The sequence below is a fragment of the Leuresthes tenuis genome, unplaced genomic scaffold (assembly GCF_036924035.1).
Source record: "Leuresthes tenuis unplaced genomic scaffold, fLeuTen1.0.hap1 SCAF_21, whole genome shotgun sequence".
Lineage (NCBI taxonomy): Eukaryota > Metazoa > Chordata > Actinopteri > Atheriniformes > Atherinopsidae > Leuresthes > Leuresthes tenuis.
The window spans coordinates 15826761-15884819 of record NW_027325375.1 but is presented as its reverse complement, the minus strand read 5'-3'; the positions used below and the strand labels follow the sequence as shown (position 1 = coordinate 15884819).

Genomic DNA, 58059 nt, shown 5'->3' with positions numbered 1-58059 from the left:
GACTACACACCGGTGGCTTTGACATCTCATACCATGAAGACCTTGGAGAGACTCCTTGTTCACGATTCTGCATATGCTGCTTCGGGCATATGCTTATTTGGATGTGCCTGGTTCATATGTAAGAATCATCTTCTTTGACTTCTCTAGTGCCTTCAACACCATACGGCCTCCCATACTAAAATATAAGCTTCTAGGTATGTGTGTGGCCCCCTCACTGAGATCATGGATTATAGACTATCTGACTGCCAGACCACAGTATGTCAGGATGGGGGGATTTGTTTCTGGAACACTGGAATGCAGTATTGGGGCTCCGCATGGTACTGTTTTGGCTCCTTTTCTTTTCACCTTGTACACATCGGACTTCAGGTACAACTCAGAGTCCTGCCACATACAGAAGTATTCGGATGATACGGCTGTTGTGGCATGTGGGCACGGCGGATAGGAGAAGGAGTACAGGGACCTTGTGGAGTCCTTCTATGGCTGGACCAAAAATAACTGTTTGTTCCTGAACACTACCAAGACCAAAGAGCTGGTGGTGGACTTCAGGAGATCTAAAACTCCATACCAGTCAGTCTGCATTGATGGAGGGGAGATAGAGACTGTTCAGACCTGCAGATACCTGGGGTTTTATCATAATTTCAAACACCCTCGTACATGAATTATAAACTCAGCTGTAACCGTAACAATGACCTCCAGTGAGAAGGTGTGTCTGATTGGTATAATGAGAGGAAGGGACCCACAGGATGACTTCAGTGACAAGGTCATCAGCTGGCAGGTTTGCAATAATCAATTAACAAACATAATATCACCTCTTGCTTTTATAACAAAATGACATACTACCTGTATGTTTTACAGCAGGAGTATTCTTCACTGATTTTATAGGTGTTACTATAGTCTTCCGGTTAAAATTAACGTTTTCGGCGTACAATTTGTAAATCAAATACATGATATACTTCTAGGAAGACCCTCAAACATGATTTATAAGATTTTATGTTCAAGGTAAAACAATTAAATGTACTGCTATCAAGTAATCGCTTTAATGTCTCCCAATGGAGGTCTTTGGAGACTTGTTGTTTAATGTCTTGTGACATTACCTTTTGAGCCAGTTACATAGTAAATTTTAACTGGACAAATATGAGTCTCATCAGAAAACTTGTTATAGGTAAATTTGTTCACATGTCCCAAATATGCAACTGTTATAACTGTATCATTTTGTAACATTTACTTGTAGAAAGTAAAGAATATCAAGTCTTACAATTTGTGATCTATCACTGGAAAATGTATTCTGCTATCTCTTCAACGTGTCAGCATGTCAGCTTCTGCATATCAACACTTAGACATTCATTAGGTAGCGACGCAAAAGATGAGTCTCAGTAGGGAAATGGTGAAGTAAGAGCCAATCATTGTACAGTTTTTGTGCAGTCTTTAATGTAAAAGTGTTACATGCTGTGCTGTCGACCAACATACCTATTTCATCTTCCGTCTTGTGATTAATTGCGACATTACAAAGAGCTAAATATTTGGACTGTTTAGCACCTATAAATCTTATTTTGTTTTTATGCTTTAAAACTGGACCAAAAAAAGGTTAAGAGTTTAATTTTGTTCATGCTTTTTATGACAAAACCACTGCACAAACAATGGCATTCCCATCAGGTTCAAGTTCACCAACATACTTGTTTCACTGGGATTATTTCAGATTTCACAAATCTTTTGCAGACGCTAAACAAATATTGCAAAGCTATTTGAGCGGATTACAATAGTTTTTAAATTATATGTGTCAGTTTAGCTGACTAATGCTGAACCCTGAAAACTACTGTCACACAGACACAGAAGTTAAAGTTCACATTGGTTGGTACTTGATCTGCAATAAATCCTTTACACTCTAATCCATCAGCCTGTAGTTTTAATTCTCCCACACTAAACCTGTCGAAAGGTCTCAGTTTCTGAAAATTGGAAAAAAATATCCCATTTTGTTGCTTTGATCCCACCCTGGTAATTAGATAAACCCCTCCCTCATCGCTCTAAGAGCCCCAGCCCCCTCAAGCTCTTCAGTGTTTCCATCTGTCTTTAAGTGAATTCTTCCCCTCAATGCTCTGCCTTTCAGCTCTCTCTCAACAGCAGCGGAAATCGAGTATGTGATGCAGATGACAGTAATGTACCCAGGGCTCATGTAAAAATAAAATTTCCATTATTCTTTCACATAGACAAAGTTATTACCAAGTATTATCAAAATGTCTGGCAGTAAATCATGGTCTGAATAGAGATGGCGTGTTAATTACTGTACAATGATGATGGTGTCTTTAAAACAGCTCTCAATTTCTGTTGAAGCAAAAAATAGAAACATTAGTTGCTTGCATTTACGGGCCACAGTTACAGCATACAAATCATTGTTATAAATAGAGAGAGGGCTCGAGGGCCGAATGAGAATGCCAGACTCTGTGTTCGATGCAAGTGTACATGTGAGACATGTGCACTACCGGATAAGGTGAGGAAACTGGGCAGTGGACCTCTTGGCAATCACTCTCCTGAACAGCCTATTCACTGCTGTGCTGGAGCAGACACACCTATGAGTAAGCAGCTTCAAATGCACAAGGTCACTGTTTGATAAACATTTCAGTCCACGGGTGATTCGACCCTGAAGACAACAGCGGTGGTCTGTCTTTAATCCATGTTCTATTATGAGAATGATATGGTCTTACAGACAGATGAAGAATTGGAGCAAAATCTGAAAATTTCCCTCCAACAGTGAAGGAAACCAATGGCCTTTGTGAGAAGCATCACTGGATATCAGGACAAAGTTGTTGAGGGATCACCTTTATGCTACAATTAAAACTTTTTTTCCTAATCTATCAAATTTTTCAAATTGTTAAAAATCTAAAAAAGGGCCAACTTATTAGACAGCATCAAAACTCAGTGAAACAGTGAATAGTTTTAGCAGTGCTGTTTCAAAGACTTTATGTTGTTTTTGCCTTTAATTTGGCAGATGTCTATAGATGCACAGCTTCACAGAGCTGCTCGTGCTCACAGAAATATTTAGTCTTGTTTCTGTGTTTTTGTGTGTGAGAAGTACAATTAGATTCCAGAGCTGTTTTTTTTCACACAGTCCATTTTATATAGGTGTGGTTTTAATAATAATAAAAAAAACTTTCATTACATTTCTTTTATCTGGAGGTACCCTCCACCAAGACCACCCCCTACCTGAGTTATTCTTTTGAAAACCTCACCTCACTATTTTTATTGTAGTTGTTGTAGTTCTGCACTCTTTGTTTTATATTGCTGTTTCAAAGGTTTATGCAACATAACTTTAAGAAATGTGTTTTGAATTGAAATTCAATCTTTCTTTCAATAGTGTGCATTTTACATACATAACTGCTTTTTTATTATAAACGATCACAATAAATTATGCCACCTGCTTAGAACAAACTTCCAAGTGAGTGAACCTCCTGTCCACATCTATAGGGCTAATAGATTATATTGCTAATTAAAGTATCAAGGCTTTCTTTCATCCCATGGATTGCTCACTTGTTATAATGGCCCCATATGTGAAAGCTGAATATTGCTGACATTCATACACCTTCAGGAGCAATAAACCTTAGTTCAAACCCCCAAAGTAAATGATCAAGATTGAGGAAGAGGTGGCCCATGGGGATATAGGATATACTGTCATTACATTATTTGGTATCAGCAAACATATTTAAACTGAGAAATAAAGAGACATAAACCTTTTTTTCCGCTTTGTTATGCATCTGCCTCATAAGAGCATATATGTGATTTATCAACAGTAATAAATTAAGAAAATGTTGTTTACCTTCCTTTGTAAGACCCGAAGAAGCAAATCAAGTCAAACTTGAAATTCAAAAAATGTTCTTACAAAAACTGCAGGTCTTGTCAAAAGTGCAAAAGCTAATAATAGGTTCTTCTTTCTCTCTTCTCTCCAGATATAATTAATGACCTCTCCTTTTTAATTTTCCACACTCACATTATCTCCTCCTCTGTGTCTATTTGCTTCCTTTTCTGTGTAAATGTCCCATTCAGTTCTCTGATGTAATGGCATGAGTATTTTCAGCCCTGTATAGCAACATGGATGGATGATGAAGCCATTTACTCCACTGACTGCCCATGCTTCTTGTTCATCAGTCCCCCCCCCCCTGTAATGTAATGTGATCCTTTATTGCTTCTCATAGAGAAATTTTCCTTTTCACTCTCTCCTCTCAGAATGAGAGTGCAACATCAGCTGTAGAGGGATTTGGTGATATGTTCAAGGACACTTAACTTTGGGAGGTATAGTAGTCAGAACAGTTTTCCTTGATGGAATTACTTCCATAAACGCACTCGTCCCATTCAAATGCATTTTTCTTCACTGTAGCAATAATGCTTAAAGATATCCTTCAGTTTCTAAAGATTCAGTCCAAGCAGTGATAGAACAAGAAGTCTGCAGCATTCAAGAAGGCCTCATTTTTTATGAACAACATTCCTCCATTGTTTGGTTAGCCAACAATGGTCACAAATATGACAGAATAATGATGTGGGAGGACAATACACCTGGAAGAAATAATAATTTAAAAAAAGTAGGCCTCATAATAATAAATTACATTCAGCCTGGCAGTTTTGTCTTTCTCCTACATTCAAGATTTCATTTTTGTTTTTGTTTCACTGCAGATTTAGAATCAAATGGCTGGCAAATTAATACACAAGTGACTGCAATACCAGTGTGTCGTATCTGAACTTTGTTAAAATCCACTACTGTTTTGTAGTTAACTTTTGCTAACTACTTTATTTTATTACACAGTCCTGAAGATCCGAAATCACATGTCTCAGCAGCTGCACAAGCATTAATTATTGAATAAATGAGAGAGTTCTGTACTCTGGTCTCTACCTGTCCATCTTGCAGTGTCCTACTGCCTCTAGTGCAGAGCAGAAACTTGCCCTGGAAAGTTTATCCTGACTGTGGGTGGAAGTGACAAGCATTCTGGCTGCTGATGGATGGAGGGCACTATGAGTCTGACTGGCCAGCCGTGCCATGCATATTTATCTTCTTTTTCAAACTCAAACTCTCAACTTCAACCAAATCCAAACCCTAACCCCATGTTACTTCTGACCTCACTCATGAAGTTAAACTAGACATTGACTACCTGTCTAACTCTTACCACAGTTTTGTGTAATCTCAGGGTACACCTTTTTTTTTTTGGAGGCCATGTGGTGTAAAGTTTAGTAAGGGGAGAATCAACAATGGTCAAATGTACAGTATCTAAGCAGAGCGTGACCAAAGCTACGACAAAGAAAGCAAAAAAACACAATAAACTTTTAAGTCTGCAAGCACTTTGACTGATTAACCTCTTCACCCAAGACTGGTGGCAGGCCACTGCCTTGCCCTGACTCAGGCAGCTGATTCACTTTCCAAGGTGTTACTGATACATTTCATCCTTTAACAGGAGTGTCTTAACTACCACGGGGGCTTCGGTATCATCGGTTACTGACAGCCAGAAGGACACATAGCGGTCACCTGAACATCAGATATCAAGCGTTTTGTAATTCAATCTAAACAAAGACATTACGGTCCAAGGATCCATATCATTTGCTTGTTACGTGATCGTTAGATGTTCATCACTGACAACGTAGAGAGGTAAACCAATACTATGAGCTGTGGGAGGAGTCACTGTTGTGCAAAACTGTTAAAAGGGTGTTCAGAGGTTAAAGATAATATATATGGAAGGGCACTATATTCCTCATTCTTATGCAGACTCACAGAACCTAAGATGTTTTTAAATAGATAAACAAGAAGCCTAAAGCAGCATTAGACCGAATGTGAAAATATTATCCCTGAGGGAGTCTTGGGTGGCTCTTTGTAATTCAACCTTAATATCTTCTTGTGCGGTCAAGTATCTTAGTTAATTGATTGTTAATTGGTAGCTAAATGGTTGGATTTTCAGTGCTATCAATATCCAGATTGTGTTGCATTCAGACTCCAAATCTTAAAGAGTTCAAGGACACAAAAGGGTATGACATTGAAACGCATATATCTAAATGAGATTTTGAAAGCATTCTTTATCTGCAACATGGAAGTGGAGTATCAGCATTTCACAACATACAATGTATTTAGGGGCTTGGCAAAACAGTTGTTTTGACATTCTTATGATTTACAACAATCATAATTCAGTCATTTTTATGTCAAATGATGATATATTTGATGGAAATCTTAATGATATACATTGCATAGTAGCTCTTTCATATTATATCACCAATGAATGCGTGTTTTTAATGTCCCTTTATTTTTTGTTATGATTTTTTTCCTTCTTTCCGCTGCTTTTCTTCTGTTTTACAGATCCTAGGCTAAATATGTCCATCTTTTTTCAATAATCATATATGGCTGTCTTAACAGTGTGATAGACGAATGAAAACTTGAAAATAAAAAAAATTTTGAAATGAAATCATTATCATGTAAAATGTCCTTCATGTGATTCTTCATGTTTCAATCTCTGAATCCTACAGAGATAAATGTTCTTCTTTTGCATACTTTGTCTATATGTGTCAATATGTGAATTGTACTATTCTATTCCATCTTACAAAATCAGCATAACTTTCCACTTTGGGCACAGAGAGTGATCAGCAGCCACAGCTAACTCGTCTGACTGAGTGATTTGCCTTTGTTTGGCCGGCTGTGTCTGTCTGGCTCAGGCTCACTCCATTACAAGTCTAAATGACTAATTAATGGTCCAGAGACAGGTGACACCAGCTCCTCAAGATCCATTTACCACCCCATCCACTCTACTGCGCATCTTCACTCCTAACCCCCCCCCCCCCCCCCCCCCCCCCCCCCCCCACACACACACACACACACACACACACACACACACACACTCATACTCATATCTTATTCATCTGGAGGTGGAGTACTGTTTAAGGAGCCGGTCTGTGCATAGACAGATGGAAAAGATGGACATATTGACAGACAGGTTGAGGCAATAAGAGGAAGGTGGGGGTGACGGGATGAGTGACTACCTATCCTGGAGGGGGTTTTATGCAGGGTAAGATCATATTATGGCTAAAGCCATTTATTCACAGCTACGACAGAGTCCTTGAACTTCCTATCGCAGCTTTTTATCTAAGTGACAGACATTATCAAACATCCATGACAGTGCAAGGAGAAAGATCAAGGAAGATTTTAAATTAAACTACCATAGCTCATGAGCATCCTGGTGTACCACATTATGCACCATTATGTAATAGTGTGTGCTTCAAGCCAGAAGAGTATAGAGTCCATTGAGTCTATTTCAAAGCTAACAAACTAACAGACCAACAAGCATATACAAAGAATTAAAGATCTTTTCTAGCTCTGAACTTTAAGTCATTCACCCATCCATCCATTTTCTATACCTGATTAATCCAATTCAGGGTCGTGGGGCTGGAGAAGCAGAATACACCCTGAACTGGCGTATTGCCACACAGAGACAAACAGCCACACTAATATTCACTCCTGGGGTTAATTTAGAGTCACCAATTAACGTAACATACATATTTTGGGTGGTGAGAGGAACCTGGAGTACCTGGAGAGAACCCATGAAAACCTGAGGAGACATGCAAACTCCACACAGAAAGGCCCCAGCCAGGATTTGAACTAGGAACTGTTGATCTGTTGATCTACTATGGGTAAGTCAAGCTTTTGTCCGTCATGTAAGAGTTGGAAGGAGGATGGCTGGTAAAACAAGTTTGATAAATGACACTGCAGGGATGTAAAGGAAAACCGAAATGTAAAGGCCGCTGCAGTTTGTTGCAGTTTTGCAGTTGTAAGTCTTCTTGAGAAATTATAGTAATAAATAAAAAGTAAAAAATAAATAAATAGATGATAATAATGAATAATTTCCTTGTTATCAACCTATTCTCAAGTATAACCAGTGATATCAAACAAGTGACATGTGAAGCAATCAGAACCAGGGTTGATACAGGAAGTAAACACACTACAATACACATGAGAGACATCTCCTCAAACTAAATCAGTATGCAAGGTAACTAAACAGTGGAAACATAGGAAAAGCAAAAACTCCAAAAAGTAAAGTCAAAACCAAAAAGCCAAAACTGAGACCATGACATATGTTGGTTTGATTTAATGAAAAATAATTCCAGTTTGATCTTAAAATGCCAAATTTTTTCTTTGCATTTCTTGACAATTTGAGGAAAAAAGGAAATTAAGAGGAGTTGTAAGGAGGAGATGACATCAATCTTTTTTTCCTATTTTTTTAACCAGTCATCAAGATAGCTGAAAGCTTATTCTCTGTGTCCCTGTGTTGTGCTTATGTCTGCTGTCCAGTCAAAAGTAATGACTAGTCTGATTATTTCAGGGTTGTTATTATCAGAGGCACAGCCTGAGGGATACAGTGTAATGCCAACCCTTATGTTGTTGTCATGACATGCTTGTTCACTGGGAGTTAGAGGTATACTGGAGTTGTAAGTTTTGGTCCTCAAAAACTGATGATAAACCTGTTATGACATGCAGTGGGAAAAGCTTTAAAAGGCTTGTTTAAGCTGGTACACTTTGTTTGAAAAACCCTAAACGTTAAACACAAGTATGAGTCACTGACTCTGATGCTGTTGCTAAAACAGATGGCTGCAAAACAGATTGCACTCTCCACCTCAGACTTACAGAAGATATTCAACACATTACTACAAACACTGATGACTTAAGCTGCCTTCAGCCTCATTAGTGAAGCTCCAGTCCAATCTGTTCTGTCAGTGAACACCCAGGCATCTGTAGTCCTCCACCTCATCTTCCAGAATAGAACTACTGCTTGGCTAATTTCTGGTCCTTCTATAATCCACAATCATCTATTTTGTCTTGTTAATAAGACAAAGTTACAAGATGAGGGGATTGTTCCTTCACCCCACAAAGTAAGTTGTTAACCACTTCCTTGTACTCGGCCACTTGTCCATCATTGAGACAACCCACAACTTCAGAGTCATCTGAATATTTCTGGAGATGACTGGACTCTACATTTAAGTCAACACACAAACACATGCACACAAACTATTGCTGCAGTCAGAAGATAGGGATGGGCAACCTTGAGTAAATCAATTACGAGGTTCACTGTCAAATTGAAGGCCCCGAGGAGGGCACCATAACAATATCAGCAGCAGCCTGTGAAAAGCAGCCTCCAATAAATCAGCTCTCTGTGCAGGAAGATAGAGCAGGCATCCACAGAGCAGACAGAAGGGTCCTAAGAGGAAAAGAGGATGACTGAGCAAATGTCCTTGTTTGTCTGTAGGAATAAATAGTGATGTTAATTTGGTCCTTTGGGCTTATCTAGAGCACCAGCCGGGAGGCCACTTTCCATCATTTGCTGTCTTTGTCAGTCTTGTGTCTCTATGTCTTGGTTTCTCATTTTCCATCTCACCCAGTGTCTATATTGACATCCCAACCATGACCATTTATTTCCATTTTTTCCAGATTTCCTTTTGAGAATAACAGCAAACTGTCTTTTATGAGCAATTTAATTTTGAATAATATACATGCCATGAGTTTAATGAAAAGAATAAATCCTACCATCACATCTGATCTTATAATTGTACTGTATTATTTTGTGAGTTGTGAGGACACTGTTGAAAAAGAATCAATCTACCGAATATGAAAATTCATAAAAACTCTCCTGAGAACAACTTTTGCCTAGATCAGATCCCAATCTCACCTGTGCTCCTGTTTTTAAAGTGCTGAAAATCCATACAGCTAATCTTGTGAAGAGGGTTAAAAAGGTTAAGACCTAATAACTACAAAATTGCAGACACACGTTTTGCTTCAGAGGGACAAAATGTGCCAGAAACCCATTGTGGTCTGATGCTTTTTGCCCTGAAGAAAAAACTAACAATAAATAAATAGTACATTTAAAAAAAAGCAGAAATTATGAGTAGGTCAAAAGCAACTACAGAATATCTCTTCTTTGAGAGCCAGAGGCTACCATATTTGGTAAATAAGGTGGAGCTAGAGAGAGATACTTGAATCCTGATTAGACAAAAAAAAACATATCTATTGGGCCTAAAATCTATTTAATTCAATTTAACTTCGTTTATACATTTTATGCCAAGTAAACGCCTTAAATCCAAGTCCAATCATTTCCAGTCAGATTATATCAAATTTTAATCCAATTTAAGTCAGTACATTTCAGTTCCTTGAATCAGTGGTGTTTCATTACTAACACACAGATTTTACTTCAGATACCAAACTACATGTTTATATTTTATATGTCTACATTCTCTAATTGGAGCCACCTGCTATTCTCTGCCATCCTGAGATATCCATGGTGCTGAGGCATGGGTCATCTTTGACTCCTGTGACTGTGTCTTTTGATCTTTATGCCTCTGTAGTTCATGCTTTATTTCTTATAATTTAAAATACTTTAAAAATAACTTATTTCTTTATTCTCCCTCCTTTTTTGATCTTTTAAATCTGCTTTTTAATCTTATTTTTTTTTAGCAGAGAACAAGGCCGGTTCCGTAAAATGAAGCACTGCTGCTACATGTGGAGCTGTCAGTGGTGCTGAATCACTCTCATTAAACAGCTCTTTTAACCTTTCCTTCTTGCTGACTACCGAAAAACGTTCTTCTTTTTCTTTTAGGTTGATATTGACTTTGACTTTGATTTATAAAGAAATCATTTACAAACCATGTTGTCTGGCACAAACTATATTTACTGGTAAAGGGACAGTCAAAATGTTCTTTTTCACACCTGACATGGATGTTTTGAACTTCAGCAATTTTGCACCATGGCACCCTCATACTACAGTTTCCAGCCACCTAATTGCTTTATCAGAGCATAAATCACTTAATCCTGATTAATTCCAGACTTAAATATTACACTAAGTTCTTTCATCTCCTTATTTTAGGCCAAGTAATAAGAGTGAGTAAGTGACAGATAAGTCCCATGAGTAGTCCAGAACAACAAATCAATGCCAAACTCTGTTTTGGATGCAGCTTACTTAATCAAATTTATTCATTTATTTTGCCATTGTGGACATGTAGAGTGTGACCAATTCTACACAAGTGAGAATTTTTTCCCTCCCTATGGAAAATTGATAGAAAATAACTGGCAAATTTCTCATTAAGGCTCCACTGTTCCGCTCCACATAAATTCAACTAATTTGTAAATAACAAAACAAGCCACAGATTAAGGCTTTAATAATAGATGTAGAAGTATAACAAAGATCAGCTTTTGACTTAAATGACAAAGCAACCACCCAACAATGACATATAGGCCTTACTGATTACTCAACTTTGTTTATTGGTATTTGGTCAATGGTAACATTTATTACAATACAATACTTTACTCCGAATAATTATTATTTTTGAATAATTATTATTCAAAAATCAGAAAGACTTGGTTGTCCTTACTGAGACTTGTGTATCTCTCTCTCTCTCTCTCTCTCTCGCTCTCTCGCTCTCTCTCACTCTCTCGCTCTCTCTCTCTTTCGGTGACAGGCGTCAAAAATACCACCAAGGGAGCGCAGATCAGCAGCTTTCCGTGCAGACACACAGGGCTGATGTCCAATGTTCTGATGCAGAAAAAAAACCAACTCAGAGACAAAACTTCATTTCTCCAGGAAAGGTAAACCGAGATCGAGGTGACAATGGAGAGAGCGTCTTTTTTGTTCTGCTCCGATTTTTCCCACTAAGCGATGCCGGAATTATTTAAGTTTACATGAGATAACTGTGGTTCGTCTAGGTTTTCCTCCGACACAACAATAAATATACTCCTGCCTTGAAATTAAAAAGTCGGGAAAAGATGCGGATTATTTACAATATCTACCATTCAAAATGTATTTTTCTCGTTTGGCATCAGTGGTGTCTGTATTACGCAGCAGGGGTGTGTTTGTTACTTTCGCCCGTCCGGTCGGACGACGCTTGTCCGTCGTCTTGCATCTGTGCCAGAGACTCGGGGACGGTGACCTGCCTCCCTAATGGGGAGGACGCTGACCTACCAGGAGACATGCCAGAGTGGACGTCCACTCTGATACTTAAAGGGAGAAACATCTCAACTTTGCCTCGTGGTGCGTTCACTATCAATGGCACGGAGTTGGCAATGATGACATTATCGCTGTCCTATAACGGGATACAGGTGATTGAACCGTATGCCTTCCTTGGACTTCCCCGTTTACATTTACTGGATCTGAGCCACAATCAGTTGGAGTTTATCTCAGCGAGGGCTTTCCATGGATTACCAGAGCTTCGCTTTCTCTACTTAAATTACACTATTTTGCCCTCTGCCATTGCGCATCTCTCAAGTGCGCTAAACGCAGAAAATTTGCATAATCTCCACAGGCTAGAATTGGCGGGAAATAGGCTGAAGTCTATACCATTAGAGAGATTAGACATGTATAGCCTCCACGCGTTAGTGCTGACAAATAACTCAATAGAGAATGTTGAGAAGGAAAACATAACCAATTTGTACCAGCAAAGGCGCATACGCGTCTACTTGTCTTTAAATCCCTTTCGGTGCAACTGTGAACTGGAAGCATTTTACTACTGGTTAAAGAACTCTTCCCAATGCCCGGACGCTGGGCGTCTCCTTTGCAGTGAGCCCGAGGCTAAGAGTGGGGTCCTCGTGGAAAAGCTCCGATCTGAGGACGTGGATTGTATGAACGAGAACCTAGAAGCGGTTTCATATGTGTTCCTCGGTATTGTGTTGGCCCTGATCGGAGTAGTGTTTCTAATGGTGCTGTATCTCAACCGGGGAGGCATCAAACGGTGGCTCAACAACATCCGAGAGGCATGTCGAGACCAGATGGAGGTCTACCATTACCGCTATGAGCAGGACTCAGACCCGAGACTGGCAAACGTGGCAGTTTGAGTTAATGAAACTTCATGCCAGTGATGTGGAGTGACAGGACAGAGTAGACAACATGGCAAAGGAACAAGTACTATGGAACATAAATGACAGTCTATGGTTTTGCCAGTCAGAATCAAAGGTTTTTAAAAAATCACTTCCATCATTGCCAGCACCTATCCAAGGACGGAGTTTGGGATGTACACAAAGCCAAAAAAGTGAAATGACTATAGTCATGTTGCACACCTGAAAATTTAGAAACAGTATTGTAAACACTGTATATAAATATTTAACGAGAAAGGAATTAAATTCATGCATTATCTTAACTTATGCAGTTGTAAGTTTGTCACACACCCCAAGTATTATTTACCTAATAAACCAAGTGATAATTTTAAGTGAAAACAGTCTATAGGCTGGATTGCTTTTATCTGAAATTCTGAAATGAAATGGTGGCTTAGTGTTAAATTAGTTACAGCATGACTTGGGTAGCCCTGCAGAGGAGGCAAAATTCTGCTGCTTTTAATCCTCTGAAAGAGTTCATAATGCAAGTGATTATAGAGAAAAATAAGGACAGGAGGATTGCATGTTTGTTGGAGTGCTTTGCTTGTTCGAACATCCTGTGCTGAAATAATCTGTCATAATTAATTGTAAACCACTTGGAAAATGTTTTAACAACCTCATCCTCAAGAAATTCAGATCTCTGGAAAAAGATAACATTTGCATCATTTGACACCAAGTCAGTTTATCAGTAAAGTAGTGAAAAAGTAAGAGACAGAATCTAACCATGCATGTGACTGTATAGCTATATAAGACCAACATTAACACAAATAAAGCACAAAAAAGTGAATTAGCAGTGTTTATGTCTGTAGTTTTTATTATCATTGTCAGAGAATGTTGACTTTGTCCAGCACTATCCCAGGCATTATTCCAAGAGAAATCGTACAGTTGTGTTAAAAGGAAGTGTGAGTGTGTGCATTTACTTCTTTTGAACAACAGTATTGCACCACATCATGACTAGAGCTCACCAAAAAAGGTCTAAACAAACTCATTTGACTGTGAATGAATACGACAGAAAGGCAGAGCAGTGTTAATTTCATAAACTCAGTGATTTATAAACCAATAAGAATGAAGCATGACTCAAAGCTAATTTATCCCATTAACTAAAGGTCTACATTAAAATCACAGAAATATTGAAACAAAGGTAAAATATCTGGATAAAAAAATGTTTGGCAGTATTAATTAACTTGAAGGGACAGAGACTAATTAATGTAAAGACAAGAATAACTAAAGAAAGGCATTGTTTTGCTGTTTTGTATTTCATAAAGGAGTCTGTTTTCTTAACATAACTCAAGAATGCTTAAAGTCAATAAATAAATCAGACTGATTCCAATTGAACCTATGATATTTAAGACAATAAATAGAGAAATTATTTAGTCACAGCAAATTTGATGTGCAGTTATGCCATAATATAATGGAAGGTCCATTCTAGACAAGCTAAAAAATAACTATTTCTTTATATAATTTGCAACATACTTGCAAATTTGAAGATATTTGAATACATAATATTGAGTAAGTCAATAGTCTTTATTTCCACCTTAAATTTTTACACGCCTGGAGTCTTTCACTATGTCAGCAATATAGGAGACAATTTTACGTTCTATTGGACATCAAAATGTGACATGCCACTTGTTTGAAACCCCTGTAACATTCCCCGTCATGTTGTATACCAAGACTGAAGAGATAGACCTAATCATGAGGACAGCTGTGTCAAAGGATTAAAGCATTTATGTGCTGTACATGCACGTCCTACGTAACAGGAGTCTATGGAATAGCCAGCAGCTTCACAGGACTGCACTCTAAGGATCTAGTTGGATTGTTTTTTAAATTTCATTTATCTGTTTCTTTATGTTCCCAGGAAGGTTCCCAAATCACCCAGAAATATCATTGAAGCCGCCTTAATATGCGCTGCCTGACTGAATATAAATGCTGAGGAAAGGGGCTTTAGCGCTTCTTTCACTATCTCCCTAAAAACACTGGATCATCACATATGAAAGGAGCTAATTCCATCCCAACATTCAAAGCAGTACTTAATCCTTCAAACAGCTGTACTAACTGGCATTCATACAAACAAATTTGAAAAGAGCTACGTGAACATGAGCGACCTGTGACAACTGCTATTTCATTTTCGACACGTATTTCATTCCAAACCAATCTTTGAACATAGTGATGTTTTATACAATATCTTATAACAATATTACCATAAACCATAACCTGTATTTGACATCAAAATAGATCAATGGCCTGATGCACTTTCGCTGTTCATCTATAAAGCTGCAGTTTGAGTGCTTACCATAAGTAGAGTTGCATTTTCTTTACAACACATTTGTCTTTTACAAAATCCTGACAAACCTTCCCATCCATCTTTCCTTTATTTCATGCCATTTTCCATCATGGTTTAGGAAAAAAGTTTAGGAAAGGACAAGGGAAGTTGTTTTTTTTTTCTTTTACCAATTAAATGATCATAGTGTTATTTGCTTCCACATCTTCATGAATCTTATCCTCTTTTTCCTCGTTTCAGTGAGTACCCTTATCCTCTTTTTATGCAGCCATGCCTTTGTAATGAGTGCAGAATGTCGTTTTGCACTGCCTTTGAAAATTAGTTCATGTACTCCCTTGGAAATTATTTGATTTGAAGGCATCATGAAGTCAAAATGTAATTCTGTGTTAATTCTGGCATCAAACAAGGATAAATCAGCTTTGCCAATTGCAATGACACAACCCAACTTTACTATGAAGCCTGCTTTTGAGACTTGTTGCTGCCTGCATGGTCTTTTTCATCTTTGTTCAGGAGCAGAAAGCATCCATTTATTCCATAAAAGATTTTGAATACTGATTCAATTGGCTACATCTTTTCATTCTATGATGGTTCATACCATATGTCTCCAAGACAGCATTTGCCACTCTGGATAAGTTTAACATAATGCATCTTCATTGCACAGTAAAGGTTTAAGTGGTATGGATTATGTAACACTGTATTGTAGTGTTTGGCATAAGTTTCCCTCAGTAATCCGTTGCCCTTGGGGTTATATCAGCTTTTGATGAATGATGCTTCTTGATGCAGTGTCATCTGAGAGATTGGAGATTGAGAGTTTAGGTTTGTGCACCTGATGATGTGATATGAAGCTCTGACAGAGAGAAATAAGCCATTCTCCTCAATTTTTTCCTCATTACTTTTTAAGTATTTCAAAGATTTTCTCACACATTTGCTAATAAAGTTGAGATCCTATGCCTATTTTTGATCCTCAAAGATTTCTGTGGATAATGTCTTTATTATTTGAAAAAAAAATTATTTGAAAAAGACATATGTCTTTGACTATATGATCTTTTCTCTGTGCTGCCTCTCGCTCTTCAACTAACCGATTTTTCTATTTTTTGGGGGGGTTCTGGGATATTATTAAAGAGGCAGAGATGACACAATGTTCTGTTGTTTGTCAAAAAGACACAATTTCCCTTTTTAATGGATTCAGACTTCAACTTTCAGTGTTCTCTCTGTGTTTTCTTGTCACGCTATCATTTCTTTGTTCTTTAATTTTTATGCAGTCTCCTTAATAAATACAGTGGCTGTAGACTTTCTCTCTGCCTCTGTACCACCTCCCTTTGCTCCCCTCTCTAGCTCCTCCTCATCTAGGTAAATGACTTTATCCAGCTGAGTGACTTTGTAAGGACGCAGGGACAGGGTTTAAGCTGAGCTCAGCCAAAGGGAAGAACAGAAAAAGAAAGATAAAAAAAGGGGAGACAAGAAAAGATTCATTAGAGTTCTTTAGTTCAGCATCAACTGTCCTTGCCTTATGCAAAGTGATGACTCACCGTCATGCTCTATATATGAATGTCTGGAAGCCAAAGCCCAACTGAAAACTAGGGAATATATCTGAATGGAAGAGGAACTTTTTTTCTTCTGATGCAGTATTGCTGCTTTTGGGGATATTTCTTTTTTTTTTTTGTCTCTGAGAATTTGAACCCCAGTTCTTTTTCTAAATGACCTTCATCTTTCCTTAATATAGAACATTTTCACCATGACTCCTTACTGAGTGTTTGATGTCTCACAGTCCATCAATCACCAACTGAATTGAACTTCTTGCTTGTAAATGCTTGTTTGTAGATTACAGCTGGTTGTAACTTTGCTGCTGACTGGGGATAAGAGGAGGTTGGAATTTGTAGGAGAGTAGAACAAGTAGTGCTATTGTGTAAGTCAAATCTGTCTCATTTGAAACAGTTGAATCTGTTTCATTTTCCATAATGTGGCAGCAGAAAACTCAGAAAGCAAAAAATTGCCTGTTCATGAAATGATGTTTTGTAATGTCTTCATGCATGACACAACTGGAAAACATGATTTTCATTACCTCCTCTACAGCTGTGAGTGCATTACACAATATCAGCCCGCAGAACTTTCTTCTGGATGTCAAAATACTGCTTTTCCCTTTATGCATAAATCAAGAGCATGCCAGGATCGCAGTCATACAGTTACCGTGGTCCTGATTTGGATCTTTTTGAATTATAAACTCTTTCCCGCATAGTTCTTTTCAGAAGCCAAAAATCAATAATTGTTCACAATAGGGGGGAGCAGCTGATGTAAAACAGCAATAGGATCAACAACACTTGTTTGTCTATTTTCACTGAACAAATTCTATGAATTCAGCTTAGGTTCTGGCCCTTTTTTCCTTTTGTTATCTATACCCTGTCAACTGTGACTCATTGCTACCTCAGTGCGAACCAACCCCATTTTGAGAACCACTGGGTTAAAAGACAAAGGACACAGCTGTGAATTCAAAGGAAAAGGAGTCAGGAGTGGTCAAAAAGTTTAGTGAGTATGTTTAGTCCTGTTAGTATTTCACAATTTTAGAGTGAAAAAGAGGAAAGAATGCAGGTGTTAGGATACTGAAAGGATTTAGGGTAACTTTTTTTCAAAAGTCTCAGATTGATTAAGTCACTCCTGCAAAGTCATTGTAGTGGGTGATTTTAATATTCATGTAGATGTTGAAAATGACAGCCTGAATATTCACTTTAATTCTATATTATACTCTATTGGATTTTCTCAAAGTGTTCACAGGACTATTCACTGCCTTAATCATACCCTTGACCTTGTGCTGACTTATGGCATTGAGAGTGAACAGTTAACAGTGTTCCCTCAAAATCCTGTCTTGTCTGATAATTTTTTGATAACTTTCGAATTTACATTACTTGACTATAAAGCTTCTGAGAAGAATTTTACATATAGAAGGTGTCTATCAGAGAATGCTGTAACCAGTTTTAAATAGTTAATTCCACCATCCTTTTCTTCACTGCCATGTGCAGATATGATAGAGGACAGCTACCTAAATTTTACTCCAGCAGTACTTGACTCTCTTGTTGACAGCACTATAGTTTCAATGCATACAACACTGGACAATGTTGCCCCTCTGAAAAGGAAGGTAATCAGTCAGAAGGGGTTGGCTCCTTGGTATAATTCACAGCTGCGTGCTTTAAAGCAGACGACAAGAAAACTGGAGAGACAGTGGCGTTCATATAATTTAGAAGAGTCTTAATTAGTCTGGAAAGATAGTTTAATAACGTATAAGAAAGCCCTTCATAAAGCTAGAGCTGCTTATTATTCATCATTGATAGAAGAGAATAAGAATAGTACCAGGTTTCTTTTCAGCACTGTAGCCAGGTTGACAAACAGTCCGAGCTCTGTTGAGCCAGGTATTCCTTTAACTCTCAGCAGTGATGATTTCATGAGATTCTTTATCAATAAAATTGTTTTTGTCAGCGAGAAGATTAATGGAATCATTCCCACTATTATCCCTGATGTATCATCAAGTAGAGCAGCTTTAGAACTATCTTTAGAACCGAATTTGTTTTTTGACAGCTTCTGCCCAGTTGATCTTTCTGAGCTAACAACAGCAATAGTCTCTTTGAAACCATCAACTTGTATTTAAGACCCAATCCCAACTAGAGTGCTCAAGGAGGTTTTCCCCTAATTGACACTTCCATATTGGATTTGATCAATCTGTCTTTGTTGACAGGATATGTACCTCAGACTTTTAAGGTTGCTGTAATTAAACCTTTACTTAAAGAACCTACTCTTGATTCAGAAGTGTTGGCCAATTATCAACCTATATCCAAACTCCCTTTTTTTGTCTAAAGGTCTTGAAAAAATAGTTGCAGTTGTGATCATTTACATAGAAATAACCTGTTTGAAGAGGTTCAGTCAGGATTCACAATGAATCATAGCACAGAAACAGCAGTGGTGCAATTTACCAATGATCTCCTCTTAGCCTCTGATAGTGGACTTGTGTCTGTGCTTGTCCTGTTGGATCTCAGTGCTGCATTTGATGTGGTCGATCACAGCATTTTGTTACAGAGATTTGAACATGTTATTGATATTAAATGAACTGCATTAGGCTGGTTTAAGTCATATTTATCTGATAGATTCCAGTTTGTTCATATAAATGAATAATCTTCCTAGCACACCAGAGTAAATCACGGAGTTCTTCAGGGTTCTGTGCTTGGATAGATTCTTTTTACTTTATACATGCTTTCATTAGGTACCATTATTAGACAGCATGGCATAAATTTCCATTGCTATGCTGATGATACTCAGCTGTACATATCTATGAAACCAGATGAAACCAATAGGTCGGTCAGACTATAAGCATGTTGTAAAGACATAAAGACCTGGATGACTCAGAACTGTGCTTCTAATTTTAGACAAAACTGAAGTCATTATCTTTGGACCTGAGCGCTTCAGGGAGAAACTGTCTAGTTATATAGTTACTCTAGATGGTATTTCCTTGGCTTCTAGTTCTACAGTGAGGAACCTTGGAGTTATTTTTGACCAGAATTTATCATTTGACTCGCATATAAAACGGGTTTCTAGGACTGCCTTTTTTCACCTTCGTAATATTGCCAAAATCAGGAACATCCTGTCTCAGGGTGATGCAGAGAAACTAGTCCATGCATTTGTTACTTAAAGATTGGACTACTGTAATTCTTTATTATTGGGTTGTCCCATATATTTTCTGAAAAGCCTCCAGCTGATCCAAAATGCTGCAGCCAGAGTTCTGATGAGACCTAATGGGAGAGATCACATTTCTCCAGCTTTAGCTTCCTGTCATTGGCTCCCTGTTAAATTCGGAATAAAACTTAAGTCTTCCCCTCCCATATAAAGCTCTTAATGACCAAGCTGTAAGATATTTTAAGATATTGTAAGATATTTTCCTAACAGAGCACTTTGCTCCCAAACTGCAGGTTTACTTGTGGTTCCCAGAGTTTCTAAATGTATAATTGGAGGCAGAGCCTTCAGTTACTAGGCCCCTCTCCTGTGGAATAAGCTGCCAGTAAATGTTCGGGTAACAGATACCCTTTCCACTTTTAAGACTAGGCTTAAAACTTTCCTTTTTTATAAAGCTTATAGTTAGGAATGGCTCAGGTGATCCTGAAACATCCCATAGTTAAGCTGCTATAGTCTTAGACTGCTTGGGGACCTCATCTGACACACCTTTCCTTGCTTTCCTTTTCCCCCTGTTTATACCATGGATTTCATTGGATTATGATTACAATGAATCGGACTCCAATTGGCTTTAATTTTACTGTATTATTTAAGTGTCTTGAGATGACATTTGTTGTTATTAATAAAACTGAATTGAATTGATTAACCATCTAACTTGTTCACATTCTTTGGGAAGTGCTGGGTGTTGAAAGTTTCAAAGCCTAATTAAAAATTGGAATTACAAATCTTGACCCAACAATCAGCAGCCATGGGCTACTCTAAGCAGCTAACAAATATTACAAAACTTTAAATAACTGATACTCTCAAAACAGGGGAAACGATTTCAAAAGGAAAAAAAAAATCTTCAAAACATAAACTTAAAAGCGTCTCAAAAACCAAGGGATACCATTAAGAAGATGATATAACTGCTGACCTAGGTATTTTTAAATTACTGACAATTTCCTATTTCCAATTAAAAACACATGCAATACTTACAATACTGATCTTACAGAAGATACACATGTTTGAAATTCACTGCAGGAGTTCTCCTTGTTTATTCTGGTTGGTGTTTACATCCCACCTCAGGCCTGTGTAAAGGCCCCAGTATGGTTGCCGCGATGGCTCGTGTGATGACATCACAGTGTCGTGCCGGCCATATATAGTGGCGCTATGTAAAACAGCAATAATATCAACAACAGTAGTCGATGCACCAGTAATTGCAATCTTCTCCATCACAGAGGTGTCGCTGTTACATGAAGGTTACCGCTAACTACTGTTAGCCCGATTTTTTCATTGGAAGCTCAAGAACAAGCTGGAGAAATCGTTTATTAAAAAAGTATTTATTAGTGGTCACAAGTAAAGTATATTGCAGCGCTGGACTCGGAGTGCCAGAGCTCCCGCAGGAAATTCTGCACCGTTATCCGGAAACATGTCATATTTATATTCAGCTTTATCTCACAGAAGTTGTTTTCACACTTGTCAGAGTATAATTGGCCAGTTTTGGGTGACATGCTCAGGCCAACTGCTGTCCTTGTTGTGTTCTTTGGATGTGATAAACAATGTGTGTGTGTGTGTGAATGCTGTTTTAGGCGTGGATCTAATGTACCAGACCTATCTGCCCTAATAGAGATATTCTGTTGTTTATGTCCTTCTAAGGTCTTGGACCATTTAAGGTCATCTGTTGTGCAGTATGAGCAGAGTGGAAAAGTACCAGCTAGGAACATAGGTTATTTAGGAAAATACAGAATATGAATTTATAATGTCTAAGATCAAAGCCAATTATAACACTACTCTACGACAAAAGTGTAGAAGAAGTTGCAGAAGTTGAAATTTCAATAGGCATGATGATGCCCATCTCACCTCCAAATTCTTGAGCATTCTCACCTCTACTTACATAATAGCCGATGAGCGCCAGGTGGAAATACGTAATTTTGATGTCACACGCCATGTGCTTGCTCATAGTTCTTGGGGACTTTAGCAGAGCAAACCTCAGCCGTGAAACTGCCAAGATACAGACAACATGTGGAGTGTCCCACCAGGGACAAAAACTCTCTGGACCACTGTTATACTGTTTTAAAGGACACATATCGCTCTGTCCCCCATGCAGCTGTGGGGCTCTCTGATCACTGCATGGTTCATCTTCTCCTAAAATTCGAATCTTCTAAGCCTCTCGTGAAGACTGTTAAGAGATGGACAGCAGAGTCAAAGCTGGAGTTACAGGCCTGCTTTGACTGCACAGATTGGAGTGTATTCGAGGATGCTGCTACAGATCTGGACGAATTCACTGACACTGTGACCATGCTACACTAGCTTTTGTGAGGATCTGTGTGTGCCAACTAAAACCTTCTGCACATACAACAACAATAAACCCTGGTTCACTGCTAAACTCAGGATGCTACGTCAGGCCAAGGCCTACAGAAGCGGGGACAGAGTCCTGTACAACACGATCAGGTACACGCTGACAAAGGAGATCAAAGTGGCAAAGATGTGCTACACTCAGTGGGTCTACATGATGAGATTAACTCGATTATAGCTATAGTTGGGTTATGCTCCTTATCTGAGCAAGGGTAATTATCCTTGGATATATGGCAGTGAGTGAATCACTGGCACAAAGCATGCAATACTGCAGTACGACAGGTAGCGCTGTACCCATATTCGACTATTGCTAATAGAGCCACTTCCGGTTGAAGTCTTCACCAACAACAACAACAAAATGAAGGCATTCAAGAAAGATGGCGAACGAAGAGCAAGATGAAGCTACATCCCTCTACATTTGTGATGAGCATGGTTATGGCACAAACGCAATGCACAATGGCACATTCTCCATCGCGTTGTTTGTTTCTTTCTGACAGCGGCGACAACAACAGTAATATCGTTTCCTTCGACTTCTGGGTGACAATCGCGGGAAAAAATCTCGAGCATGTGCAGAATGCTCAATCCGATCCACTGTCGTCTACATGCATGTTAAGTGGGCATTTGGATTGAGTTATCCCGGGGTCTTAATTCGATCGCAAGTAACCCGATCCGATTCGATTTCTTGTCAGATTAAGGTGTCTACATGAGCTGAATAACTAAATCTTATTGTAATTTAGCCATTAGCCCGATCCAATGGCCCGCATGTAACCGCACTGACTGAGAAGCTGAAAAACAGGTTCTCAGCTAACAAGCCTGTGTCAGTGTGAAGAGGTATACAGGAGATCACCAACTACAGGAGACCATTCCCCCACATTGCAGATAACTGTGAACTGGCTGACGACCTGAATGTCTTCTACTGCAGGTTTGAGAAGCCAACATTCACACCCATCACCGGCTCCAGCATCAAACAAACCTCATCACCCCCTGCAACACCCTCACCCCTCCCTACTGACCCCCCACCAACAATCAGGATCTGTGAAGAGGATGCGTCAGCTCTTCAGGCAACTGAAGACCAGAAAGGCCCAGACAGCGTGTCAACCTCCTGCCTGAAGGTCTGTGCTGACCAGCGGGCCCCCATCTTCAACCAGATCTTCAACAGATCACTGGAGCTGTGTGAAGTCCTCTCCTGCTTAAAACACTCCACAATAATCCCGGTCCCAAAGAAACCAGGTATCTCAGGATTAAATGACTACAGGCCCGTGGCCCTGATGTCTGTGGTCATGAAGTCCTTTGAGAGACTGGTGTTGACATCACAGGCCCCCTGCTGGACCCCCTGCAGTTTGCATATCGGGCAAACAGGTCAGTGGATGACGCAATCAACTTGGGACTACATTACATCCTGCAACAGCTCGATACCCCAGGGGCATATGTAAGGATCCTGTTTGTGGACTTCAGCTTACTGTTCAACACCATCATCCCAGACATCCTCCACTCCAAACTCACCCAGCTCAACGTCCCAGCCAACACCTGTCAGTGGATCAACTTCTTGTCAGACAGGAGGCAACAGGTAAGGCTGGGAAAAATAACATCCAGTACCTGGACAATCAGCACAGGCACCCCCCAGGGATGTGTGCTCTCCCCACTGCTCTTCTCTCTCTACACCAAATGACTGCACCTCGAGAGACCCATCTGTCAAACTCCTGAAGTCTGCAGATGACACAACGGTCATCGACCTCATCCGGTGACAGTGACGAGTCTGCATACAGGCAGGAGGTGGAACAGCTGGCCCTCAGCCAGCTGGTGTGGTCAGAACAATCTGGAGCTGAACACGCTCAAAACTGTGGAGATGACAGTGGACTTCAGGAGCAACCCCCCCACACTGCCCCACATCACCATTCTCAATAAAGTTTCTGGGATCTACCATCTCCTAGGATCTAAAGTGGGCACCCAACATCGACTCCATAGTCAAAAAGGCCCAGCAGAGAATGCACTTCCTGCGTCAGCTCAAGAAGTTTAACCTGCCCCAGGAGCTGCTAATCCAGTTCTACACTGTAATAGTCCAGTCTGTTCTCTGCACCTCCATCATCGTTTGTTTTGGATCAGCCACCAAACAAGACAGGAATAGACTGAAACGGACAATTAGGACTTCAGAGAGAAACTTGCCCTGCATCCAGGACTTATACACATCCAGAGTCAGGAAAAAGGCAGGTAACATCTCTGCAGACCCATCACACCCCAGACACAGTCTGTTTGAACTTCTCTGGCCCCTCTGGCAGGCGCTACAGAACACAGTACAGAACAGTTTCTTCCCCCAGGCTGTCACACGGATGAACACTTGACCAGTCACTCAGTGTCAGGAACCCCCTGACTCCAAAATCAATCATTCACTTTGCACTTTATATGTCTCATAATGTCATATCATGCTCAGTATGCTCAATATACTGCCTTTACATAAATTAACAGCATAAGCCTCACTGCAAACAACATAACATGTATATATTGGAATATATATATGCCAGACCGTACACACCACTCATTTATTTTTATAACTTTCTTTAACTTATTGTTTTTTGTTGTCATTGTTCTTTCTAGTTGAATGTTTGTTATGTACATTGTGAGTTAAGAAAAATGGAGTCCAATTCCTTGTGTGTTCACATACTTGGCCAATAAAGCTGATTCTGATTCTGATTCTGAAAAACAAATAATCTTTCACACAGTAATGTTTAACAGTGGTGGCCACACTTTTGCAACTGCACACCACTTACTGTATATGTACATCAAGTAATAGAATTGTGCAATATGTCAGTTTGACTTAATTAGATATTATTCAGTAAATTAAAATCTAATGTTGATTTGGTCATTTTAAAGGCACTTAATTTCTTCACAGTTCCTAAAATCAAACAAATTAGTATGAATAAGGTGATACTTTATGTTGACTGATAGAAAATTTGTTCAATGTGAAGCAAAGTATATAAGGGTTACCATCTATTTCATATAACATCACTTGGGACTCCAAAATATAGGAAAATAGAAAAGAATATAAACTATTTGAGGTAAATGCTTCTCTACTGTCTGTCATTCTTCACACTTCACATCATTACACTTCACACTCTGATCTCAAAGAAATGAAAACCCATTTCCAGATTTTGCAGGCAAAATCCTCAGGCATTACACAATGTAGAATAGAAGTTTAGCGATGGCTTATTAAGTAACTGGTGAAACACACCTGTGACTAAACAAGGATGACAACCGCAGTGTTTACTTCAGATCAAATTGCAGCTTTCCAGAACAGCCTTTATGTCTAATTATCACTTTTTTCCCATCTTAATTGTTAGAGTGCAAGTTTGGGGCTTCTAACAGCTTCTTATAAGATTAATTAAGCTTAAAGTTGAACAGTAAAAGGTTGTTTGTTAAAAGCAAAGTCATTAACTGGTGTTCGGTGTTAATGTAATTACAAATGGAGCTCATTAGAGAGACTCCCTAGAGTTGGACAGGCAGGACTGAATCTTTTGTTGGGGGTGGTTTGATTTTAAATGCTCTCTCAGGGAATTCTGTTTTTGGCATGTCGTCACTGTATTTTGTTTGGACTTGTTAGAATATTCGAGGCTTAAGAACAGAAAATTCTTTCTTTACAGTCTATGCAGAAGGCTCAGGTAATTAAGACCAGAGCCCTGCCGGTCAAAATCTGAGTGAAGTGATAAGAAATAGTCTCAATTTTTATCTCTTATTGGAAATTAACTTAAATCCCTTTTCAAGTCATGCTCTCTTTGGCACAGCGTACAGATATTAAATTTAGATTACATAATCTGACATAAATCAGAAACGTCCTTCACATTCTGTGAATGATTGGGAAGGTGACACTGATGAAGATGTAATTCCTGCACCAAGACAGTTTTCAAAATATACATTTCAAAAACTCAATACCTACAAATCCTACAAATATGTCACTTCATGTCACTTCTGTCTTGCTTAGACAGGTTGTTGGTTATTGTACTATGTACTACTGAACCACTCAGTTAGAAGGAAACAGAAAAATGCATGAAGTGTAAGAGGTAGATGCAGACAATCTATTTCATTCTAAAGAAGTCTCCTCGTATAGTCACTGAAAAAAGGATACTGCGTTAGCTAGGAACAGCACTTGGTACCAGTCCTTACTGCAGTGGAACTGGAGGAACCTCTTGTTGAAGACAGTTGGTTGTTTCATTAGTATACTGCACAGATGGTTAAAAAGTTCATGTTTAAAAATTGTGTATTTCTTTTAATGTTTAAGCCATACCATGCTCTTTTTTTATGAAGACAGACCACTGATTATAAAGTGACCAAATGATTATACAATGTCTTACTGAAGATCAAGAAACCATGCTTTCTCAAATGAAATGGAATTCTCACCTAATCTGGTGTCAAAGACTTAAAATATTTCCTGTAATATCCCGCTTTTTATATATCTGTGCAACACAATAGAGGGTATTCATATGCTTGTATGTCTGACACAAAAAACCACTGTGGCTTCAGTTTAATTACAATGACTATGATATGATAAGATTGGACAGGACACTATAAGATAGTATTGGATAAGACATGAAACAAAACGATACAATAAGACAACATAAAAGTAACCTTTTTGTCTCATACCTGGCCCATGATTAAAAACCCTTTTTTGATGGGAGGACTTATCAGAAGATTTACTGTCTGAGCATATTCTTATTATGAGCAGTCAGGAAAATGCGTAGCAGAGACTGACCAATGATATCTTAATGAATGTGAATTTGACAATGCAGCTTAAATTTTAAGGCAAAAAAACAAACGAAAAGAAACTGCTGAACCGGCCCGTACTCCAATTCAACATAACACATTGAATCCCTGAACTAAGAAACAAAAATACAATCTGACTTTTTACTCCAAATTATTTCCAAATGGTTCCACTGTAACTGGATCACTTACTGAAAAGTAAGTTATTGGCTGATGAAAGAGCTGATGAAAGAGCTTAAACACATGCTTTAGGTTTCTCAAGATGATTACAGATTAAAGGAACAAGCATGACTACTGCATCTCCTGTACTATGACCTTTTCAATAAGCAATCTGAAAAGGAACCAGTGAATTATTAATTGCCTTATAGGCCATTATCTTCCTCTGTGATTTCATTACAACAGATGGAAGTGAAACTGGATCATTAAATTAATCATAATATTTTTTAGGACACTCTTACTAACAACATTATTTCAGAATGTTGATTTATTTTATTAGTTATTCGGATGCATTATAAAAATGAGTATTTATTCGTCCTATCTTTTTTGAAAGGTTTATTGCACATTAAATTGCATTTCCATCAGGCAAACAAACTTTCACTGTAACTCTGCAAAAATGAACTGTCTGTGAGTTTGCAGGGTGCAAGAGACTAATGTAATGGACAAATGACTGTGTAAAAAATGCAGCCTCAGCACTGAATATGTCATGCTGTTCTTCACTCAAGAGAAGCTGCTGATCCTGAACATTGGTGCGTTACTGTAGAGAAAGAAACAACATCTGCCTTGACAACCTGTCTGTCACGCTCTGATTTTTTGAAGAGCTCTTTCCTCTCAGTAAAGTCTCAGCCCAACTATTACAAACTGAGTTTCCGCATGCAATCACAGTACGTGGCTATCCAGTGCAATACTTTTGCAATTGGAACCTTTGCTCAAATATATTTTTATTTGGAAATGAATCCCTCACATAGTCTTGCAAAGCAGCTGTAAATCAACAAGTTATGTTAAATTATTTTTGTTTTCACACACAAAGAAACTTCCTTTTGCATGTATTAACAATAACAGAACACCGGAAACTAGTGCATTTTGTACATGCTAAACTGATAAAAGCTGCTACAAGATGCACTTTGATTTTGTCTTTGTGCACATCTCCAAAGAAAATCCTTATCCCCATCTGAAAACATATTTTTGGGCTGTGTCAGGAAAATCATTAGTTTATTAATTACTGCCCTCTTGTGGCTATTTGGCAGCTTTGAGGCCTTAAATGTACAACAGTCAGGTTCAGACAGGACCACTGGATGTTTGTTTTGTTTCTTAATGTTTGCAATAAATCCTTGTTATGTTTTGCATGAAATGTCTCCAATCCCTTGTGATTTTGTTGTGTGGCATAATCTTCAACAATGTGAGAGCAAAGAAGTCCTTAATGCTATAAAATCTCTAACAATCTTGGAGCAGCGATTATCAAACATCATGACTCAGGTAAAATTTTGAATACTCCCAGGATTATTAGTGGATATATTCATCAAGTTTTAATCATTGATAACCAACAACATGAATCTATATTAATTTGTAGTTTTTATGATATCCATGTCTCCCCGTGTATGCGTGGGTTCTCTCCGGGTTCTCCACCTTCCTCCCACCATCCAAAAACATGCATGTTAGGTTAATTGGTGACTCCAAATTGTCCGTAGGAGTGAGTGTGCGCGTGCATGGTTGTTTGTCTCGTTTGTCTCTATGTGGCCCTGTGATGGACTGGCGACCTGTCCAGGGTGTACCCCGCCTTTTGCACGATGACTGCTGGGATAGGCTCCAGCCCACCCGCTACCCGATTAACAGATTGACGGTATAGAAAATGGATGGATGGATGATATCCATGTCTAATTGATCTCTGATCTGAAGGAGACCTGCATAGTTGAGCACTATCACCTCACAGCAAGAAGAGAGTTTGCATCTTCTCCCTGTGCATGCATAAGTTCTCTTTGGGTAATCTGGCTTCCTCCCACAGTCTAAAAACTTGCAAGTTAGGTTAATTGGTAATTCTATATTGACCTAAGGTGTGAGTGTTAGTGTGCATGGTTGTTTGTTTCAATTGTCTCTGTGTTGAGCCCATGACAGATTTGTTATCGGTCCAGGGTATACCCTGCCTAGCAACTGATGGCAGCTGGGCTTGGCTAAATGAATTAATTAAACTCTTTTCCTATCTCATCATAATTCAGAAGGGTCAAACAGTGTCAGAAAATCTGAAACTTGCCATTTCTTTTGGTGGCATAATAAGAAATATCTAATGTTAAAATTCTCCCCAAAACAAAAGGAATATGTCTCATCCCTGTCTTTGGTTCCAGCATCCTACTGTCACGATCTTTAACTAGACCAAGAAAAGCCTATTTATTTAGCTGATTATGTCGCTCTATGCTGTGATTTGTCTGACTACATCTTTACGCAATGTGTTGTGTCTGTGGTACAAAGAGGATTCAAACACAAGAACACTCAGCGGGAAAAAAAGCAGAGATAAACTTGATGACAGAACAAAACTAGAGGCCCTGCAGGGCAACAAATCTAAGGAAACAGAAATCTACAAAACAAAACTCAACAATGACCAACAGGACATAAACAAGCAATGATCTGGTAAGGAAGAAAGAAGATTGGGATGTTTTTATACAGAGGGAGGTACAGCATTGGAAGGTGAGTGGCAAATGGTGTTGCAATTATTCATTTTGAAGTCGTTATCTTGATATTATCTCAAAACAGCAAAGTCTGTTTCGCATAACCACAACTTAATTTTTTTGAGCTCATAAGATGATTATGATGAGCTTGAAAATTAGTGGTCCTTGTGTGAATATCCTCTTTTGTCATTCAGTATTGCTGTTATGACAGTTGGCGATAATGTATCATAGTATGTCACGCATGTGTAATTCTGTTTGCTGCAGTGAGTTTAACAAATGTCTGCTTTTAAATACATGATGTGGGGTTTGTGGGTGAAGATATCAGTTACACTGACTCTGCTCTACTTCGTCATTTGCAGCACTCCAGGCCATCTCTATGTTTGCGGTGATAGGAAAGCCCTGTTACGGAAGTGGAGAGCAACATTGCCTGCAGTTATTTAATTTTACTCTTACTGAGTACAGCTAGTGTGATCTGTGGGCCTATGAACGAGTTTAAACAACTTGTAAGCTACCATCATGTGGTCCAACTGTTTGCAGTGACAGGAAAATTAACTTTGCTAGGCTGAACCAACAAAATATATCAACCCATTTTCTATAGAAAACAAGCCTTGTTGTCTTGAGATAATGACAGAAATGTATCCATTATCACAACAAAACAAGCTTTATCATCTAGAATCTAAAATAATGATATAATCAACTCGTGATCTTGAGATAGTGATATTAAAAGAAACATTTCATGCATGGTCTATCTCAGCTTCCATACTCCATACGCCTAAATTAACTAAATATATCAACCTGTTAACTTAAGAAAAAAGTCTTGTTATCTCTTGGCAACGGCATAGAAGTATACATTATCACAATCTCAAGATGGTTACATAACTAACTCGTTGCAACCATAAAACAAGCTTGTTTAATTGAAGATAATTGAATAATGAACTCATACGCTCAAGAAAAATAAATGTTTTAAAGAATGGATAAGAATTTTTGTTTTTTAACATACGTAAATTCTGTCTTCTCAGGGAAAATGGTCTGATTTAGGAGGTTAAAAAAGGTGAGGGCAGGTTGGTTTATCCACATCCCCAAAAACGTTAGTGTTACATCTGGTTGTACAAAATGGTTGTAGCTTGTGAGATGGCCACACATTTTTTGTTATTTTCTGTGGGGTCAGGTCATGTGACATGACGGGGATCATGACCTATCAAGAGTAAAATGTGTCAGCCCTGACCATGTATATTTTACAAACCACTTTGTATCTTGGATCAACCGTTTTTTCTAACTCATGACATCTTCTGTTAGTAACAGAAACCCAATTAGTTGTAAAATGGTGGTCTTACAGAGGTAACCAGTAGGTGAAGCAGCTGAGACTGCAGGTACATTTCACATTACTGCTCAGACAGAAGGTGAATATTTGGCTGTGAAGGGGTTAACTTGACGTTTTAAAGAACACTAATGACTCATTAATATCACTGAGTATCCCTTCCCATTACCCCCGAGTTTTAATTGCAAGAGTGCACAACCTTCTAATGGATGCAGATGAGATTAATTAGGCTTAAGCTTGAACTGTAAAAGCTTTGTTTGTCATAAAGAAAGTCATTAACCAACATCCTTGGGTAATGACATAACAAACAGGACTCATTAGCTGGGCTCCCAGGAGCCAAAGAGGCAGGAGAATAATTTTATCTGGGGTCACCAAGTTCTGTTTGGTACTAAAAAGCCTCCTCAGAGAGTAATTGTCAATGTCATTATATTTTGTTGTTGAGTCACTTACCATACAATAAGATGATACAGTAGATCAAAGCTTTCCGAAGAGACTCATGAAACTAAGTTTTTTGTCAGTATGAGAAGAGCCTTCTCTATTTGTGAGTCCAGTAAGTTAACTCTTACTGTTTTCTATTACAAATCAGTGTGTAGTCAGAGTTGATAAGTATTATATTTTCATTTGACATGTTTGAGTATGGGAGACCAACAATGATTATAGAACAGATGAATTCATATGGAAGCCTGCTTTTGTGGCTGTAAACTCAAACCCTTGACCATCTGTTGAAGTCTTGTTTAACAGAGTCTTGCATTCAAATAATTAATTTAACCTTCTCAGAATAAAATCAGTCACAATGTAGTCCAAAGTGTCTGACTTGTTAAGAGGATGTACTCTTGGAGAAAAGTAGCCATTGAAAAAAACAAAACAAATGGTAATCTTTTCCCTCCAAATATAGGACTATAGGAAGGTTGATTAGGCAAATTTCAACAGTAACGGGTGCACTGTATTTGTACTGAAGAGAGCTATTGAGCAGCAAGATCTTGGAGTTGCCATGTATTTGTCAAGAGTCTTAATTGATCACCCAACATCGTGATTAAAAAAATGAAGTGTCTTCAGATAGAGGCTACTTCAACTCTTCTTTAGAGGCCATTCCTGTCCACAGCAGTAGCCTCATTATTTGACCATTTGCTCATCTTATTATTATTTATTTATTTATCTATTTTTTAATTAACTCATTTAATTACTGCAACAATACAATTTAGTTTTGAGGATTGATAAAGTATTATACTTTTTTGTTCCATCTACATTTCTTAAAGCAAACTGTAGGAAGATGATATATTTGGAATTTCTCCATATTTTTCTCCTCAGTCAATTCATACGTCACAAGTCATAAAAATATTTATTTATTCTTTCTTTATTTGTTAGCTTTAGTTTTATTACTATTATTACTTTTTTGACAAACATTGATATAATTCACAAGTTTATGTTTCATACTGAACTTATTTGATTGGAAAACTGATAGGAAAGCACTGCATTATAATGTAATGTATTTTTTTTCTCTCTTTTTTTAAGAAACAATATTTCACATAGACAGTGCCATTCTGTGGGAATCTTTTCACAGAACAGATTTTATATTTTTCAAAATCTGTGTAACTCTTTGCTGTTGTTGATCTGGTTACACCAGTACACCAGTACTATATGCACCTCACAGTAATAGATGTAATTCGTAACAGTAACAGCTTTATTGTAATAGATATTTTCTTAATAAAGTATTCTGTGGACAATTTGATGCTCTCAGGAAAGAGTAAATTTGTGTTTGGCTCGGGTCATGAAAGTAAATCTTTTACCACTAACAAATAATAAAAAAGGCCATGTTTACTGCTGTGTACCATTGATTCTTCTTTTAAATAACAGTCTGTAAAAGTCTCTGTTGTTGGACCTTCCGGAGAAGAACGTTGCCTTGTTCTTGTCTGATATAGGATTCAAGCTGCTTAACAGTACTGGTACTTCTTTATAATGTTATGGATTCCATGCATCAAAAGTATTTAGTTGCTTCAAGTTCTGGAATCTGGCTTTTAGCCTTGTCTCTAATTACGCGCATTAGTTGCAATGTTTTAATCTAGCTAGGATCACTTAATTTCCCAGCAATTTGTAACCCTCTTCCCAATATTTGAAGGTGTGTTGCTGCTATTAATTCTAGATTGATTAATGTTTTGCTTAAAATGTGTCAAATGCCTCACCTTCAACATTTGACATATTATAATAGCTCTATTGTGAATAAACATTTACTTTAATAAAGAATTGCAAATCACTGCATTCTGTTTGTATCTACATTTTCACACATCATCTCAACTTTTTGGAATTTGAGAAGTACTTGCTTTGCGTTATCTAGTGTTTTTCTTTCCTATTAAAAACAATATCTCCACAGAATAGGAAAGGTTACAATCAGATGCTGAACATCAATCCTGTGACATTTAGGAATTTGATCAGAATCACTCAAATACATTTTTGATAATAATATTAATAACATTTTCGGAGTAGTTTACAGACATTAAATAGCTTGAGCTTGTCCTCTGTTGTAGTGCCTTGAGGGAGCATCTGAGCAGAGACTTCCAAGCAGGCATTGTGCCATCGTGTTTGTGAAGTTGTGTTCTAGTATGTTCTAAGTGAATTAAGTGTTATTCTTTGTACAGCCTTCAGTGTTTTACTGTTTCATAACTGTTTTGTAAGATTACTATGACATTTATAGCAGCTAATTTACACCATGAGTAAAAGTGTTCAGGTGGTAATTGACAATCCAATCTTGTCATGCAAATTTCTTATTTATGAGAAGACATGAATCATTGCAAACGTTATGTCAATTTGTCAATTACTTCTCTAGACTCCCATGATGTAATCAGAAATCATCCAAGTTTATTGTGAGTAAATCTCCATGTAGTGAAATGGTATTACTATATAAAGTTGTGTTGACTTTAAGGAAATATGACCATACATGATTACTTATTTATCAGAAGTTCACTTCTAACAGACAGATGTTCAGTATTTGCTCATTTTCGTTTGAATTTATATTTTTGCATCCAGGTAGTGGTGGGTAGTCATCCTCTCTACAATTAGTCATTGAAGGAAGTATTTTTGTTTCCTTTTTTTCTTGGGAGCGGAACCAAGGTTTTCCTCATCGGAATTATTTTACGGTTACACGTATGTCCTTTGCTGAAAAGTGTCCTCCAAGCAATGCCAACCTGTCTGGAATGGTTAGTTACGAAAAGCCCAGTTATGCATGTTGTGAAACGCTAATTTCAATCCAACGACAAACAGATTTACCCAGACACAGTAAACAGGTAAAACGAATAGGATTAATGTGAAAGTCTATATTTATTAGCTTCATTCACCACCATGTTTGCTGATTCGGGTAATATTAGGTAACAGTGCGGACTTGTCTCTGAATTTAAATGAGCTGATTGACCACGGTAACCTGTCTTTTGAAACTATACCAGCAAAAACTATGCATTCTAAATCGTACTCAAGTAAAACTGTGTATATATGTATGTTATGCAGTGGTTTGATATTGTTTATACCTGTATTAACCTGACGACGTGGTGCTCATTTTTAACTGTTCAAGCTAGGCTTTATGTTTTCTGTTCAAAATGATGAACTGTTAAATGTAAAGTATATGGTTGGCAAAAAGTGGCGAATATCTCACATTAGTGGAAATACTGAAGTTGAATTTAAACGCATTTCTGTACTGACTATTCAGCACGGTCCTCAATTACTATAAGATGTATTTACTGCTGCTGCGTAAATGAGTGGCACACGTTTATATGTCGTTGGCCTTATAGATGTTGAGCAATGTCAAGTTTAATTGAATGCAAATGTGTTGGCTACATAATCAAATGCTTTTATTTCTGCAGAGAGGGACAGTAAGCTCTCTTTACTAAATACATGTATACAGAACTACTACAGGTATGGGTAAACACACATACCCATTTATTTTGAAGGAAAAAGTGTGTCCAAGTGCTTAGTTGTTACTGTACATAATGTAAGTTATAAAATCCTCACAAAATTACCACAAATGTTAGTCCAAGTATTGAGATACTGCCTTAAATGGTCTTGGGATGTAGGGCAGTGAGAAGTTGCTAACAGTTAGCAAAGCAGTCCACGCTTACATTGTAAACCTAAGAATGATAAACTGCGTTGAACTGTTAAGAGTAGTAGCAGAAAAACAAAATGAATTGGATCACCACAATCCAACATGGATAAAAACACAGCTAGGTATTTGTAAGAGGACACTTTAAAAATAAGGACGCATAAAAGGTCAACTTAACCGAAAAATATGTAATATCTATTAAATGGAACAGATTTTTTTTTTTGTATCTACTTCTACAGTTGGAGATTTAAACATGTCCCAGCTAAGAGTCGTTTTCTTCTAAAACTGTACTATCCCTTGCTTTTTTTTAACAGCGAGTGTTGTTCCCGGCAAACTGCTTGAGTGACCATCTCACATATAAGCAAGATGGCATCCCCTTCGCCTCATGACCGCAGCAGGAAAGATGACGAGGATGACCCTGTTGAACAGATGATAACTCGCACCGGCTGTGCTGAGTTGCATTATGCTGTACAGGAGTGCATGGCTGAACACCAGGACTGGCGAGTCTGCCAGAAGCATGTCCAGACTTTCAAAGACTGCATGATGAGTTTCCAAAATGCTCGGAAAGAACAGCTGAAGAAGCAAATGCAAGTCTCGACAGGGTCTGCACCCAGCTGAAGTCCAATATACTCACATAGTGGGATGTGCTCAGGACCTGACTGACATCCTTTGAGTGCTCGGACTGTACATTATTATATAATTCCTAATGAAAATAAAGTGTAAGCGGCTACATTACTTGAGCTTTTAAGTGTGTTAATCAGATGTAGTTTCTGTGATCCATTGGCCAATACATATGTTCCCCGACTTCCGGTGTTTTTGTATATTGACCGAAAAATAAAAATAAATTAATAGAACTCAATTATAATATACTCAGATATATTCTAGCACTTAATAGAAGTGCCACATATATTTCAGCATATATATTTCATGTAATTGGTAAATTAGGAGAGTTAATTTTTCATCTGGAAAATCTTGCACTCAGTACTCTTGGTCGCTATAGTATTTTAAAATTAAATTGGACAGAGCCCTTCTGTTTAAAGGTGTCCAACAGAAGCACAGAACACTTTGGCTGTCAAGCAAATCTCTTCTAAACTTAAAAAAAAAAAAAAAAAATCACCAGAGGAGTTACACTTGACTTATATAATATTGTTTGTGCAAGATATATAAATATTTTTCTCGATCTGAATGTAAAAGCTCCAATATGTTTTTTTTATTAAACCACACTGGAGAGCTTTTACAACTCGCCCATTTTGTGCAACACAACCTCACAAGTAAAATCACTTTTAAAAATCACTTTTAATAAAGTTTTGGCAGTGAACAAATATAAGTCAGTCATAGGGCTTTTATTCAGGCCAAGCATGTTCACAATTATGAAGCATAGGAGTGGAATGTCATTTACAATAATAGCTGTTCATGTAAGATTAAAAACTTAAAACCTAATCAGAATAAAGTTGTGGTTCATCAGACCAAGTCCTGATGAGATTACAGATTAAATAGTAACATGTCTATAACAGTAAAGATCAGCAATATTTGGTTAGGATTTGATTAGAAATTGGGCTTATTGCAACAAATAGTGATTACAGTATTTCTAAAAGTTGTTATCACTAACAAGGTATCATGTTCAACTGTTCATAATCAAGAAATTATGCCAGCATCTCTCCTAGTTTATTTTGGACATATTGTTCAACTACATGTTTTGCAAAGATGTTTGTGTAGGAGTTGCTCAGATTCATTAAATCTGCATTCAACAATTAGATGTTTGTTTTGAGCACAACATAAGTTAATTGGAGGAAGCTGCCGCCTTGCTCTCCATGGACCACATAAGTGGAATTAATAGGGTATTTCAGAGTGACTTTATTATTTGAATTGTTAACTTTATCTCACGGGATCAGTTAGAAAATATATTTCTAACTGTATGCAGGTAAGATTTGCAACTATTCGCTTGCTGCTTTTGGAACAGAGTGTCTGCTGAACAACTGCTAGTGAGTATCAAGTGAGCTGCTTTCACTCAGTTGTATCAAATGCATGATTTTAAATGTTCTTGAAAGTTATACTTGTACTTTTGATGCAGAATAGAGTTGAAATGACAGACACAATTACTCTTTTTCACAAGAATTTGAAAGCAGAAGTCATCTAACTGAGGTTGAAGACAACTATGTCTTTTCTCAGGAATGTTTACAACAGCTCTGTCATCATACATCCTCCAGGCTTCTTTATCATTGGGTTTGAGTCATTTTCTTTTCTAAGTGTCTACATCATCTTTCTAGCATTTGTTTATGTAGTAACAGTGCTCTTCAACTGTTTGCTGATATATATTGTTGCTTTTAATCACTGTTTGCACACTCCAAAATTTTTGGCTGTCATCAACCTTGCAGTGATTGATTTAATGTTCAACACATGCACTATTCCTAGCATGATAAAGGTATTCCTCATTAAGGACAACTTCATTCCATTTAACCTGTGTTTTGTACAAATGTATGCATATTATGTATTGGTATCATTGGAGTCATTTGCACTTTCTGTACTTGCCTATGACCGGGTAATTGCTATATGCTTCCCTTTGCGCCAAAATTCAATCAACACAATGCGGCGCATGATTTGTATAGTCTGCATCATATGGTGTTGTGTTCTGGGAGTAGTAGCATTTACAACATGCATAATGACACGATTGTCATTTTGCAACTCCATCAGAGTGTTCAGTTATTTTTGTGACTATGCACCCGTGTTTCGACTTGCCTGTAACGATTACTCAATGCAGTGGTTTTCTGCTTCTTTTCTCTCTGTTATGCTGCTTGGTGGGCCCTTTACTTTTATTCTTCTGTCTTATATCAGCATCCTGGTGGCTGTGTATAAAATGAAATCTATGAACTCTCGGCTAAAAGCTTTGGCCACTTGTATTGAGCATACTATCCTTGTTGCTGTATTTTACATTCCTCTTCTTGTCATATTCACATATGGGTTTTATTTTGGAGCCATTGACCCAGACCAGCGAGTCCTGAGCCTGTCACTATCCTCTTGCCTCCCTCCTTGCATTAATCCTATTGTATATTCTTTGAAAACCAAAGAAATTAAAATCAGAGTCCTGGCACTGTTTAGAAAATACAAAGTTAGTGCAAACATACCAACAAAATCTAAAACAATCCTTGTAGGGTTAAGAGCAGGTTGATAATCTAGGAGAATTTGTGTAATGAATAGAGAGCCTGGGGTGTGTGCTATTTCAATATTCACTGGCAACACATGTTTTTTTCAAAACTTGACATCAGGTTTAACCATTACATCATCATCGTCAATAAGCATAAGAACAGGAACTGACATAGAGAACTCTAAATCGCTGAAAATATTTTCAGTGGCTTTTGATCTTGACTTAAGTGCTTCGGTGTGTTTGAGTCCTCGCTAAAACAGAGCCTTCATGATTTTCCACTAGGCTGTGTTTTATTATATCTATCAAACTGTTTTCTATGATGGACTAATGAAGAAAGTTTTTCATATGCTCCAGTCTCAGCCAAGGAGATGAAGCTGACACCCGTCTTCAAACAAAGACAAATGTGCATTCAACTCAAGAGTTCATTTGTTTTCATTAACTGTTAGCAGATACTAAAATATATAAAAATATACTAAATTTTAGAGAAGAGGGAACAAGTTGTCTTTTGCTTAGTTTAATATTGAAATGTGAAGAGCCACTAAAACTAGCAGTGATACTCACTGAAATTTTCACCTATTAAGCTCATGTTTGCTGAATTGTAATTATCATTATGTTTGAATTTTGTTGTGTGCTTAAATTCTTTTTATATATATAGCCACTAGATGGTGCAAATCTACCATAAACTTAACAGAGCGATAGGCTGCACGCCTGAAAATTGCTGGTCCATAGTCTGAGACATTATCTATTGTGCAAAGTTCTGTTGTCACAAAATTACATTATGACACACTTAATATTATTATTACTTAATATCATCTGCTGATCAAGCGTTGATAAGGTGATGAAATTACTAACTGTGACGTCAGATAAGAGAGCTTTTAAAAGAAAAAAAAAATTATGACATTTGTTCTCAAACAAACACCAATTATGTCTCCCCATTTTTTAAAACCTTTGGGAAAAGAAAAGAAAAATCAGCGTTTATCTAAACCTTCTTTGTTGTACACTTCACTATTTTGTGGCTGTGTTGCTAAGCTTACTTCATGACATACTGAGATTAATGATTTCTTTGTTTATGGATGAACTTACAATGTACAATGTGAAAAGTGTAATAAAATTGTGTACATTTGGTAACATCAGCAGCAGATTCATGTATAAATTATATTATAAGTGTTATTCTTGTATTTTATTGAGATAACAATGAAAATAATAACATATAACTGTTAACCCCTGCATATATAATTTTTTCGACCAAAAACACCAGATATAGTTTCATATTACATATTGATGACATGTTACATTTATTTTTCTTAAGCAAAATAACACAAAATCTACAAGGTTGAATTTCAGGAAAGAAAAATGGTAGGAAAGGCCATTAGTGTGTGCACCTAAAGCACCTGTGGTTAGAGGCAGATCGTTTGTATGGTGTTCACAACTGAGGTATGACTGGATTTCACAGGAAAAACAATGTTCAACAAAAAACTACATCATGTCAGATTTCACCATCTCAGATTTTCAAGTATATTGACCACAATTTTTTCTTGTCTCTTACCAAAATGGTCACATAAATTTTCATGATTTTGCCAACTTTTAAAAAGTTTGTGTCACTCACACACAATCAAAATCGAGCCAAACTGTCAAAGATTAAATTATTGGCAGATTTGATGGCGATGGACTCGAGAGTCCATTTTGGTGAAACACAAATTATTTTGTAGAATGTGAGCACTAAGCGAAGCTGCATCTAGCACTGTTTTTTTCCAGTTACTTATTTTTGTGTCTAATCACATCACCATAGGTCCTTAGACCAACAAAAATAGAAATGTGCACTAGAGATCACTGTGTGGTTAATGCACTGCAGTGCTTATTAGATCAATAGTAGGATGTACTACAGAAAATTATTCTTAGGAAGCAATCCTTAACGTGTCAAATCAGCAATCAAATCATCATAAAAAGTCATCAGTTACAACAAGAATTTGTAAATGATTGAAATCAAATAGGTAACTTTATAAAGTATTTGCAAGTATTGCACAATGATAATATTTTATGTGATGTTGGCAAACATATAAGAACATTAAAAAGACTTTTAATCATATGTAAAATACATGTGATTGTAAGAGGTTATTAGTAACAACAAAGCAACAAGAATCAGATGAGAGAAAAGTTTTCAGGGCTCTTCGTCGTTCTTCCCTTGATGCAACTGTTACACTTACGAAAATGATGGACCAAGTCATCTCCCGTGCAACATATTTATTTATGCAGAAACTGCAAAATCACAATCATAGCAGGTTACAGACGCATACTCGGAGTGTGCTTCATCACGTACTGACTACTTCTTCTGCCGTTTAACAATAGCAGTAACACCTTGAACTGTAAAACCCAATACCACAGCAGTGAAACAGTTACGTCATCGTGTCAACGTCCAGCCAATCATAGAATGTGACGTCACCAGCAGACGCAGGGCCCCGAGCAGATCTGGTAACCTGAGCACATCTGGTACCTACACCGCCATTTTATCTCTACACTGCAGCAAATCACCTGTACACGCCCTTACACCCGCAAACTCAATCCCCAGCTCAACACTAATACATCTTAAGGCACTTATGTTATATTGCTACTGTTGTCTATCATTTATCTATCATTTACAGCCCAGCTTACCTGCAAAATCACAATCATAGCAGGTTACAGACGCATACTCGGTGAGTGCTTCATCGCGTACTGACTATTTCTTCTGCCGGCCGGGGCGTCCGCTATTAATGTATACGACACCCTGCTGGCAAAACTTATATTATACTTTAAGATATGAACACTATTACTATAATATAACAATATAACAATAGTTTCTCTAATTGAAAGTGACCTCTAACCTAAAAATAGAGTGGGGGGCTACTATTTTTATGTATTTGTTTTTATCATAGTGCCACACAACCCTGCTCATTGTTATGGAAATGCAAAGATATGTGACAGCTATCAGTATAAGAGGAAAAACAACAAGTATAAAGACAAGAATAACAACTATTATGAAATTCAAAGATGTATCATTATAGGCCAGACGATATACTAGTCCATGATTGCAGAAAATGTTGCTTATAGCTGAAGATCTAGAAAGAAAGTCGATCAAGAAGCCCAACCATGAATTCTATGCAACTCAACAAGAAAGTCCATGCAAACAGCAAAATTGCAGCAACAGCTTTTTCAGTCACAATACAGTGGTATCTTAAAGGGCAGCAAATTGCTGTAAGTCTGTCATATGCCATTGTGATAAGTGTCCATGACTGTTAACTTGCAAAGAATAAAACAAAGAACATATAACTTAAGCAAGGCACTAGGCAGATAACAGACAGGAGAAAACATTTCCAAAAACAGTTGTACCAAATACAAGAAAACAAAGAAATACTTTGCATGAGACATGTTGGAAAACCCGCTCAGATAGAATTTTGCAGAACGAACAAATGAAGTGTTAAATATGATGGTAGCTTCTTCAGAGTCCATAATCAATATCTGTCACACTGATCTAAAAAGAGCAAATAATATAGTTGTAGCGTACTCGTGATGACCAGTAAAAGGGGGGAGACCCAAAGATACCCTTTTTATTTGATCTGTTAAGAGTGATTTCAAAATAACAAACCCCCTAATTTACAATCATGCGAAACTGAGTGAAAAAACATTCCAAACAAGGACCTTCATCCTTTGAAAGATTCTGGAGTTAGATTAACATCTGCTCGGCCAGCCAGAACTGAGTTGGATAAACACAGACCCACCTTTTGGTACCAGATAGGTCAGTGGGGTGCGTACCAAGAGCGAGCATTACTATCCTTATCTAAAGAGCTGTAAATTAAGACTTGACACTCACCATCCGGTCAAAAGACAGATCCTTGTTGGAAATAAAGAAAAACTTCAGAGCCAGTCAGAGCCAGTCAGATGGATTAATGAATCTGTTACCAATATGCCTCATAATTACCTACTGACTGTGAAATACGAAAAAGGACAGCTCAAGCATCATTTTAAGACTTTCCACGATGCTGTACTGAAACGCCAGGAAAGTTAATATTACGTCGTAAAGTTTTAAAGTAGTAAAGTCGACCCACAGTGCCATCTACAGATCGCGACATCGAATCTTGGAATTAAAATCATTCTGTATTTTATTCTCCTGTTTATAATATGGTGACTACCGCATCAGTGCCAATTAAATGTGTGTGTGTTACAATGAACTGGAGGTCCAACCGACGGAATAACCGTCAGTCAATGAACCGTGTGAATAATACATTTTCAGTTTTATTGGTCACTCACTATAATCCATTGTCATCTCTTGTTTGAACATGTCAACTGATCCATGTTTACATGAATGGTATTAATGTATTCTTTGAATGTGCTCTGGGATGCCGGGATAAGAGAGATTAACTTTTATTTTATAGAATCAAAGCCAAAGGCAAACCCGCCAATTCATTGGATGTAAACCAGTGACGAAACTCCGCCCTCGCCAGTGAAAGCAAAGCGCGCTGCCGTTTGAATTCAAGTACATCTGACTGCAGGCCGCAGATCGGGGCGTGGCATAATATGGGCGGGGCTCAACATTGAGCCACGCCTACGTAGAGCCCCGATTGACTCCTTTTTGGACGCCATCTGGTGGCGGAGACCATGCAGCACATTCCCAAACGGCAATGTATGAAACAATTATAATTATATATATTAGATCTTTTTTTCTTCCTGTCCAAAATTTTATCCATTCTGCCTCGATAGATATTTTTTTCTTGCTGTCCATAATTTCATCCATTCTGCCTATATTTAAAACAAAGATTTTATAGATTTTCCCCAGAACAGAAACAAAAACATACACCTCTGTATAAAAACCTACTGTATATGATTGTACCAGATAGTCTGTACATCTCACAAACCATATATATGTCAGGAATTGCAGAGAATTGGACCCAAATGCAGACGCTGGTAGAGACAGGTAGGTGAACAATAAACTTTATTTTTAATCACAAACTGAACTCACAGACAGCAGGAGGAACACAGGAACACCAGCCAGGGAGAACAGGCTACAGGACAAAACACAGGCACAGAACACACAGGAAGAAAGGACGCTGAACTTGAAAACAGGAGCACAATTGGGAACAAAAGACACAGACCTAGACAGGATATTTTTAGGGGTTAGGGTTCAAAGGCAGAAAACACCTGCATTTGCCTTTCATCCATAATTTCTTGGCAAAATGCCTCATAATCATCCTGCAAATTGAAAAGGAACACAAACGGTTCCCTCAGCTCCTCATTCTCCTCTGGATCCAGGCAATCGGACAGACGGAGGAGTTCCGCTGCCCTTAAGCGACCTTTCCTGTCCATGGAGAGGACTCGGGGAAGGGAAAGTTTCCCCTTAAAAGTTCTGGTTCCACACCACCTTGCTGCCTCCATGGTGTCTTTAAGCAGAGTAACCTAATCAAAAATAAAGAAAACAATTATTAAAGTAAGGGTTGCATAAGGCAGAAACAGTGAAATAATAAAAGCCCATAGCAGGCAACATACCCCGTTCTCTGTTCCCAGTCCTGGCGTGTTCTCAGCTTCCTCTTGAAAGGAAACAGATTATGGTTCGTACAATAACAATGCAAGATGTAAAAAAAAAAATCAGTGGCTGATTTTAAATGTACTGGTTTAATGAAAATGGAGAAATGACTGTAAAACAAACTGACATCCCACCTCTACAACCTTGATGGATATGTTTACAACAACGCTGCTTTGAATAATACCTGATGCTTCAGAGACAGCTTCTGAACTTTTTAAAAGGGACTTCTTCCATATCATGAAATAAGTGGAGGGGTTAGGCTTTCGTCTTCAAGCAATGGTTTGAGTACATAATAATTCATCAAATCTGTCTTCTTCTGACCTTGATGATTTAATGAAAACATGCAATTATGATAGAAAATAGCACATTAACACAAAAGAAAAACCTTGCTTACTTCCATTCTGCAATTTGTAATCTTCTTCTTAACAACATTCACTTCTCACTATTCACCAGTAATACACTGATATTTTTACGCTGCTCTTCTTCTTCTCTTGCACAGATTCTTCTTCTGCGGTTCAATGCAAGTACAATGTGGGCGGAGCTCAACGTTGAGCCCCGATCTGCGGTCTGCAGTCAGGGCTTACTCTTTGAATTGAGTAAAGTTTAGTTTTCTTTTTCAGTCTAGAAGTTTTGAGTCTTTTTCTCCCCATTCTTTAGTTTTTGTTTAATTTTGTTTTATTTAATTTTGTTTGTTTCAATTATAGTTTATTTTATACTTTCAGACTCTAGACTCCTTTTGCCCTTTTCGTCACTTAGACCTCTACTTAGACTATTTAACTTATCTAATTTTTGTTACCTTTATGAGACGCTCATTTCCTAAGCAAAATCCACGGGGCAAACTTAACCAATAATTCCTTTTTTTTTTTTTTTACCAAGTTTACTTGAAAACACAATTTTTGTTGGGGTTATTTTGACTCGACCCTGCTCAAAAGCCACTCGGCCACCTGCCCGCATCATTCTGCAAAAGGGGAGACGAGATACCGCATCAGGTGCCTTCAAGCCGAACCAGAACCAGAGACTGGACCGCACGCTCCAAGGATCCTGAGCTGCTCCACCGGCCACCATTCCACCGGAGAAAGACAATCTACATGGGTCCGCTTGGGGACTCGCTCATCCAAACTCAAACTCATCCAAAATGCTCAATCCAATCTACAACGGGCTTCTGCCATCTACATGCATGTTTGGAGTACGTTTGGATCGAGTTATCTCGGGGTCTTAATCCGATCTCGAGTAACCCGATCGAGTAATCCGATCCGTTTTTTTTTGTCAGATTAAGGTGTCTACGTGAACTGAATAACTCAGTGTTACTGTAATTTAGCCATTAATCCGATCCGATGGCATTCATGTAACCCCACTGACTGACTTTGCTTTATTATGCAAAGAGGAAACCACATGTGAACATGTGTAGCGTGGTACAAAGTGAAGTTGCCCTCCACTACACATTTAATTTGAAAAAGTCTTTTATTTTTGTTCTGCAAAGAGCAAAAAAATATGTATTACTTATCACCGTTACGCCACACACATCTTCACACTCACGTGTGTGTTCTTGTTCTCACAACGTATTTACATAACACAGAAAAAGTATGAACATCTGCAGAAAAATCCAAACAATAATCTTCTTCTCTTCCGGCTCTCAACGAAGGTGAACGCATTTCTCCTCTGTCCTGTATCTGCCCTCCCTTATCTTTCCGGCTTGGCCAAGGCCGCTGTTGAAACAACTGTCCCTGAGATCGCTGCTGCGAGATGCTCTGAACTACTTTTCCGCCCTCCCCTTCTTCGGACACCTGGTGATTGTTGACTCCGACTGGGAGTTAACCACCCAATCAAGGACTTCTCCATGGCAACCTGCTGAGGTATCACAATGACATCTTGTGAACTGAAACATTGGTTGAGAGCCAGATATAGCAACTCTCTGGGCTACCCCCATCCCACGCCTTCGAGTTGTCTTGCGTTTTTATGTGTGAAGCGAGCAAATGTTTGTTTATGTTTTGAGTTCTATGTAGGATGGTGAGCTTATGTTTACTGTTTTGATTTTGTTGAGGTTTTTTTTTCCTGGCCCCGCACTGTACTCCCCATGGAGTGTAGTCTGGTGGCTGTGTTTTTTCTCCCTCTCCTCTCCTCTTGTTCTTGTTCTCACAACGTATTCCCGCGCGACTTCCCTTGTTGTCCCTTAACATTGTGTAGCGATCACGCTGTCTGTTGGTGAGAGTTAGACACTGCATCGCCACATTTGTCAAACAATAAACGAACCTTTCCCGATCAGACAACACACAGATAATTTTCAACACAAGCATAAGCTATACTTAATGCAAGTAATATTAAACATATGAATAATAATAATGTGGGTATATCACCAATGGCTCTGTATGCCACCACCCCCAATAATAAATGTCTCCAGACATTTCAGATACACAAAGTGTACTTTTTCACACATTGAATTTTCTCACTGAAACTATGGTATTACTTATTTTAAAATGGCACTTGACATTCATACTCTGGATCACAATCAGATGACCCTCAAAACTTGCAGTGCAAAATCATTGGAAAGTTTGTCAACAACAGTTTTGACAGACTTGTTTGTTGTGGCATAGGCTTGGGCGAAACCAGTGAAATGATCAATCAAAACAAGAATGTACTCAAACCCCTTTTTGCATGTGTAAAAAGTCGATGCATACTTCACTTGGGCGTGTTGTGACAATGGTTGTCATGGGAGCCCTGGTTGCTTTGTGAGGTCGTTTTGCCTTGAAACACTCACACTCTTGGGTAACAAAGTGTTCTATGTCAGAGTACATACAGGCCGAATAGAATCGATATTCGACCAAATTCAAAGTCCTCTCGACCCCAAGATGTCCCATTTCTCTGTGAAGCTCGTGGAATACTGTGTGACAGTGCACTTTTGGGAGAATAAGCTGTTGTTTATCCCCATGCTTTCCTCAAGAGAATTCCGTCCTCATTGACATACAACTTTGTCCACTGTCTCCATACTCTGACGTCCGCCTGTTCTGTTTTAAGAGTTCTCCTGGACGGGTGCTGATTGTCCCTCTTATAATGCAGAACTTGGCCAATGACACGATCTCTTTCCTGACTGTCTTGTATCTGTTCTGGTGTTAGGGACGTGGTTCGAGGGTGTACACTCGCATCTCTCACTAAGTCTAGTGTTTCTATGGGGACTGCTGCTACCCAGACCGGGGGGGGGGGTCTCCCTGCACACTGACTCCCTGCACTGCTGCACTGAACACTTCCTGACCCACCTCCTCTGTACACTGTGTCATGAACGCATTTATGTCTAATGGCATGCGGGATAGGCCATCCACATCTGTATTACTCTTTCCTGGCCTATACTTAATGGAAAAGTCAAACTCAGACAGCTCACCCACCCAACTATAACCTATAGCATTCAGCTTAGCTGTTGAGAGGATATAGGTTAAGGGATTGTTATCTGTATCTACTACAAAGTGTGGGGCATGATACAGATAATCCCGAAAACGTTCACATATTGCCCATTTTAGTGCTAAAAACTCTAACTAATTTTCCTGAGTGCATGCGATAGTTCTTTTCAGGTGGTGTTAGAGTCCTGGAACCATAGCCTATAACTACCATCTTGCCGAACGGTTGAGTCATCTCTGGCTACCCCAGAAGGGGAGGCTCTATCAGGTTGTCTATGAGAGAGTTCAATGTCTTTTGGTGGTTATCTGTCCATTGTATGGGAGTGTTAGGTGGGAGGTTACCTTTCTTCCTGGTTGTGGCCCTGACCTTCTCTCTGTTCATCTGACCAGGTGTTATTGAGAGCAGCTGTTAGAGAGGCTGGGCTATTCTGGAGAAGTTTGGGATGTATGCTCGGTAGTATGAGAGGAATCCCATTACTCTTCTCAGCTCTCCCCCTGTTGTAGGCGCTTTCTCCTTTAAGGCTTGGACTGGGGCCATAGTGTAGCCCTGACCAGACACCATCCATCCAAGAAACCTCACTATCCTCTTCAACATGTCACACTTGCGTGGGCTGAGTTTAACTCTGTGCTCCTGATATCTCTGTAACTCAGGTTCTCAGGTGCTCAATGTGGTCCTCAAAGCTTGGGCTATGGACCAGATTGTCGTCCAGATACGGTTGACACATTACATCTCTCAAGCCACGCAAACAGTCTTCCATGCTCCTCTGAAATTATGTGGGCGCCGCACTCAACCCAAACGGGTACAGGCCCCAGGGGGTGATGAAAGCTGGCTTTCCTTGTCCAGGAACCCCTGGTGATAGGCCTTCCCCTGGTCCAGTATAGAGAACCAGGAGCTGCCAGTGAGTGAGTCAAGCATGTCTTGTATCCTGGGTATGGGGTGGCGATCAGGGACTAACTTTTTGTTCAGTTCTCTGTAGTTACAACACAGTCTTAAAGTTCCATCCTTCTTTCGTACGCACATGACCGGTGAGGCGTATGGAGAGCGTGAAAGAGTAATCCAGCTCAATAAGTCCTGGATATACTCTTTCACCTCCTGGTGTATTGGTTTTGGGACTGCCATGTACTTTTTTCTTACTGGGGTAGTGTCATGCAGTGTGATGTGGAGTTTCAGTGAGGGGATTGAGCAGATGTTGTCATCATCACATGCAAATGCGTGACACTCCTCTCTTAGCAGTTGTTTTGTGATCTTCTTTTGCTCCTTGTTTAAGTGACTAAGGTCGACCGGAGGGTCCCACCAGGCAGGTTTATGTTTCTTTGAGTTGTCACCTGGGGCTGATGCTGTGTTAGTTGGTGGTTTTAATCCCTCGCCTCTGATTATCTGCTCAACACTGACCGCATAGGCAATTTTGACCCAAAACAGTGCGCTGGGTCAGGATTACACTGTGTTTGTTTGTGTTGGCAATGGGGACTGCTACATAACCTGACCTTTTTCTGGGGACACTGACTAGACCCTCCTCTATCACTACCCCCTCTGGCAATGTCGGCTCTTCGCTTGAGATTACAAGCAGGTCTTGGCCATGATACTGAACCCCAGCATTGACGTTCACATACACTATGGTGACCCGTTCAGCGCCTGGAGTGAGTGTTCTTTTTCTTCTATGTACAGTTCCTACATTTTCCTCACTAATAGGGGCATGGATAAGCTGGAGAACTGCTTGTGCTGTTTTGATTGTTATTTGGAAGGCTTGACACACAGTATGGATGGTCTCTGTCTTTGTTGTCTGACTACCCTCTCCTGTTATTTCCTCTATCACATTGTAGCCAATTATGGGCTCTGCTGCGACGTGTGGATCACTTGACACTAAAATAGGTACTGGAAGTGGCTTTGTCATGGCGGATTCTTTCCCTAGTCTAAACTCAACCTCCACCCAACCCATGAAGGGGATCTCAGTCTGGTTGGCTGCCACTCCGAATAAAATGTCTAAGCCTAACAGTTCCTGAGAGGTCGCACCGTGCTGTGTGGCAAGTGCAGCTTTCTCCATTCTTCATTAATGATAGTCGCCTGAGCGCCTGAGTCCCATAATGCTACTACTGGAACCGTATCCAGTGTGCAATGGACAGTGTGTCTCTTCGCAATCAACTTGATGAGTCTTTCCTTGCATCGTGGTGGGAGGTAGTTGACTGATGAGATTTGAGGCGGTGCGGGCGGAGGGACAGGTTGCTGCATGTTGAGACTGAATGGTTCACGGGGGAATGAGGGTCCCACCTCGGCAGCCCAGTCTCGTTTCCCTGCTGCTCTCTGGCCTGTCAACATCCTCTGGAGAGATGCCCCTCTTGCCCATACTTAAAGCAATGTCTGTAGGAGTCACCTATCTGAGCTTCCTGACACGCCCTACAACCCCTGGGCCGACTACAGCTGGGTGTGAAAGTTTTCTTTGTTGGTCTAGCTTGTGTGGCCTCCACTGTCTGTAACATCAACTTTTTCATTTCTAGGACCTCAGCCTTGAGCACTTGAAGTCTTCATCTCACAGATGAAGACCTGGGCTCAGCATGTGTGACTGCTTCAATGATCTCCACTTGTCCACGTCCTTTCCGTTCCAGACTTGATCTGGTTAATGAGGCTTGTGTAGGACAATTTGTCCTTTTTGACCAGCTTCCCCAATCTGTCCAATTAGCCAGAACTCCCGCCTCAGTGTCACCTCGGGCAGTCTGGTTGGTGCTGTGGTGGCAGTCCTTGAGTCCTGTTCCTTTGCAGTCAAAATGGCAGGCGCAGTGTCTCCTCCTGCTTGTGTCTTGTGCCTGATCTTTTCCTCCAATGCCCTGATTTCCTCTTCCATTTGCTGCCGTAACTTCTGGTACTGCATTTTCAACTTCTTTAACTCTTGAACTACAATCTCAGCCTCGGTTTCCGGTGTCGGCTTTAGAGAGACCTGATAGGATAGTACCTGCTGCAGATACTGCTGATATGACTCTTCATCCCCCTCGATTTCATCTATTGTCATCTCCACCAACCTGATGAGGGTGTGTCTTGTTTTGCTCGCAAACCCCCCAACAGGTGTGTTACACTTTAGATGCTCACTCTGGGAAATAAGCTCTTTCTCCTCCAGCGTCAGCAGTATCCTCTTACTTCTTCCCTTGCTTCCTCCATGGTCCTTCTCTGCTCTGTCCGTCTATACTTCTATGCGTCTTCTGCTACCAAAATATGTAGCGTGGTACAAAGTGAAGTTGCCGTCCACTACACATTTCATTTGAAAAAGTTTTTTATTTTTGTTCTGCGAAGAGCAAAAAAATATGTATTATTTATCGCCGTTACGCCTCACACATCTTCACACTCAGGTGTGTTCTTGTTCTCACAACGTATTTACATAACACAGAAAAATTGTGAACATCTGCACAAACATCCAAACAATAATCATGACCGTTACATTGCTATTCCAGACTAGTGGTCTTATCTTGTATATTCAATATCAATTTGTTTCTCCAATACAGTCAGCCAATCATGTCTACCAAAATGATCACATTAACCAAATCAATTATGTATCTATCTTAACTTATTTATCTATTAACTATATCCGAGCAGTCTTGGCTAATAGAGAGCTCATAGCTCTCTCAAGCCTTACACTTGCTCGCGGTTGCAAGGCAACGAGTACTATCAACGGATAGCTTATTTCCGAACCAGTAAAGTTTATGAACAATTTGAACAAAACAACAAATTTAGGTAGGACCATAAATTCACACATTACACATTCACCCATCAAGTACACAATTACAATGCTCCCTTCATACCTGCAAAGAGTAAAAAAATATGTATTATTTATCACCATTACCCCACACACATCTTCACACTCAAGTGTGTGTTCTTGTTCTCACAACGTGTTCCCGTGAGACTTTCCTTGTCCCTGAACATAGTGTAGCGCACGCTCTCTGCTGGTGAGAGTTAGACACTGCATCACCAAATTTGTCAAACAATAAACAAACCTTTCCCGATCAGACAACACACGGACAATATTCAACACACTCATGAGCTATAGTTAATGCAAGTAATATTAAACATATAAATAATAATGTAGGTATATCACCAATGGGTTTGTATGCCACACATGCACCAGAAGCACCACCGTATTTTTTGGCCCAAAGCTCATTCGAAATAGACTGAAGCAAAAAAGGAAATAAAGGCAATAAGCCAGTAAGCAGCACTTTCAAGTCAGACAGCATACTGTCCAGTTGACAGCGCAAGGAATACAGTGGATCGACTGTGGCTTTCCAATAGAGTAATTAGCAAAACTATACAGCAAATAGTATGCACTGCCCAGTGAATGAACATGTTAAGAGTTGTATCTATTATGCTTAAATGTGCACGGAATACATTAAATATTATTGCTTTTATTAATTTCTATGATCTTTCAAGCAAATCGAAAGAAGGATGGATTTATGACAAGGTGAACTAAAACATTTGGGTAAAAACTCAAAGTCATCATTATGGAAATATTACATTTGTTTTCAGTATGAAAACATTTGGAGATATTTAGATTTGTTGGATAAAGTTTCAATATCTGAATTAGTTACAGTATGTGACTGTTAAGAGACTTTCTTTTATTTAGTGTACTCAGTTGTTATGAGAAACACAACATAAGACTGTGTTAATGTGTGATGTGATTGTACTGCTGTTTATGTAGATGCAGTATCTTGTTTTCACTACAGTGGGTCTTAACAGAAGGCCAGAAGCTCATGCTGTGTCGTCATGTTTTGTTTAAGCCACGCCCAGTTTTTGTTATGTTTGTTTGTTAATTCCTCCATGACTCAAGAAATGAGTGTGTGCTCACGTCAAATAAATATGCTAAAAGTAGCTAAATAATATCTTTGCCGCCACCGGCTTATTCTCCGAGTTCAGCTGCAAAGCTCAATAGTGACAATGAGTCACCTTGGCTCTTTTTGGGTTAATATTGTCCACAGAATTATGTTCTTAATAGTATTTGTCACAACCGGGGTAGAGGGGTTGTGCGTGGCGTGTAGGAGGTAGGACCCAGATGCAGACTTTAAAGGAAAACGTGATTTATTAACACAAAAGAAACATAAAGCACGGCTTAGGCCGGATTGCTATAAACTGTGGGGAAATCAAACAAACAAAACTTGGCTAAGGCTATGGCTATGGAAAAAGTTGCGGTAAAACCTGACCAGACAAACCTGAACACATGAACAACCGTGGGGAATTGTCAGTGAGGATTTTTGCAATGAACTTGTCGGAACCTGGTAACTAAATACTGTGGTGAGGTGATTGGAGACAGTGCAGGTGTGAACAAAAACAGATGACTTGAGTGAACCTGATGACATGGTAAGAATGACTAGGGAAAACAAAAACTAGTGACTAAACAGACACCTAAGACCTGAAAGCAAAACTATAATAATGACAAGAAAGAATCAAAACCCAAGAAATTACAAAGCAATCAGAGACAAAACATGACATGACAGTATTTGTGCCATTCTGGTTATCACTATCTAATAATAATCATAACCATAACCAGAAATGCGCTTTCTAAATGACAGAATAACCCACTGAGTGAAGAAGAATTTTTTATGTCTGTTTGTGTTTGCCATTATGTTGCAGCTACAGCATTAGTATACCTGTAATTTGGAAACCTTTGCTGTGCTTTTCCCTCTGAAGCACTTGAAACATTCATTCTACAGCTCCAGAAACCTGAGTAACTTATATGAATATTAAATCCTCAATTTCCAGTTTTATTTGGATTTTATAGAATCAACTGAATATTCTTTGCATATTTGCTGATTTGTTTTGTACTAATTAAAATGTCTATTGATTTACAATTTTTTTGTCAGTCTGGACAAAACCCCAGTAAGACACAAAATTAGGATTATTATATCCTTATTGGATATACATATTATATCCAAATGTAACAAAACTATTTCTAAATGAGACCTCCAATCAACAATTGCAACAAACAGTAAGATAAAACATAAAACAGTAAGACGCTGACTATAATTTTGTTTAGATGTATGGTATATACACAGGTGCAAGTGAAATGTAATGCATTAATCCGTCCAATCATGTGATTATATTATGCAGCAAAGCACAGTGAATGACATTCATGAATGACATTGATGTGTCATGTCATAAAGAGCTCACAGTTTTGCAGCTAAAATCTGCTTATTTCTTTTGAAAAACGTCTTTATAGCATTCAACACTTCTCCTGTCTTTAAAGAGTACACAATTGGATTGAGCAAAGCTGGTATGGTGTGTGCCAATGAGGAATTAATCATTCTAGTATTTGGATGGATGTAGGAAGCCACTGCAGCTATGTTGGTGGCCAACAATGGTAGAAAGAAAATAGTTACAAGAATCATGTGAGAAGTGCAAGTTTTCAGTGCTCTCAGTCGTTCTTCTCTTGATGCAATCCTGCTCAGTGCTGTGAAAATGCATACATAAGTGAGAAATATCAGTATAAGAGGAATGCAGATAATTGTAATCAAAGCAACATATGCCATTATATTATTTAGTGAAGTGTTATTACATGCTAGACGATATACTGGTGCGTGATCACAGAAAAAGCTTTGCACCACCAGAGATCCACAGAAAGAAAGGCGATCAATAAGTCCAACTATCAGTGCCATCAGACTCAACAAAAACAACCATGCAAACAACAGCATTAAAACAATGGCATTTTTAGTCACAATACAGTGATACCTCAAAGGGAAGCATATTGCTATAAGTCTGTCATATGCCATAGTGACAAGCGTCCATGACTGTAAACCTGCAAAGAATGCAACAAAGAACATGTAACTTAAGCAAGCTCTGTAGACTATATATCTCCTGTTAAACAAAAATGTGTCTAAGAGTTTTGGGATGAGAGCAGTGCTGCCACACAGATCTATCAAAGCAAGGTTGAACACAATTAAGTATTTGGGGGTATGAAGAGTTTTTACCAGGCAGATAATAAAGAGGAGAAAAACATTTCCAAGAACAGTTATGATGTATACAAAACACAAGAAAACATAGTAATACTTAACATTAGGCATGTTGGAAAACCCACTCAGAAAGAATTTTGCAGGACGAACAAATGTGGTATTAAATACAAATGTTACTTTTGCATCAAGATCCATTGCAAAATATTGCTTCCCCTGAAAAAACTAAAATGAGCTGTGGTGTTAGAGCTTGTAATTCATAGTCTGTATCACGTGCACTGTGAGTAAGGCGTTGGTAACTGTGTCACATGGTCTCTAATGAGATATTGACATACATGAATGTGTACATGTCTAATTAGTTGGAAGCTAACCTCTCGTGTCTTTGGACACTCATAATATGCCTTGTGGCGTCGATGAATGGAGAGACAAACTGTGGCAATCGTAAAAGCTGACAGCAAATGCTCCAAGCGTCATTAAATAAAATAGTATAAATTGTAGATAACTCTTCTGTCTTTAAAGAGTATACAGTTGGATTGAGTAAAGCTGGTATGGTCACTTTAACTGAACTTTCTTAAAATATTGTAACGACCCAGAATAAAGTTAAGAGCACACAGTCTGCTGTTTCCGCCTCTTCCTGTCAATCACTAGACCACAGGTCATGTCACTCAGGTGTGGGCTGGTGGTTGGTGGGACAGAGTGGGCGTGGGCCAGTCTGTGTGCTGGTTTGGGCGCTCTCCTGAGTTTGGTTGAGAAGCAGTGCGGATGATCGCATGTGTGTTATGGTCCAACAGGACTGTGTTGTAAACTGGATTGAGTTCAGTAAAATAAAAGAGCAGTTCGACAACGTCTTGTCTTTGAAGTTCCCCGCAAGTCATTACACTGGTGTCAGAAGTGTTTCCGGACAGTAGACGGCGTTCTGTCGGACTGGCTGTACGTTGCTCTCGGATTAGCCTGTTAGCCGGAGCTGGTGGAGGAGCATGGATGTGAAGCGCAAAGTGCGGGTGAAAGACGAGTTGAGTGGAGACGAGGAGAAAGACTGTACCTACAGATGGTCGGCGGATGTGGTCAGTGACTTCACGAGGGCTACACAGGAGGCGAGAGACCGGGTAAGAGAGGCCGCGGTGGAAATGGCTAACGCGGCCGGGCTGACCCCCACAACGGCGGTCCGCGCCACTTCTTCCCACACCGGAGGCGGTCTGCAGGCTATTGATGTAAGCGGACATGACATCCAGACAAGTGCCACTTTATGCAGCGGGAGGTGTATTTTCTGGGCCATAAGGTGGGAGGCGAGGGCATAAGCACCATGAAGGAGAAGGTTCAGGCTGTTACTGATTGGCCCACTCCCACTAATCAGAAGCAGCTTAAGAGTTTTTTTTAGGCTTGTTGTTACGACCAGCTCAAAGTCACAACATAATAAGGAAAACCATACTGAGTATGATGGAAAAGAATAACATTTATTTACAACCAAAAAGATGTGCAACACAAACAAAGGATGGGATCTTGTGCCAGGGAGTTGAGAGAGAGGGGGCGGAGGAAAGATCGGCTTATATAAGCCACGCCCTCAGCCTCATGCAGGTGCCCTCAATCATCTCTCAGGGAACTGCACCTTAAACAGAGACATGGCAGACACATACAAAGGATGGCAACAAAAATATACAGTGACATGTAACACCCCCTCCCTTAAGATGACAGTCATGCTGTCAGCATTGACATGTTAGGTGACACGTGAGAGGGCATCGGCCACAACATTATCACACCCCTTCTTGTGCCGAATCTCGATATTAAAATTCTGAGCCATTAGAGCCCACCGCATGAGCCCTTGGTTATTATTATACATGCGGTTTAGGAAGACTAGAGGGTTGTGATTGGTGAAAACCAACACCGGCTGTGGTGTTGAGCCAACATAGGCTTCAAAATGTTGGAGGGCCCACAGCATGGCTAAAGCCTCTTTTTCCAATGGTGCTATACCTACTTTGGGCTGCAGAGAACTTCTTGGAGAAATAACAAACAGGATGATCGATACTCGAAGAATCCTCTTGCAGCAGTACAGCACCAGCACCACTTGAATCAACCTCCAACTTAAACGGCAGAGCAAAATTAGGAGCCAACAACACTGGAGAAGAGCTCAGAAGAGCTTTCGCAGACTGAAAAGCCAGCTCACACTTGGTGTCCCACAACAAATCCTTGGTGGGGCTCAGGAGGTCAGTTAAAGGAGACACAATGGCAGCAAAGTTCGGTAGTAACCAGCTAGCCCAAGAAAACGACACAGTTCTCGTTTAGTGGTGGGAGCAGGGAACTCAGCGATGGCTGTTATTTTGGCATCCACTGGTTTCACTTGACCCTGACCAACCCTTTTTCCAAGATAAGTGATGGTGGCCTTGGCAAACTCACATTTTGTCAGATTCAGTGTGAGGGAAGCATCTCGCAAACACTGAAACACAACAGACAAAGTGTTCACATGGGACTGCTAGTCATCAGAATAGACTACCAAGTCATCAAGGTAGGCCTCACAATTGTCCACCCCAGACAGCACCATTTGCATAAGGCGCTGAAAAGTGGCAGAGGCATTGCGCATACCAAATGCCATGACTGTGTACTGCATAAAACTGTCTGGTGTCACAAATGCAGAGATCTCTGATGCACGTGGTGTTAAAGGTACCTGCCAGTAGCCCTTTAGCAAGTCTAGCTTGGTGACGTAGCGAGCAGCTCCAACTCTATCTATGCAATCCTCCACACGAGGAAGAGGAAAAGAATCTGGTTTAGTTACAGCATTTGGTCTCCTAAAAGCAGTACAAAAGCGTGGTGTTCCATCAGCTTTTGGCACTAGTAAACATGGAGAGCTCCAGGCACTAGAGCTGGAAACAGCCAGGCCATGCTGTTGCAAATACTTAACCTCCTTTTGCATTTGAGCTCGTTTTGTGGGATTCACACGATATGCATGCTGCTTAATAGGAGGACAGTCACCAACATCAGTGTCATGATGTAACACAGTGGTTCGGGTTGGTACATCTGAGAACAGTGTAGGATGACTTTCAATTAAATGAGAATGTCATTCTTATCTGTCCCTGAAAGATGACACAAATAATTCTCCAAATCACCCAACACTTGCGAATTCGGCAGCTGAGCACACAGAACAGGAGCATCCTGCATCACTAGTTCATCATCCTGAGGAGAATAGCATGGCAGCACTGCTGTTAAAGCTACCGGCAACACCTTAGGTGGAGGAGAGAGAACCGTTTCACTGAACCTGGCAACATAGGGCTTAAGCATGTTCACATGACATACACGAGTCTTTCGTCTCCTATCAGGAGTACGAATAACATCATCGGTTTCACTTACTTTCTTCTCAATCACATATGGCCCCGTAAACTTAGCTTGAAGCACTGAACCAGGAATTGGAAGAAAAACCAACACAGAGTCTCCAGGTTTAAAGCTGCGTTCAGTAGCACTCTTATCAAAGTGAGCCTTCATTTTATTTTGGGAGCCAGACAGTGCTTCTTTTGCTACCTCACAGGCATGATGAAGACGCTATCTGAAAGCACTGACATAGTCCAACACATTCTGAGTAGGAGAAGCAACACCAGTCATCTGCTCACGCAACAACTTCAGCGGTCCACGAACTGTGTGGCCAAACACCAGTTCTGCAGGACTGAAACCCAATGACTCCTGAATAGTCTCTCAAACAGCAAAAAGAAGGAATGGTATGCCCTCGTCCCATTCCTTACCAGTTTCAAGACAATAAGCACGCAACATAGTCTTAAGGGTTTGGTGGAAGCGCTCTAGTGCCCCCTGGCTCTCTGGATGGTAGGCGCTAGAGACATGATGTTTCACAGTCAACTCTTCTAATACTATTCTGTTTGAATAACCTTTGGCAACCCAAAAGTGGTACAGAATTTCATCAATTCTTTCACTACCACCTTGGCTTTAAGTGAACGCAGTGGAATTGCCTCAGGGTATCGAGTTGCAGCACACATTAAAGTCAAGAGAAACTGGTGACCAGATTTTGATTTGGGTAATGGGCCAACACAATCAATGATTAGTCTCTCAAATGGCTCACCCATCACAGG

The 58059-nt window shown here is 39.2% G+C and overlaps 4 protein-coding genes across 5 annotated transcripts; 3 read left to right on the top strand and 1 right to left on the bottom strand.

The window, feature by feature from the left end:
* Positions 1–11700: 11700 nt before the first annotated feature.
* tpbgl (trophoblast glycoprotein like) lies at positions 11701–13096 on the top strand. Its single transcript, XM_072375686.1, has one exon. It carries the CDS (start codon positions 11765–11767, stop codon positions 12827–12829), a length of 1065 nt encoding a protein of 354 aa, XP_072231787.1. The 5' UTR covers positions 11701–11764; the 3' UTR covers positions 12830–13096.
* A 20978-nt stretch (positions 13097–34074) lies between these two features.
* coa4 (cytochrome c oxidase assembly factor 4 homolog) lies at positions 34075–35730 on the top strand. 2 transcript variants are annotated; one of them, XM_072375300.1, is made up of 2 exons: positions 34075–34189; positions 35310–35730. In XM_072375300.1, exon 2 carries the CDS (start codon positions 35362–35364, stop codon positions 35611–35613), a length of 252 nt encoding a protein of 83 aa, XP_072231401.1. In that variant the 5' UTR covers positions 34075–34189; positions 35310–35361; the 3' UTR covers positions 35614–35730. The 2 variants fall into 2 exon arrangements, with proteins under 2 accessions (XP_072231401.1, XP_072231402.1); XM_072375301.1 differs by having other exon boundaries at positions 34079–34102.
* Positions 35731–35827: 97 nt separating this feature from the next.
* On the top strand, positions 35828–38302 carry or41a3 (odorant receptor, family 41, subfamily A, member 3). The gene has a single exon (XM_072375299.1). The coding sequence runs from the start codon at positions 37151–37153 to the stop codon at positions 38159–38161; it is 1011 nt and encodes a 336-aa protein (XP_072231400.1). The 5' UTR covers positions 35828–37150; the 3' UTR covers positions 38162–38302.
* Positions 38303–46695: 8393 nt separating this feature from the next.
* On the bottom strand, positions 46696–54190 carry LOC140280269 (olfactory receptor-like protein OLF4). The gene is made up of 2 exons (XM_072375574.1): positions 53242–54190; positions 46696–46724 (listed from the first exon to the last, which is right to left on the bottom strand). The coding sequence occupies exons 1-2, from the start codon at positions 54188–54190 to the stop codon at positions 46696–46698; spliced, it is 978 nt and encodes a 325-aa protein (XP_072231675.1).
* Positions 54191–58059: the final 3869 nt, after the last annotated feature.

Bases quoted from the DNA above. Each gene is read 5' to 3' on its own strand.
- tpbgl (XM_072375686.1), top strand. From the start codon at position 11,765: ATGCGGATTATTTACAATATCTACCATTCAAAATGTATTTTTCTCGTT.
- LOC140280269 (XM_072375574.1), bottom strand. From the start codon at position 54,190: ATGGATCTTGATGCAAAAGTAACATTTGTATTTAATACCACATTTGTT. The intron at 46,725-53,241 runs ATAAGCAGATTT...TATAAGAGGGAC, and splicing joins AAAGACGTTTTTCAAAAGAA to AATCAGCACCCGTCCAGGAG.
- coa4 (XM_072375300.1), top strand. From the start codon at position 35,362: ATGGCATCCCCTTCGCCTCATGACCGCAGCAGGAAAGATGACGAGGAT.
- or41a3 (XM_072375299.1), top strand. From the start codon at position 37,151: ATGTCTTTTCTCAGGAATGTTTACAACAGCTCTGTCATCATACATCCT.